This window comes from Bufo bufo, chromosome 2, assembly GCF_905171765.1.
Source record: "Bufo bufo chromosome 2, aBufBuf1.1, whole genome shotgun sequence".
In the NCBI taxonomy this organism is placed as follows: domain Eukaryota; kingdom Metazoa; phylum Chordata; class Amphibia; order Anura; family Bufonidae; genus Bufo; species Bufo bufo.
Window position 1 is genome coordinate 35207311 of NC_053390.1, and position 60948 is coordinate 35268258.

General features: G+C 46.5%; 1 protein-coding gene across 1 annotated transcript; it reads left to right on the forward strand.

The window, feature by feature from the left end:
* Nucleotides 1–22425: 22425 nt before the first annotated feature.
* Nucleotides 22426–60649, forward strand: DDX4 (DEAD-box helicase 4). The gene is made up of 20 exons (XM_040419599.1): nt 22426–22443; nt 23679–23814; nt 27302–27343; nt 29261–29278; nt 29369–29413; nt 30505–30540; nt 37502–37546; nt 38431–38466; nt 39774–39821; nt 40591–40620; nt 41047–41189; nt 41942–42094; nt 44145–44299; nt 44549–44678; nt 55416–55582; nt 55906–56051; nt 56140–56239; nt 56958–57234; nt 57813–57920; nt 60346–60649. Exons 1-20 carry the CDS (start codon nt 22426–22428, stop codon nt 60439–60441), a joined length of 1929 nt encoding a protein of 642 aa, XP_040275533.1. The 3' UTR covers nt 60442–60649.
* The last annotated feature ends 299 nt before the right edge of the window (nt 60650–60948 follow it).

Consider the following 60948-nt stretch of genomic DNA (forward strand, 5'->3'; position numbering starts at 1 on the left):
CCCTCTAGTCCTGACATTGGCTGCAGATGCAGTGTATTTGGTCTCTCTGACAAGGCCTCAGCAGTCTAAAAACGCCATCCCTTTCCTCTTGTGCTCTTTGGTTTTATGGAAGCCCCTTTGCTTTGGTTATTTTAAATCTAAAGATACCAGATTATCAAGTGAAAAACAACAAAAACCTTGCATAGATCTGTACTACAAGCCAATGTAAAACTTTGTAATGACTTCTCTTCCTCCACCACAACTTTTTTTTAAATCTTTTTATTGTAATTTTCAATTATAATACAGATAAATAAAAGGTATAACAAATAAGTCATAAAACAAAAGAACAAAAAATATATAAATATATAATTTAACATTAAGAGACAGGTGTAACAAACGCATATATTTTATAAATGTTTAGTTTCCCTAAGGATTATTTGTGGAATTTGTGATGTTGGATTTTTTCCATCTTGATTTTGGAAATGAATATATATCGGGTCTAGTGGTAGATTTATTTTTCAGTATAATGCAATAAAAAAAAAAATATTGCCCCCAAAGGTGTAGAACCACAGGCAGATTGTGATGTAGATGTTGTTGGGTATATAAAGCAAATGCGCTATATATATATATATATATGCAAATGATATTGATCCGCGAGATGGACATAAACATCTGAGTTCAATCGAGAACCTGATTATTTTGTGCAATCAGCAAAACGGGGTACAAGCGTCTATGCAAAAATATAAATGGTTTATTATACAATAGTTTAAAATACAATCAAATTAATCAACGTAAATTTCAATGATATGCAGTACCCAGAATTCGCTACTATATGGTGCCAACAAAACACTACTCAACCAACACAAGAATTATATGCAATACGGCTTTAAAATTGAGAGATATAAAATCAATGGATTATGCGCAAAAACGCAATCAAGGAAATGAGATACGAGCCCTTGCTCTGCCCAAAATGACCAATCTCAGATATGGGGTAGTATTGCAACAAAACTTATAAATTATTGGCTTGATATCAAACTAGGGAATATAAATATTCCCAAAAGAGTTTCTCCAATATTATCCCCTTTTATTTAGTTATATACATCGTAACTGAAATAAAGCGAAAAATATTGATGTTGCAACTAACGTTACACGTCCGAAAATTAGCAGGTATCTGGCTAAGTATCAAGCCAATTAATTTAGATCAATACTATATAAAACAAAAATATACATTACCCAAGGGTTAAGAGATGTGCAGAGTCTTGGGGCAGTCAGCTGTCAAGAGTTTTTCCGATAATCCAAATCTTTCTCCAGAGATCTCCCTTTCTTTCTTTGTTTTTTTTCTTTCTCCTCCTTTTTTTTTTCTCTTTTTGGTATCTGGTTTCTTAACCCAAAACTTGATGAACACACCCTCCTAGTTTAAAACTTTTCAATCATTGTTGGATGGGTGTGTGCATTGATAAGGAGCGTGATGTCATAATACTACCCAGAATGCACTTTTGCTACTGGTGTAGTATTAACTGCTCATATCTAGGTGGCACTGTTGTATAAGCAATAATCATCATACCATTAATGGTTAACTCATACATGTCAGATATTTTCAATACTACACACCTTTGACATCTGGAGGCCTTGTCTTAGAGCCGAGGGACAAACTTTGATACATTAAATGTATACTTTGAGGAACATCTAGAGAATTCTCACACTGGAATTCATGTTCAGATAAGAAATACACAACACCTGCAGATTTAGAGGCTTCATTGTATCTAACAGTCTAAATGTATAATATATTGTTTCAATAACACTATAGCTTTTTGAACGGCACAGTAATCTTCCCATGGACTTACTTCGGCCTACATGAAAATCCATACAAAATAGTGAATATAAATAAACATTGCTCTTAAAGGCAATGAATATCCATTATAATTAGAATAAGTAGATATAACTGTTTACACTTATGAAAAAGCACAACAATGTAAAGGAGTGCCGCCTAGTATGTTACCTAATGGTTTCAGGCCACCCTGAGCATTTTAAAAAGGTTTTCTGACTTTTTAATACTGATGATCTAACCCTAGGATAGGTCATCAGTATCTGATAGGTGGGGGTTTGATACCCAGGACCCAGCCGATCAGCTTTTTGAGAAAGCACCGGTGCTCCGGCTTACCATGCACAGCATTGTACAGCGACTGCTTGGTATCAGCCTTAGCCCTATTCAGTTCTATAGAGCTGAGCTACAGCTAGGCCACATGACCAATAAACGTATCGTCATTGGCCTAGGTAAAGGCAAGGGAAGGCTGCGGCGCTTACAGGAGAACTAGTACCTTCTCAAACAGCTGATCGGCAGGGGTCCCGGGTGTCAGACCCCCACAGATCAGATACTGATGACCGACACATCCAGATGATAGGTCATCACTATAAAAATCTTGGAAAACCCCTTCAACTGATCAAAATGTTTGTCCCTATAGGGTTTGGTGATGATGAGAACAATGACCAATCTCGTTCTACAAGAGGAGGTAAGAAAATGTGTTCTTTACAGCATATTAAAGGGTTTCGCAGTGCTCCAGACTAAAAAAAATAAATACCTAGTATCTATTGGCTCCTGAACTGAAAAATTTAGGAGCCAAATTAAATTTTTAGTCGCCAAAACGGCGTAGGGTTGTTTCAATACCAAAATTTTGATTCGCTTTCGTCACCATAAAAAAGTATTGCGATACTCAATACCACGCAAAAAAAAAGCCGCGTGCATTTTGCATTTTATGAAACGTTCGGCCCATATAACAGAACAGTCCTATCCTATTTTTTTTGGGTGACAAGGTGACTAAAAAATGGCGAATCGCATGTTTTTTATTTATTTCTGTTACGGCGCTCACCGCATAGGAGAGATTTTTTTTTATAGTTTATCTGTAAGGAATAAATCAAGGCAACTGGACTTACTGTAGATTTCTTGAAAACGTTTCACTCGTTCTTCCAACGAGCTGTCTCAATTCTGAGTGACTGTACAAGAATTCTCTGGGAATAAATATGTAACTGAATCAACATCTGGTAATTATACCCAGCATGGGGTCAAAGGTGTTGATTCCTTTATCCTAATTGGAGTCAGTAAGTGATAATGACCTCCCAGAAAAAGGTGTCAAGACAGCATTGTATGTGGCAGACAATAGATGTCTAACCCCCCCGCCTCTATTCAAGCTTGGCTTCTCCATTTTTACGTATGATGGCCTCCTTCATACCTCTTTTGTGTTTTGGATAAAGAGGCCGATTGGTACAAACGAGGTGTGAAAAAGGCCATCTGTGTAATAATGGAGAAGCCAAGCTTGAATAGAGGCGGGGGGTTAGACATCTAACACTGCATGGAATGATGTCGGCGGGATATTGGCCACTACACTGAATGACGTAAGAGGCTTACAGGGCGGGCCAAGCAACAGGCTGGGGAGGGGTTATGTGAGAAGGAAGAGCGTCCTGGGCACTTAGAGCCGGAAAGCCGCCCCTGGACAGTTGCGAGCGCTCATTTACATATGAATCAGTTTTTGCCCCTGGTGAACATCCAAACAAAAAGACAAAGGTACCATTTGACTGATCTATAGTTATGCTGCAGTGCTATGTAAGTGGTCAATAAGGGCAAATTGTGGTGACAGACTCCCTTTAAGTAGTAGGCGGGGCTGGGCTCTGGATCGATGGGCGGTGCTGGGCTCCAGGAGATCGTGGGACAGAGGTGATTTACATATCAATAAGATTGCTTTTTATAAGAATATAAGGCACACAGAGCATAAACAGAGGGATCATTGTAAACACTGCATGAAGACCTATAAATATCTACATATCGGTAATCCTGGTGACAGAATCCCTTTAACGTCCAGGGCTAAAAATACAATTTAAAACGGTGTTAACTGAAATACTGTATTTATGGCATATTGAACACAGTATATAACATTAATGGCTAGCTACAGTTCGAGGAATCAAATCAAATGGCAGACTAAATGTAAAATACATGTGAGCAGCCACAAAACATAGACATACATATGTCACCAGATGGTTGGGGGCCGCACAGAATGGTATCATGGGCCGCATGTGGCCCCTGGGCTTCAGGTTGTGCACCCCTGCTTTAATGTTTTTGAATGCATTAAAGGTAAAGGAAATTGTGCTGTTTGCAATGTTTTAACGCATCAGCGACTCCTTAGGCCTCTTTCACACTTGCGTTGTTGGGATCCGGCATGCACTTCCGTTGCCGGAGGTGCCTGCCGGATCCGGAAAAACGCAAGTGTACTGAAAGCATTTGAAGACGGAACCGTCTTCCAAATGCTTTCAGTGTTACTATGGCACCCAGGACGCTATTAAAGTCCTGGTTGCCATAGTAGGAGCGGGGAGCGGGGGAGAGGTATACTTACAGTCCGTGCGGCTCCCGGGGCGCTCCAGAATGACGTCAGAGCGCCCCATGCGCATGGATGACGTGATCCATGTGATCACGTGATCCATGCGCTTGGGGCGCCCTGACGTCACTCTGGAGCGCCCGGGGAGCCGCACGGACGGTAAGTACACTGCTCCCCCGCTCCCCACTACACTTACCATGGCTGTCAGGACTTTAGCGTCCCGGCAGCCATGGTAACCACTCTGAAAAAGCTAAATGTCGGCTCCGGCAATGCGCCGAAACGACGTTTAGCTTAAGGCCGGATCCGGATCAATGCCTTCCAATGGGCATTAATTCCGGATCCGGCCTTGCGGCAAGTGTTCCGGATTTTTTGCCGGAGCAAAAAGCGCAGCATGCTGCGGTATTTTCTCCGGCCAACAAACGTTCCGTACCGGAACTGAAGACATCCTGATGCATCCTGAACGGATTACTCTCCATTCAGAATGCATTAGGATAATCCTGATCAGGATTCTTCCGGCATAGAGCCCCGACGACGGAACTCTATGCCGGAAGACAATAACGCAGGTGTGAAAGAGCCCTTAGACACAAATGTGTTCAAGTTGACCGGCTCTTCAGTCACTCCTGGACATTTTTATACTTAAAAATCGATAACTAATACAAAGAAACATTAAAGGGGTTTTATCATAAAATCAGCTTATCCCCTATCATAGGACAGTGTGTAAGCAATGTAATGAGTGGGGGTCAAGTGAATAGTGATCCTGTGCACTGGTATGAACGGAGTGTCAGGGTGAGCATGCACTGCTCCATCTCCGATCTCTGTGGGACTGTCCGATATAGCAGAGTACAGCGGCTGCTCCAGCATTCAGTCAATCTGGTTTTACTAATTCTTTAATAACTCGTCTTCATTGTCTCTTGAACAGTTTCGGAATTAGTACAGTGTATATACATATATTTTTCTCGTGAATGGCATTGGGGGACACAGCACTATGGGTATATGCCCGGCTGACACGAGAAAGGAAAAGTGTTGGCTCCACCCTGATTTGGCTATACCCTCTGCACAGAGACTAAACTAACCAGTTTTAGTCTAGTGTCCGTAGGAGGCAGACATGACCTGCTCTGTTTTTATTGCAGGTCTTGATTTAGTTTTTCTTCCTCTGCAGGTTTCTGCCTGCTGCAGGATGGGGCTTTATCGTGGACTCCAGTTTAGTAGCCCCCCTGCGTGCGCGTACCATTGTACCTCGTCGGTCCCCCATTACTGTATCTGCAGTGCCATTCTGGCAATCCGAGCTTGCTGAAGGGGTGACTCTGTGGCACCTGGAGACATCGGACAGTATACTCCCCTGCGTCCTGTCCCATGGGCTCTATTGGGTTAGTTCCCTATTTTGGCCAGGAGGTGGGCTTCTCTTTATCCCTTCTCCTCCCTGGCCACCCATCCTTCTTCCCGGCCTTCCCATCTACTTTAGTCCTCGGGTCCCAGGTCGCTCTTTGCCTTTTTTTTTCCCCTCCCTGAGCGTCTTCATCTCAGGAGCTCCCCCCCACCTGTTTTTTCCTTCCCGGAGGGCCCCCCCCCCCCCCCCCCCCCCCTTTCCCACGGTTCCTACCCACCGACAGTGCACCTTTTCTGGCTGCTTCATTAATTACGGCCCCGGCTTTTACCATGCCTAGGCCGCATCCTTTCCTGCCTCTTCCTTGCTTCCTGGGCTGTTCTTGGCTCCTCCACACTTCTCTCGACTCTTGGGAGGGGTCTTCTCCTTTCCTATCCCAGTCAAGCGCGGGCTTTTGCCCTGGGGGTGGCGTTTACTTTTCTTCTGCTTTCAGGCCTCCATTTTGCCAGCAGGAGATCTCCCTGCTCTCTTCTGCGACTACTGCAGCACTTCTTCGGGGACACAGCACCTGGAGTCCAGTAGCACAGCCTCTGACTGACTACTTCTATTTTTTTCCAGTCTCCCATTCAGCCCTAATGTTCTCTTCCAGAGAAGACTCACGTTTTCAGCCCCCCTTGGAGCCGCCATGTACTTTGCGTGCACCCGTTGCAATAAGAAGTTGCCATGCGGACAGCCTGACCCTGTCTGTGCGCAGTGCCTTGCCCCCAGGCCCCCTCAGGACGCCCTGACCACCCCCTCTGTCGGTCTCTCCTGAATGTGCCTCTTCCCTTTCCCAAACCATAGGGAACCTTACCCATCTCTCCCTATCCATGGTGGAGTCGCTGGACCACTTGCCCACCCAATTTGGGGCCTCCTCAGCTCCCACAGGGACCCCTCTGCAGAAGGGGCATGCCCCAGTTTAGACACTAGGTCCCGGAAACAACCTCGGGTTGTCTCAACTATGTCCCGCTCCTCCTCAGCATCCTCGGGTCACTCCCAGGACAAGTCTGAGACTGGCGACAAATCCTTCCCTGCCGCAACTTCCGCTGCCTCGGGGGATACCTCTGACTTAGATTCCGAATCCCAGCAAAGTATAGCCCTGTCTGCGGCCATGCAGGATCTCATCAGGGCAGTTAGGGACACTCTCCACGCTCAGGAAGCCGTAAATTTTCGCTGTTCGAAGGCCTCCTGCTTTGGTTTTCCCTAACCATGCGGATCTCGATGCACACTCCTGGCCAAGGAGTCGCATCACCCGGATAGGAGTCTTCAGCCTGCCTAGAGTTCGGACGTCCTCTTTCCTGAGGAGTCCATTACTATGTGGTCTGACCCTCCTCGGGTAGATCCACAGGTGGCCCGTCTTGCTAAGGCTACCACCCTTCCTTTGGCCGACACAGCTTCCTTGTCTGATCAGTCAGACAAGAAGATAGACTCCCTTGTTCGTGGCAGTGGGTTCTGCTATATGTCCCGATGTTGCTGTGTCATGGGTGGCAAAGGCCTGTGTGGTCTAGGCCAAACAGCTTGTTCAGTCCTTGCCCCCGAGATTCTACTCGGGGGGAGCTCAATCTCCTTCCCCCTCATCTTCTCCAGGCATCCCGGTATCTGTGTGATGTTTCCCTCCAAATGCCGCCTCCAAAAAGGCACTCGTATCTCTCCCCTTCCTGGGTGGTAGGTTTTTTGGGAAGCGCTTGGAAGAGCTCATTTCTGAGGCCACGGGTGGGAACAGTTCTCTCCTGCCCTAGAACCGTCCCCGCCGCCTCCCAATGCTAACTCATGATCACAGCGTTTTCGCTCCTTTCGGGACTCTTTTCGTCAGGACAAAATACTGGTTGTCCTTCCTCCTGGTACGCCCACCCTAAGCCTTTCAAACCCCAGTCTGCAAAGCTGCATGATGGTTTTCTTCCGCTCGAGTCATCTCCTCGAGTGGGTGGTCGTTTGCTTTCCTTTCAGGATCACTGGAGCGCAAGCGTGGATGACTCCTGGGTTCTGGAGGTAGTTTCCTCCAGATACAAAATAGAATTTTCCGTTCTTCCCACAGGCCGGTTCTTCCAATCATCGATACCCAGATCCCGCCGCGCCCCCTGGGCGGCAACTTTTTTCAAGCCATTCATTCCCTTCACGCGCAGGGAGTAATTGTTCCTGTCCCGAATTCGGAATTTTTTTCAGGGGTTTTACTCCAATCTCTTCACCTTTTGGATCTGAAGGCGCTCAATCATTTAGTCTGAGTTAGTCATTTTCGCTTGGAGTCCCTCAGGTTGGTGATTGCTTCCTTAGAGGTGGGCGAGTTTCTGTTGTCCATCGACATCCGGGATGCTTATCTGCATGTCCCCATAGCTCTGTCCCATCAAAGGTACCTTCGCTTCGCGGTAGGTTCCTTGCATTTTCAATTTGTGGCTTTGCCCTTCGGCCTGGCGTCTGCCCCGAGGGTCTTTACAAAGGTGTTGGCTCCCCTCGTCACACTTCTCCGTGCCATGGGCATTGCATTAATACCCTACCGTGACGATCTTCTGGTGAAAGCTTCATCCCGGGAAGACAACCTGTCCAGCCTCCACATCACCCTGTCTGTGTTGTCTTAGTTCGGGTGGCTGGTGAATCACTCCAAGTCATCCCTTGTTCCCAGCCAGAGGATGAAATTCCTGGGCATGGTCTTCGACACTCGCCTCGGTAGTGGCTCTCAAGTCTGGAGTGGCTTGCCTTCGTGAGCAGTCTCCTCTTTCCATCAGGGCGTGAATGCGTGTTCTGGGCGGTGGAACAATTCTCAGTCAGGCCTCGATCGGCCGATTCGCCTTTCCCCTAAGGTTCGCCGGGATTTGAGTTGGCAGATCCCCCCCCCAGACTTCCTCAGTTGCCAACGTCTCGACCCAGGCGAGTGGTCTCTCCATCCAGAGGTTTTTCAACAGCTGTCAGCATTGGGGAATCCCAGACGTGGATCTTTTCACCTCCCGTCTGAATTACAAACTCCTGCTTTTCATCGCCAGGTCTCGGGATCTTCACACTCTTGCGGTAGACGCCTTGGTGCTCCTGTATCTCTACCTTTCCCTTCTTCCTCGAGTACTCAAACGCCTCAAATTGGCTAGGGTCCCGGCAATTTTGATGGCTTCGGACTGGCCACGTAGAGCATGGTACGTAGATCTTGTCTTCCTATTTGCCGACTCTCCATGGCGGCTACCACTGCGTCCCGACCTCCTTACGCAAGGTCCGCTGTTCCACCCGAGTTTACCACCGCTTCATTTAACTGCGGGGATGTTGAAGCCACTGAGCCTCCGAGTCAGTCATCCGAACTATGCTTCATGCATGTAAACCCAGTCTGCCAGGATTTACCATCGTACCTGGAGGGCTTATGTTGCCTGATGTGAATCTGCCGAGCTTCACCCTCTCCTTTTTTCTGTCCCTAGGATTATTGCCTTTCTTCTGGCAAGCCTTGAGAAAGGTCTCCGGCTGGCCTCCCTCAAAGGCCAGATCTTGGCCTTGTCTGTTTTTTTCCAAAAGCCCTTGGCTTCTTGTTTCCAAGTGAAAACCTTCCTTCAGGGGGTGGCTCATCGCGTCCTACCATTCCGTTCTCTAGTGGAACCATGGGATTTGAATCTGGTTAGTCCTCTCCCTTCGGGCCCTTGTCTTGCATCTCTTTTTAAGGTTGCCTTTCTACAGTCGTGGCCAAAAGTTTTGAGAATTACATAAATATTGGAAATTGGAAAAGTTGCTGCTTAAGTTTTTATAATAGCAATTTGCATATACTCCAGAATGTTATGAAGAGTGATCAGATGAACTGCATAGTCCTTCTTTGCCATGAAAATGAACTTAATCCCAAAAAAAACTTTCCACTGCATTTCATTGCTGTCATTAAAGGACCTGCTGAGATCATTTCAGTAATCGTCTTGTTAACTCAGGTGAGAATGTTGACGAGCACAAGGCTGGAGATCATTGTCAGGCTGATTGGGTTAAAATGGCAGACTTGACATGTTAAAAGGAGGGTGATGCTTGAAATCATTGTTCTTCCATTGTTAACCATGGTGACCTGCAAAGAAACTCGTGCAGCCATCATTGCGTTGCATAAAAATGGCTTCTCAGGCAAGGATATTGTGGCTACTAAGATTGCACCTCAATCAACAATTTATAGGATCATCAAGAACTTCAAGGAAAGGTTAAATTCTTGTTAAGAAGGCTTCAAAGCGTCCAAGAAAGTCCAGCAAGCGCCAGGATAGTCTCCTAAAGAGGATTCAGCTGCGGGATCGGAGTGCCACCAGTGCAGAGCTTGCTCAGGAATGGCAGCAGGCAGGTGTGAGCGCATCTGCACGCACAGTGAGGCGAAGACTTTTGGAAGATGGCCTGGTGTCAAGAAGGGCATCAAAGAAGCCACTTCTCTCAAAAAAAAAACATCAGGGAGAGATTGATCTTCTGCAGAAAGTATGGTGAATGGACTGCTGAGGACTGGGGCAAAGTAATATTCTCCGATGAAGCCTCTTTCCGATTGTTTGGGGCATCTGGAAAAAGGCTTGTCCGGAGAAGAAAAGGTGAGCGCTACCATCAGTCCTGTGTCATGCCAACAGTAAAGCATCCTGAGACCATTCATATGTGGGGTTGCTTCTCATCCAAGGGAGTGGGCTCACTCACAATTTTGCCTAAAAACACAGCCATGAATAAAGAATGGTACCAACAGCAACTTCTTCCAACAATCCAACAGTTTGGTGAAGAACAATGCATTTTCCAGCACGATGGAGCACCGTGCCATAAGGCAAAAGTGATAACCAAGTGGCTCGGGGACCAAAACGTTGACATTTTGGGTCCATGGCCTGGAAACTCCCCAGATCTTAATCCCATTGAGAACTTATGGTCAATCCTCAAGAGGCGGGTGGACAAACAAAAACCCACTAATTCTGACAAACTCCAAGAAGTGATTATGAAAGAATGGGTTGCTATCAGTCAGGAATTGGCCCAGAAGTTGATTGAGAGCATGCCCAGTCGAATTGCAGAGGTCTTGAAAAAGGGCCAACACTGCAAATACTGACTCTTTGCATAAATGTCATGTAATTGTCGATAAAAGCCTTTGAAACGTATGAAGTGCGTGTAATTATATTTCACTACATCACAAACAACTGAAACAAAGATCTAAAAGCAGTTTAGCAGCAAACTTTGTGAAAATTAATATTTGTGTCATTATCAAAACTTTTGGCCACGACTGTAGTTGCGATTACCTCCATTTGCAGAGTCTCTGAGCTGGCGGCGCTCTCTTGCCGGTCTCCCTTTTTGTTTTTTCACCAGAACAAATTGTCCTGCGTCCATTGTGGTTCGGGCCCTCCGGCTGTATCTCCAGTTAACTGAGTCCTTCCGTTGTGCGGATTCTCTGTCGTCCCTGAGGGCTCACGTAAGGGTTTACAAGCCTCCAAAGCTACCATCTCCGGTTGGATTTGGTCGGCTGTAAAGGAAGCCTATGTGGCGAAGGGTCGTGATCCCCCTTTCCGGTTGACCGCTCACTCCACTAGGGCGGTCGGGGCATCCTGGGCGGTCAGCCATCTGACCTCTGCCTCCCAGGTCTGCAAGGCCGCCACCTTAGCCTCAGTTCACACCTTCTTCAAGTTCTCCGATGCCAGTTTGGATCGCAAGGTTCTGCAAGCGGCTGTGCGCTAGGTTTTTCGCATGACTGTTTCTTCCTACCCTTGGGGACTGCTTTGGGGACGTCCCATGGTGCTGTGTCCCTCAATGCCATTCACGAGAGAAAGTGGATTTTTGTACTTGCCATAAAATCCTTTTCTCGTTGGATGCATTGTGGGACACAGCTCCCAAACTTGTTTTTTCTCTTCGTTAGGTTTACCGGGTTTCACGGAACTCTTCGATATTGGTCCTCTTTCTGGTTTAGGACATGTTGGCTTTACTTTTCGCTCTAGATTTTGGGGCTCCTACTGCTTTGGTACCAACTGGTTAGTTTAGTGCCTGTGCAGAGGGTATAGCCCATCTGGGTGGAGCCAACACTTTTCCTTTCAAGTGGCAGCCGGGCATATACCCATGGAACTGTGTCCCCCAATGCATCAAACAAGAAAAGGATTTTACCTTAAGTACAAAAATAAATTTTTTCACTTTCTGCAGGGTTTAACAATGAAAATTTTAGCTCAAGAGGAAGAAGAGGCGGTGGCAGGGGAGGGTCTTTTCAGTCAGGTAAGTTCTTAGTCTTTCATTTAAAGCTATAGAAGGGAGTTTCCAGTCTTCCAGCAACATCTCCATTCTAGAGAATTTGCAGTATTTTAGTGACCTTTCTTCCTACCCAAATGCCATAGATGTTCCTATAAAGATAAAGGTAAAGTCCCGTTATTGTGGTAACTAGTGCTTTGGGTCTAGTTATGTGGTTTTTCGTTCTGAGGATCTGCCGGAGCCTCAGGTTCCTGTAAAATCCAAATAAAATATTGGTGCACACAGCGGTATGTATCAGCAGTGTCTGGCACATTCTGCAATTCTGGTCTTTCGTTCTTATGCAGGAACAGAATACCTAAATATAAGCTTCAATCTGAATCCAGCTTTAGACTATAAGAGATGGGGGGAAGGATTCTTTGTTCATGGATGGATCAGGACCTGTACCCGTACCAGGGAATAGTCATGTTCTGAGCATAACGCACAGAGCTCAGATAGTCCTTTGTTGCTGGCACGGTCTACCTAGTTGTAACTGGAATGGTTTTACTTAGAAAATGTTTGCACCGTTAGACAATTTGACATTTTATCTTTTTAAACTTTGTAGCTGACAGTGATGACATGAACAGGTAATTTTTGTCTCTAACCCCCAACCACCCAAAAAACTAATCCAGTCCATAACTACTTATTATGCTAATCCCCCCATACGCTATTGTAACCAAAATTAATTTTTATTATTTTTGTCTTTGTACTGATCAGTATACAATCCTGTGATGAAGTAGCTTCAATTCCACCTGCTCCTGACACCATTTTGCCACCATTTTTCATTTTCCATCTTCTATGAGCCATTGTTTTTTTTGTGGGGCAAGCTTTAGTTTTTATTGATATTTGGGGGTTTGTACAACTTTGATCGTTGTAAGAGATGACGAAAACAGCAATTCTGCCAGGTTTCACAATGTGTGATAATGTCACAATGTAATATTTCAGACTTATTCTGTCACGGTGATGCTAATGTTAAAAAAAAAAATAATAATTTGTTTTTGATTTGTTTTTCTTGAGGTCAGCCCTCTTATAATTCTGGATTTAGCAGCTGATGGGTCAATCCTGTCTCATCTGACTCAAATCAAAGAGAATATTACTGTAAGAATTGCTGCAGGGGCAGGAATAGAAACATAGAATGTGTGGGCAGATAAGAACCATTTGGCCCATCTAGTCTGCCCAATATACTGAGTACTATGGATAGCCTCTGGCCCTATCTTATATGAAGGATGGCCTTATGCCTATCCCATGCATGCTTAAACCCCTTCACTGTATTTGCAGCTACCACTTCTGCTGGAAGGCTATTCCATGCACCCACTACTCTCTCAGTAAAGTAGTACTTCCTGATATTACTTTTAACCCTTTGCCCCTCTAATTTAAAACTGTCCTCTTGTAGCGGTTTTTCTTTTAAATATTCTCTCCTCTTTTACCTTGTTGATTACCTTTATGTATTTAAAAGTTATTATCATATCCCCTCTGTCTCTTCTTTCTTCCAAGCTATACATGTTAAGGTCCTTTAATCTTTCCTGGTAAGTTTTATCCTGCAATCCATGTACTAGTTTAGTAGCTCAGTATCAATATCCTTCTGGAGATATGGTCTCCAGTACTGCGCACAATACTCCAAATGAGGTCTCACTAGTGCTCTGTAGAGCGGCATGAGCACCTCCCTCTTTCTACTAGTAATGCCTCTCCCTATACACCCAAGCATTCTGCTAGCATTTCCTGCTGCTCTATGACATTGTCTGCCTACCTTTAAGTCTTCTGAAATAATGACCCCTAAATCCCTTTCCTCAGATACTGAGGTTAGGACTGTATCACTGATTGTATATTCTGCTCTTGGGTTTTTACGCCCCAGGTGCATTATTCTACACTTATCAACATTAAATTTTAGTTGCCAGATTTTTTTTTTTTTTTTAAATCAAATCGTTTTTATTAAGTCAAAGACAAATTTACAGAAAATAATACATTGTCCTTCACACTACATCCACATGTGGAATCAGTGTACAGCAGTATCATCAATACCAACACATTTATAGATCATACAACAGCATATGACAAATACCACCCAGAAACAAAAATAGACCAAGAATAATAAATGGCTAAACCCTCCCAGAATCCCCCCCCCCCCCCCCTCCCAACCCATCCCTACACCCACCCCTACACCCACCCCACCCTGTAAACTAGACTTGAACCAAACAGGGCCTAAATAACCACATGAGTATGAGATAACCATTAACTCCACAGTTTGTCAAACTTCTGAGGACACCCTCTCTTTACATACACACCTTTTTCCAATACCAGCATATCATGCACCTTCCTCTCAAACTCTCCCAGTGTAGGCGGACTCCCCTGGATCCATCTCATAGCCACCAGCTTTCTAGCCACATACAGCAACCTTCCCACTGCCACCTTGACAGATTCAGTCCCTCCAATCTCAGACACATAACCCAATATGCACACCTTAGGATCATTTTGAATTTTCAACTTCATTTTACTATTAATCATATTCCTAACGTCATTCCAATAGTTCCCAATTACTGGACAAGACCACAGCATATGTAGCAAATCCGCACCCTCTTCCATACATTTCGGACACTTGTCATCAGATCTTACTCCAACTTTTTTAAGGAACACCGGTGTTTTGTATACTCTATGTATGATAAATAGTTGGGACAGTTTACCCTGTTCACTCAAGGACACCCTGGGGACACTTTCCAGTATATCCTCCCATTTATCCTTAGCCATATCTCCCAAGTCAGCCTCCCATTTCTTCATTCTTGAGAGCGGAAACCCCTCTAGGAATTTATCAAGTAGAAGAGCGTATACCTGTGATATCAGCCCTCTCTCTCCCCCCCCCCCTGTCGGAAGGACAAGCTTATGAACCACTTCCATTTGGGCTATCACACATCCTTTCCGTAACGTGACCTCAAGAGCATGCCTCACCTGAAGATATTTGTAGAACCATTCCCTAGGGATATTAAATTCCTGCTGCAGGTTCTGAAATGATTTACAAATCTTGCCCTCAATTGGCCAATTCTCATCACTCCATGAGTTTCCCAACTTCTAAGTCCAGCCATGGTAAAAAATTCAGGCAATAGGTGATTATTTCTAATAGGGGAGAGTTCGCTAATTCCACCTACACCTCTCAATAGCTTCACCCTTGCCCAAATCTTTTTCATGAGATCGATAAGAGGGAGTTTTCCCCTTCCAGCATGCATACCTGACCCTTCTAGGATACCCATGAGGTCCCGACTGCCCAACCAATGCTGTAATATCTGCCCAGTCATGTCCGGCACTTGGAAGCTGATCCATCCCTTGAAATGTTGACACTGGGAAGCCAAAAAGTAAATCCATGCATTAGGAACAGCCAGGCCACCTTCAGACTTGGCGTATTGCAGTGTTTCCAATTTAATCCTAGCCTGGCCATATTTCCAAATGAGATCCCTGAATATAGAATGAATTTTCTTAAATCTATCTAGGGGGATCCATACGGGAGCATTGTTCAATACGTAGAGCAGCTGAGGCATCATAACCATTTTTAAAAGGTTCACTCTACCTACCACAGAGAGAAAGAGCCTACACCATGACCTCACCTTTAGCCTGAAATTAACCAGCAACGGGGACAAATTAAGGTCCTCAAAATCTGACATTCTAGGTGTTATATACAGTCCCAAGTATTTAAATTTATCCACCCAGGGAACCAGACTATCTGCTTGTCTACCTGACAGGGCCTGCCCATCAATTGGCATCAAAGAGGATTTTTGCCAGTTTATCCGAAGCCCCGAAAAGCCACCAAATCTGTCAATCAATGCCATGGCCGCATCCAGGGACGCACCAGTATCACCCATAAAAAGTAGAGTGTCATCTGCGTACATAGCCACCTTGTTGTGCAGCCCACCGTATTTAAACCCCTCTATATTTGTTGATAAACGAATGTGTGCCGCAAGCGGCTCAATTGCAAGAGCAAACAATAAGGGCGATAATGGGCATCCCTGTCTGGTGCCCCTGGCCAAGGCGAAACAGTCTGACAACCCTCCATTAGCTCTGATTCTCGCCTTGGGACTAGAATATAGGACCTTTACCCACTGAATGAACCGCGCTCCAAAACCCATGGTTCTCAAGACTCCCCACAAGTAACTCCACTCCACACTATCAAACGCCTTGGCGGCGTCTAGAGCAAGCAAGGCCCTATCTCCACAGTTATCTGCCGGGATACTCAAACTAGTATATAACCTACGAAGATTAATAGCTGTCGATTTCCCAGGCATAAACCCCGTCTGGTCCGGGTGCACAATAGTCAGGATCACCTTGGACAGCCTGTTCGCCAACACCTTCGCCAGGAGCTTAACATCAGCCGTGAGAAGCGAAATTGGTCTGTAGGAATCCGGAATTTTAGGATCCTTCCCAGGTTTAGGTATAACCACAATTATAGCTTCCTGCATCGAATGTGGTAGCGAACCTGTCTCCAATGAGTGCTCAAGCACCTTAAGTAGTTCAGGAAGTAGTATCCCCTGCAATTTTTTATATACCTCTACTGGGAGTCCGTCAGCTCCAGGCGCCTTACCGTTCGCCATCTCCCCAAGTGCGGCTTCCAGTTCCTCAAGGGTAATCGGCTCCTCTAGCCTTTCTCTATCCTCCTCTGACAGCACCGTAACTGTGCCTCCTCTAGGAAATCCTTCAGGGCCTCTTCAGAACTAGAACCAGTGGAAGCATATAGAGATACATAAAAACTTTTTAGAATATCTAATATACCTTTTGTGTCCTGACTACTGTCCCCCAAGTTATTTTTCAGTTCCTGAATACATGAGGAGCCTCTCTGGGCCTGAGAAACCACCGACAACAGATGACCCACCTTCTCACCCTCTTCAAAGGATCTTTGACGATAAAAACTCCTCTTTCTCTCTGCGGCCTGCAGTAAATGACACCTCAGCTGCTCCTGAGCTACCGCCAGTGCCTCACTATTAATCAGGGTGGGGAATCTACCAAACACTCTCTCAGCCTCCGCCACTAGGACATGCGCCTTAACATCCGCCTCCCTAGATCTAGATTTGTGCTTGCTAATTTCTTTCATCAAGACTCCCCTCAGGAATGCTTTCATGGCGTCCCAGACCCCCGGTATCGATGCCGTCCCTGTATTGATAGCAAAAAATTCCTTAATCTCCAGAGAGATCCCAGACAAATCGCCCAACACATTCAGCCAGTGTGAATTACACTTCCACAGCCTAGGTCCCTGTCTGAGCACCCCCAGGCACAAGTCAATCTGCACCATAGAGTGGTCAGACAACGACCGAGGATGATAGACCACCTCTTTAACCAGTGGTAACATAGCATCATTGACAAGGGCCATATCAATACGTGATAACGAGTGATGCGTGGCTGATCTACACGAGTATTCCCGCTTATCCGGGTTACGCAATCTCCATACATCATGTACACCTATTTCACACATAATATTCCTGAGAGCCCTGCTCCCCGGTAAACCACCTGCTCCTTCCACCCGACATCTGTCTAGGGAGTCATTCAGTGCGCAATTGAAGTCCCCAACCAGTAGCCACGGCAACCCAGGGAAGTCCGCCACAAAGTCCATAATCTCTCTTATCAATGGGGAAGCAAATGGTGGAGGCACGTACACGGACACAAGCACCATCTGTATTCCATCCACCTTACACACCACACACACATACCTACCATCAGTGTCCACACATTCCTGCATTTGTTCATGCCTAATACTACTATGCACAATCATGCTTACACCTCTAGAATGAGAGGAATGAGTTGAATGTAACGCATGGATCACCCAGTTTTTACTCATCCAGTGTAAATTATCTCCAGTCAGATGCGTTTCCTGAAGGCAACATATAGCCGGCTGAAACCGCCCTAAGTATTGAAAAACACACTGTCTCTTTCGTGCATCTGCCATCCCTCTCACATTCCAACTGATAACTCTAATCACCTGTGACATGATAAAACTTCAGACCATACTTGAATCTCACAACCCACTCACACTTCCTCTGTTCATAGATCAAGACCTTATCCCTTCCCCCCAACTGCCCACCCACCCAACCCCCCCCCCCCCCCCTCTCATAATCAGATTGCTGTAACTAGGGATCACTATCCCATTGGTATTATCCCCACACATTAAAACGGGGTCATCCGAGAGCACTTTGCCCCCCAACGTATAACAATCATAACAGGTTATAACACATTTCTTCAGGTAGAGAATCCTCCCCACATCTGAGAAAAACATTTTTCTCCCTCATCTACCAACTCCCTCCACAGGATCTACCTTTTGGTAGCATTACATAATACACTTCCTAACTGGTGCAACATTTAAAGCAACCTTAGAGTGCAAATGCATATATAAAGTGAACATAAGAAACATATATCTGCCTCCTTCAAGTGTCCAGGGCCCCACTTCTCAATTGTCGCTCGTGGACGTCCAGCCACTGCACGGCCTCCTCCGGATCTTCAAAAATTTTGGTGGATCCCAGTGCCACCACACGCAGTTTAGCAGGAAACAGCATAGCATACTGGACTTGTAGAGCTCTCAGCCTTATCTTTACTTCCATAAATCTGCTTCTCCTCCGCTGCACCTCATTGGAATAATCCGGAAATATGGATACTTTAGCCCCATTCACGACCATCTCCTCATTGTCCCTCGATTGCCGCAGGATAGTGTCCCGGTCTTTAAAATGCAGGATCTTCGCCAGTATAGGACGGGGAGGTCTGCCTGGCGGAAGCGGCCGCATGGGGACTCTGTGCGCCCGCTCCACCGCGTACAGGGAAGATAGACCTTTCTCTTGAAATAACTGGTGTAGCCATTTTTCCACAAACTCTGTGGCATTATCCCCCTCCGCCTTTTCTGGCATACCCACAATCCGCAGGTTATTCCTTCTGGACCTGTTCTCCAAATCATCTGTTTTGGCATATAGAGCAGCAATGTCCTTAGCAGTAGTTTTTGCCGCCATTTGCAAAGGCTGAATATCGTCTTCTATGGTGGACACCCTCTTCTCCAATTCAGAGGTGCGTTCCGATATTTTGTGTAGGTCGTGCCTAATTATAGACACATCCGACCTCAGGCTGCCAACTTGCACTGTAAGCACTTTCAGCGTGCTATTACAGCTGGCCACAGCGGCCATGATATCTTTTAAAGTAGGCTCTTCACTGGTCCCAGCTTTAGGGCCTACTGCGCTTTTAGCCGGCCGTGCAGGAGTTAATGGCGGCCAATTCACCGCATCCAGGGCCTCCCCATCTATGGATCCATCCTCCTGTCCAGAGGAGACATGTATGTCCGTCTCCTTGTCCTCAGCCCAGTCTCCCACATCGCTGTCTGTGCGAGCAAACTTGCTCAGCTTTGCGGCCGCACTCTGGCTCAGCTTCGGCTGTAAGGCCGGCCCCTCATCTTCCTCGGCGCCATGTCGGCTCACCTCTGGCCTGTCGGACCGCGGCCCCTTACCGGACTTCCTCGGCATATCGGAGCTCAAAAAAGAATCGCCGCACTCTCCGGTCACTGCTCACCCACCCGGCAAGGAAAAAACTGCAAGTCAGGAGTTGCTACCACACAAAAAGTCAGGATATCGGCAGGAGCTGTGAGCGGTGCGACCTACTCCATGCGCTCTCAGGCCACGCTAGTTGCCAGATTTTTGACCATTCCTCTAGTTTTCCTAAATCCTTTTCCTTTTGGTGTATCCCTCCAGGAACATCAACTCTGTTGCAAATCTTTGTGTCATCAGCAAAAAGACAAACCTTACCATCGAGGCCTTCTGCAATTTCGCTGATAAAGATATTAAACAATATGGGTCCCAGAACAGATCCCTGAGGTACCCCACTGGTAACAAGACCATGATCTGAATATAGTCCATTGACTACACCCCTTTGTTGTCTGTCCCTCAGCCACTGCCTAATCCATTCAACAATATGGGAGTCCAAGCACAAAGACTGCAATTTATTGATAAGCCTTCTCTGTGGGACAGTATCAAAAGCCTTACTAAAGTCTACATAAGCAATGTCTACGGCAGCCCCGCCATCTATTTTAGTGACCCAATCAAAAAAAATCAATAAGATTTGTTTGACATGATCTCCCCGAAGTAAACCCATGCTGTTTATCATCTTTCAATCCATGGGATTTTAGATGTTCCACAATTCTCTCCTTAAGTATGGTTTCCATTAATTTCCCCACTATTGATGTCAGGCTTACTGGCTTATAGTTGCCCGATTCCTCCCTACTATCTTTCTTGTGAATGGGCACAACATTTGCTAATTTCCAATCTTCTGGGACGACTCCTGTCATCAGTGATTGATTAAATATATCTGTTAATGGTTTTGCTAGTTCGCAGCTGAGCTCTTTTAATAGCTTTGGGTGTATCCCATCAGGCCCCTGTGACTTATTTGTATTAATTTTAGACAGCTGACTTAGAACCTCTTCCTCTGTAAAGACACATGCATCAAAAGATTCATTAGTCTTCCCTAACTGAGGTCCTTTTCCTTTGTAAAAACTGAACAGAAGTATTCATTGAGGCAGTCAGCTAGTTATTTATCATCTTCCATATACCTTCCTTTTGTTTTTAATTTGTTAATTCCTTGTTTTAGTTTATTTTTTTCATTTATGTATCTGAAGAATGACTGAGCGAATTTCTCTTCTGCCTGTGCTTTAGAAGCTCTTATAACTTGTTTGGCCTATCTATGCCTAATCTTATAAATTTGCCTGTCATCCTGTTTTTTTTTTATAATTCCTAAATGCTATCTTTTTGTTTTTAATGATTTTGGCCTCTTCTGCTGAGTACCACAGTGGTCTTTTCCTTTTTTTGCTGCTTTTACTGACAAGCCTAATGCAATTTTATGTTGCCTTCAATAGTGCCTCTTTTAAGTAGTCCCATTTCTCCTGGACTCCAATGAAACTGTTCCAATCTGATAGGGACTCGTATACCACTAATCTAATTTTAGAAAAGTCAGTTTTTCTAAAATCTAAAACTTTTGTTTTTGTGTGGTGTGACTCAGTCACTGTACTTATAGTAAACCACACTGACTGGTGATCACTAGATCCCAAGCTTTCCCCTACAGTAATATCAGATACCAAATTCCCATTTGGGAATACTAAATCTAAAATGGCCTCCTTCCGGGTTGGCTCCTCAACTACTTGCTGTAGAGATAATCCCAGTAGGGAATTTAGAATATCTGTACTCCTGGCAGAACTAGCCATTTTGGTTTTCCAGTTTACATCTGGAAGATTGAAGTCTCCCATAATGATAACTTCCCCCTTCAATGTCATTTTAGCTATTTCCTCAACTAGTAGATCATCTAATTCTTTGACTTGGCTAGGTGGTCTATATATCACACCTACACGAGTTACCTTATGATTATCAAGCTGCAAGGTAACCCAAACTGACTCTAAATTGGTCTCGCTAACTTGTATCAAATTAGATTTTATGCTATGGAATATAAATAGATTGGGCTGGAATCAGTTTTACAGTATGTGATATAGTCATAAATCTAAATGTCTGAATACCGTGCCTGTCAAGAGCAGGACCCCTCCATGAGGGGGCCTGGTCTTGTGTGCAGCTTTCTCCTTTCACAACTATGGGACTTCTAAAAAAAAAAAAAAAAAAAAAAAAAATACCTAGAGGTGGACTGGCACCTATTAGACACTTGGGGTACGGCCACACGGGTTTGGGACAAGGAATTTAGGCGGATCTACCTGCATGAATGAGCCAAAGCTGGAAGTGGATCCACGAGGAAAGAAGTATAAATCCTTTTAGATTTCTCATTTCTCTTAAATCCTCTTCTGACTTTGGGAAATAAAATCCTCATCCACAAAACTGTGGTTGTACCTTCATGGCATCTCATTGATATGCTGTAAGTGTTTAGATGGAACATCCTGTTTAAGTGACAGTAAACTAGAAATCGCCGCCCTCCCTTTCAATAGAGCCGCCTACCTCATGTCATCGCCACCTCACCTCAGCACCGCCTCCGAAATCGTCCGCCCCCTCAGCCAGATCCCGTGCGGCTGTGAGAGGATGGCTGCAATAGGGTGGTCAAGGCAGGTTTGAGCGAAGTGCGCTGGATGGCGCATGCGCACTTCACTCAACGAGGCCGCTGCCAGGAGTCCGCACGGGTGCATCAGGTTACACCTAGTGCGCACGCGCGGCATCTGGCTGAGGAGATTGGACGATTTCGCTGGCGGCGCTGAGGTTATAGAGGCGGTGATGACGTGAGGTAGGCGGCTCTATTGAAAGGGAGGGCGGGGATTTCTTGTCAGAAGGTGGCGCTGGGCACCGAAAGGCGATGGCTGCAGCCAGGCGACCTGCATGAGACGTCCCCTTGGACACATTTGGTACGTGAGTGACAGGTTATATAAACCTGTTTTATATGATAATAGAGCCACAGGCGCATTTAATAAGGTCCGTTTTGGATTTAGGGTATTAGTAGGGATCTGGCCATATGTTTAGGTTATAGGCCTCAAATCTGATTACAGAATCCCTTTAATTAGGAATAAGGGTCGTTGTTTTATACTGTTCGATGTAACATTTCTTTGTATGTTTTTAGGGGGCAATGATGATTCTGGCGGCAATGGATTTGGAAGATCAGGTAATGTGGTTGTAAATGTAGCTTAAAGGCTATGTTCACACACCTCGCTGCATTTTTTTGGAGTTTTTTTTACAAGCTTAACAGGGAATACAATAGACTGACTGCCAGGAGCACCACTGATTATAGGAAAGTAGTGTTTAAGGCATCCTCCCCCTCTAGTCCTCACATTGGCTGCAGATGCAGTGTATTTGGTCTCTCTGACGAGGCCTCAGCAGTCTAAAAACGCCATCCCTTTCCTCTTGTGCTCTTTGGTTTTATGGAAGCCCCTTTGCTTTGGTTATTTTAAATCTAAAGATACTGGTTTATCAAGTGGGGGGGATAAAATACCTTTGCATAGATCTGTACTACAAGCCGATTGCGTAAGGACTTCTCTCTTCCTCAAACTTTTTTTATATAATCCTTTTTTTTTTGTAATTTTTTTAGTTATAATACAGATAAAAGGTATAACAAATACAAGTCATAAAACAAAAGAGCAAAAAACTATATAAATTTATAATTTAACATTAATATTAGGACACAGGTGTAACATGCACATATATTTTATAAATTTTTAGTTTCCCTAGGGTGTTTTTTTAATTTTTCTACCATACTGTGTTGGAATGGAGTCATCAGATTTCTATTTCGGGAGTGTGTTTCAATGAGTTTTCCATTTTTTAAAGAAATTGTGTTCTCGTGAATGGCATTGGGGGACACAGCACCATGGGTATATGCCCAGCTGCCACTAGGAGGCGACACTAGATAACAAAAGTTGGCTCCGCCCAGGTGGGCTATACCCTCTCCACAGCCACTAGGCCAGTGATGGTGAACCTTTTACAGACTGAGTGCCCAAACTGTAACCCAAAACCCACATATTTATCGCAAAGTGCCAACACTGCAATTTAACCTGAATACTACAGTCCAGTATAGTATATCTTCCATGTACTTTATCATTTAGTTATAATAGCCCGCCTATATTCAATACGCTGCCTGTACTGTTCATAGTGCGCCCTGCACTGATGAATGGCAGGAAAAGTCTAAGGCATACTGGTACACCATAGACTATTTCCAGGGCATGGGTGCCCACAGAGAGGGCTCTGAGTGCCGCCTCTGGCACCCATGCCATAGGTTCGCCATCAATGCACTAGGCTATTCAGTTTTAGTCTAGTATCTGTAGGAGGCAGACCTGACCTGCTTTTTTCCTGCAGGTCTTGCTGCTATTTTATTTTTTCATCTTCATTTTTTTCTCTCCTCTGCAGGTTTTCACCTGCTGCAGGCGGCCGCATACGTCGGTACCTCGCCAGTCACCCAGTCCCCATTACTGCATCTGCACAGGCCCCGTGTTGTCTGCTGATGGGGTAACCCTGTGGCGCCTGAAGATGGCAGAGGGCAATTGTAGCTGCCTAGCCAAGCCATAGTGTGCACCACGCAGCCACTTTGCTTCCTTCATAGGTAGAGCACCGGCACCATCTCCAGATGCTGTAGCCATTACTCCTGTCTGGCTCTATGGAGTACCATGTGGCCTTATTTCTCCCTTACCTGGTGAGATATAGAGGCCAACTTTATTTGACATGACCATTGCACCTATCTAATTATGATTTGCACCAAGCAGCCACTTTGCTTCCTTCATAGGTAGAGCACCGGCACCATCTCCAGATGCTGTAGCAATTACTCCTGTCTGGCTCTATCGCTCCCTTTCCTGGTGAGATATAGAAGCCACTTCAATTGCCGTAGCGATGGCGCCTTCCTGGTTCTAGTGTGCACCAAGCAGCCATCTTGATCCATCATAGGTAGAGTACCTGCACCATCTCCAGGTGATGTATCTTACTCCTGTCTGGCTCTATGGTGTTCAATGTGGCCCTATTTACCCCCTTTCCAGGCGAGATATGGAGGCCCTTCACTTGCCGTGACCATTGCACCTACCTGATTATAGTGTGCACCATGTGGTCCTGTTTTCCCCCTTTCTGGGTGCACCTTAGGTCCCTTTCTGATGCGGTTGCCGTTACACCTCTCTGATTCTAGGGTGCACCATGCAGCCACATTGCTCCCCTCAAGTGGAGTACCTCTTCCACCTCCAGGTGCTGTACCCATTTCACCTGTCTGGTTTTACGTCTGCACTACACAGCCGTATTTCTGCCTTACAGGTACAGTGTTTGTACCATCGCCAGATACTGCAGCATTCCCGGATGCTGTCTGTTTCCATTTTCATAGAGTAACATGCAGCCTCTTTATTTGCAGTATCCCAGGTGCTAGGCCCTATGCTGCAATTTCTGGCCCATACAGTTTCTGTATTACTGGGTGCTTCCTTCCCCCAGGCTCTTGTCTGTCCTACGGAGTGATGTTTCCATCCCTAGTCGATGTATTCATTACTCTTATCTGGTTATAACATGCATCTAGCACCCAGTTACTGTCGTGCTCGAGGGTCTACTCGTACTTTCTCAAGGCACGGTCTACAACTTACCATCCTGGTTACAGCATGTACCTGGTAACCATGTCTCAGGGGTGGTCCAGTTTTCCCCCTTCTTGATCCGACCAGTTTTGCGACTGTTGGATCCAGTGTATGGCTGGCTTTTTCAGATCTGACCGGGGTGGTCCACAACCAACCACACTCCCTTCACCATGGGCAAGTGGTTGTTAGGTTTGCTCCTTGTCAACCCTGTAAAGTACTACTGTATGCTGCACAGCAGTGTTACCCCATGTTATGGAGTACTCGTGTTGTTGTCGTCTCTCTGCTTTCTTTCCCTGGAGTAACCTATTCCTGGTAGTTTACAGTAATCACCACTGGATCTTCTATCCTGCAGAGGTACAAAGTATTGTCGGCACCACCCGCGACTGCAGTTTTTGGCTCATCGCTGGAGGTTCTCCACCATACAGAATCTCTGGGTGGTCAAGGACAACTGTCATTGTTGGATTCCTCTCTGATATGGCTGTGACAGGGCTACTGAGTGCCACTCACCGGCTGGTGGGTGGAATTTTTCAGTTGCTTGCTCAAGTATCGGACATGGCCCCGTAGTTCACTCATGGTCCGGGTGTTCCTTGTACCCCCTTATGTTCTCTGATTAGTTGTGCTACAGGACACAAGGGCAGTTCCTTTGGGCCTTGCTATCGTCTGCACCTGTCGGTTTCCTTTCTCTTCCCTGGTGGTTTCAGTGTGCTGGTTGGAAGTTGGTTTCTACATGTCTGTGTAGTCCTGCCAGGTTTTCTCTCACCTTGGGTGGAGCTGGGTGTTTTCCTTGATCCTTCTGGCAGCCCTTGTTCCTGCGCACTTGCCCTTGGGGTCCTTACGGTCTCTTATTTTTTCCTTGGGACAATTTCATGCTGGCTCTCTCCTGGTCCTGTCGGGTCACATGGTTCTCCTGAACCTATGCACCTGACTTTTTGCACGACTTTTCAATCCCACCTTCGGGAACGTACCATGGTGCTGTGTCCCCCAATGCCATTCACGAGAAAACTGGATTTTTGTACTCGCTGTAAAATTATTTTTGTCGTAGGATGCATTCTTGGTCCCTTCCTGTCACCGTGTTGCTGTTCTCGTTTCATTCCCCGGTCTAGGACATGTTGGTTCTTCGCCTTTGTTTCTCTCTCCTACTGCTATTGGTACAAACTGAATAGCCTAGTGGCTGTGGAGAGGGTATAGCCCACCTGGGCGGAGCCAACTTTTCTGTTATCTAGTGTCGCCTCCTAGTGGTAGCTGGGCATATACCCATGGTGCTGTCCCCCCAATGCATCCTGCAAGAAAAGGATTTTTTTTTTTCTGTTATTTAATGTATCGATTCTCTCCGTACACATCAACTACTTCTGCAGTTGTGCTGGTTGATTGTCTGGTGTATCCAAGAGTTCATGATACATCCTTTAGCTACTAATAGTACGGCATGGATTATTTGTGATGTTTGATTTTTGTGGTCTTGTTGTTTGAAATGAAAAATATATATCAGGTTTAGTGTTAGATTTACAAGGTAAAGAGAGGCTGGGCGGCACAACCTGAATCCCCTGGTCGATCCCAGCAGCCTTTGCGAGCAATACAGGTGCGGAGGTACAAACGTAATCAAATGGAGCTGCCAAACAGGTGGTGCAACGCCAAAAAAGCAAATAGCCACAAGTGTGTTAGATTTATTTTCCAGTGTGCTTCTATATATTGTTGGATGTTATGCCAGAAGTTTTGAATGTTGTTACACGTCCATAATCCACCACAACTTAAAGTTCATTCCCTTTGTGCACATTTGCTTGTCCTGCAGCCTCGACCCTCTCCTTGATTGACGGCGCCGGGTGAGGTGACAGTGCTGGCAGCTCGGTCAGTTAAGGGGAGGGGCTTGTAGTGGAAGCAGGAGTAGCAAGGGTGCACATAGTGGTCAGGGCCCTCCCCCAGGGCGTTTGACTGCTCATTTGCATATGGATTAATGGTGCCTTTTCTCCCGCATGAAGCAATGGATCCCTAAGTGAAAGGTATAAGTTCATTCTAGCTTTACAAGTGCCTAGTGTATCAGTGAATTTCCTGCGGACACTCCCTTTAAGATCCTAAAGATACAACCATCCAGAAATGAATGTAGCTGCTCCTGGAGGTTCTCAGAGCTGGTCATAGGAGATACAGCAGAGAACAGTTGTCCTGTTGTCTACTGTCATCACTTGCTGCTTATCCTTTAATACACTTGCTGTGCTGTCTGACCTCTCCTGTGGTCTATAACATCGGTCATAAAGTAAATTCTCAATTTCTTTTAATGTAGGTGGCAGAGGTGGTTTTGGCAGAAGAGGTAGGTTCTCTCCATATTTATTTTGCCCCCCGTATGAATCCCAGCGAATGTTCCCATTATATTTCCTACAGATTTATCTGTGCTGATAACTTTCTATAAAGATCACTTACATTATAACGAATCTGTTTTTTTAGATGATGATGATTCAGATAACAAGCGGGATTTCGGAAGAACAGGTTGGTTGTTAGTGTGATGTGTCCACTCTTAGTCTCTGTTCACACCCTGGGTGTAAATTAAAAAGATTTTCCGAAATTTTAATGCTGATGACTAGAGTTGAACGAATTTCATATTTTGAAATTCATTCACGCTTCGTTTACTGGTAGATAAGATAAGATGCCTTTATTGTCACTGTACAATACAATGTACAGTAAAAGGTGAAATTACGTTATGGATTCCGTTACCACGGACCATAACGCAATTCTATAACGGAATGCCTTTAGAGGCATTCAGTTATTCATTCCGTCATAATTAGGGGTGCACCGAAATTCCGGCGGCCGAAAATGGGCCTAATCCATTTCGGCCGATATTGGTACATATCGGCAGAAAATATGGGGTTTGGGATTTGTCACCCACCAAGTAGCGCGGGCGGTTTACTTTAAGTCACTGCATCTTTATTTTACCTTACAATCGTGACGCTCCAGTAACAACTCTGCAGGCAGAGCGGAGGGCGGCGTAACGTCACTTACTCACGTGACGCGCCTGCTCCGCCTCCTTCATTCATAAAGTGGGCGGAGCAGGTGCGTCACGTGAGTAAGTGACGTTACGCCGCCCTCCGCTCTGCCTGCAGAGTTGTTACTGGAGCGTCACGATTGTAAGGTAAAATAAAGATGCAGTGAGTGATTAGTCTGCTGTGAGCAGCAGGGCCGGGGCTGTTATGGGTAGGGGGATCGGTCTATGGCACTGCTATGGGGAGGGGGGGATCTGTGCACTGTTATGGGGAAAGGGATCTGTGCACTGTTATGGGGAAAGGGATCTGTGCACTGTTATGCCCATAACAGTGCACATATCCCCCCCTCCATAACAGCGCCACCCACAGATGAATTTCATTCATGAAAAAGAATTATTAAGAAAATCATTAAAAAAAAAGTATTTAAGTATTTGGGCAAAAAGGCAGTTTCGGTTTTCGGTCAAGGGCATCCTGAATTTTCGGTTTCGGACCAGAATTTTCATTTCGGTGCACCCCTAGTCATAATAGTCTATGGGCTGCAAAACGGATCCGTCCCGTTTCCGTTATGCAGGAGAGGACTCCCCTGCATAAGTACTTGATGAGTGGCGCGCCGACACCCGGGACCAGCGCTCCTGTGAGCACCGCGGCCGCCTTCCTCCCTCACTGTACATTGTGCTTGGTATCTCACTCAGCCCTATTTACTTCTATGGGGCTTTGTTTCGCCCAGGTCATGTGACCAATGAATGTTAGTGGCCTAGGAAAAGCTACTGCTGCCTTCTCTACCAGCTGATCGGCGGAGGTCCAGGGTGTCGGACCCCCACCGATCACATACTGATGACCTATCCTGAGGATAAACGATTAGTATTAAAATCTCGGAAACCCCTTATTTACGAATTTATGCAATTTTTTTAGCTGTACATTGGCTTTTGGTCATTATGCTAAAAAAGTGCACTTTGATGTAAAGTACATTCTGTGGTTGTCCAGTGTCTAGGACAACAAGCTGTGTCGCCTATACAATACCACAGAGGCTGAAGGGAGACTGCCCTGGTACCTATAAACCAGGGGTGCACAACCTTTTCTGGTTGGGGGCCACATTGTCAACCTGAACCAATTCCAAGGGCCGAAAATAAACTTTAAAGGGGTATTGCCAAGTGAAATACTATCTTTAAGGCATATTGAACATACAGTATATATTATAAATGTCTAGTTACACTTCCAGGACTCCCATCTAATGGGACAATACATTAGAGATTCATGTGAGCAGCCACAAGACATAGACATACATGTCTGCTACCAGGTGGTTGGGGGCCGCATAGAATGGTATTGAGGGCCGCATGTGGCCCCCGGGCCGCAGGTTGTGCATATAAACTCTGGCATGAGTACACTTACCATTTTATTATACTATTGTATTTTTTATTTTTTTTAGGTGGTTTTGGAAGAAGAGGTAAAGGCCCAAACACCCCTTTTGTTTTTTCATGATCTGTGCTAACTGTTTTTATGAAGCTCATTTACATTATAACACCTCTGTCTGTAGGTGACAGTGATGATTCCGATAACAGGAGGGACTTTGGACGATCAGGTTAGTGTGAGCGATGTCCACATACTCATCCAGTCTTCAAACATATGTCACGAAGGACATTTATTGCTGCTGTGTAGCCGTACAGGGGCATAAGTCAGCCACAATATGAACAAAATGTACTTGGTGTTGGGCACAGTGGCGCCATGCATAAATCGCTTTTGGCAATGACAAGAAACCAAAGATAGTTAACCTTTTCTTTCCCATTCTTATTCATACACATCTTATTATAGAGATATTTTATTCAAAGAGAACTTAAGCCATACATTAAATTTCTTAATGAACTGGGGTATTTTGTTTATGGAAGAAGCTATTTGTTTCTCTGAGCCGTTCTCAATAATCATGCTTATGACTTTGGTGAATGGAGAGGAATTAGATTTTTTTTCAAGTAGTTGGCCGTTTTTAATCTGACAGCAATTATTACATGCGTGATCACTGTTCTGATCTCGTATGGAAGGGAATCAGTCTACTGACAAAAGGGCTTGTGCTGAGAGATTTCTGTTCAAACATAAGACTATTTTATTGATTTTGTTTTATCAAAACCATTTAACAATGTTAAAAAAAGACAAGAAACAAAGACGCTCTTGGCCTCAGTCACAAATAAGGGCCTATGGCTGCAATATATACCTGTGCCACAGGGAACGGAGGTTTTTTTTCTTTTAAAGGATCATGAAGCTTTGAATGTGTGATGTCATAAGAACTAAGCTTCTGTATTTGTTGCAGGGGTTTCGATCAGTAGTAGTCTCCTTTTACCATTTAACCACCTAGATGCCATGGTCACTATTGATTGCAACATCTGAGAAGTTTAAATGATCTAGGATTGGCATCCTGTCCAATCCCAATCATTATGTGCTGGTGTCGGCTGTATTATCTAGCCAGTACCTGCTACATATGAAGCAGCATCAGCTTGTGAGCTCATTCATACATCTCTTGGGTAAACCACTAACTACAGTTAGGTCAAGAGTCATGAAGAGGTTAATGGGTATCCTGGTGTAGTGAATTAGGGATTCATGAGGACTGAGTTTAGAGACCTCTACAATCTAATTCCTTTTTTTTTTTGTCTTTAATATGTCTTATATTTTCCATCTTTTTAGGTGACAGTGGTGGTTTTGGAAACTTTGGGAGAAGGGGTGAGTTGTTAGTAAGCGGTTAGTCTGTTTTCCTGATGTATTTCACTCGTGTTAAAGGGGTTCAGTGTGTAACAGGGCGGATATTCCTGGAGGGTTTAGTAACGTGGAAAAAAAAAATTCTCGTACTTTTTTCCATTGGGGGACACAGACCATGGGTATAGCTTAGAGGTATTAGTAGGAGGGACACTATGCAAATACAAAAGAGCTCCTCGGGCTATACCCCCCGACTCCACCAGGAGAAGCTCAGTCTTTGCTTAGTGTCTGGTGAAGGAGGATGACACTCCTTTTTGACTACTCCTTTTTGTTTTTTTGTTTTTTTTAGATGGGGACGCAGGTCGGTATGGCGCCTTCCTGGTCCCCCATGGAGTGCCCGTCGCCTGGCTGCCTCCATTATCCCCCAAGGAGGCAAGTGGATCCGGGCTTGACCTGTTATCTCCGGCATTCCACCAGCTCTTGGGTCACCTGTTGCTGCCCTCCAATCCAGAGTACTGAACTCAGGTGAGTCAGATGTCTGAAGAGGTGAGCCCTGCTGGTACAGGACAGAGGGAGAAGACTGCAGAGCAGATAAGTATGACTTCCCCTGATTTGGCCTTGTTCGCCAAGGCAGCCATGTCTTTCATGGAACGCGTGGCAGTTCCCAATCCTGTGGCGCCTACCACTCCATGTTCCCGCAGAGGACGCCTGGCTACCAAGAGGCAGCGTGAGGTCACGGACCGGGACCCTCCGCCTAAGCTCTCCACCATGGTGGCTGTCCGTGACACCTTTAATCTCCAAGGGGATTCTCCTCCTGTCTCTAGGAGGGAATTCGCCCTTTTCCCGTCCAAGAAACTGGAGGCTGCCGCGTTTCCTATCCATGAGGAATTTTCCGCGGTCGTTTTCAGGGCCTGGGACCGCACTAACCAAAAGTTTTCTGCCACAAAACGCATGGATACGCTTCATCCTTTTCCGGCTGACAGTGTGGAAAAGTGGTCCTCTCCCCCTAAGGTGGATGCCCCGGTGGCCAGGTTAGCCAAAAACACAGCCCTCCCGGTCCTAGACGGCTCCTCTTTGCAGGACGCTGTGGACAGGCGCCTAGATTCTCTGTCCAAATCAATTTTCTCACTGGCGGGCACGTCAGGTCGCCTTTGCCTCCGCTTGGGTGGTCAGAGCTCTTTCGGTGTGGTTGCAGCGCCATCACCAAGACCTGGCAGAGCAGGATGCGTCTGCTGACACTCTGGATTTGGTTCTCCAGATGTCTCAGGCTTCTAAGTTCCTCTGTGAGGCTTCCATGGATATTGGTTCCCTCTTTGCCTGCATTTCAGCCCTCTCTGTCATTCAGTGCAGAGAAGTCTGGTTGAAGATTTGGGACGCCGACACTTCCTCCAAGCGTTCTCTGGCTAACCTTCCCTTTGAAGGTTCCAGACTTTTTGGGGCTCAACTTGATGAGTTTATCTCGGCCGCTACAAGGGGCAAGAGTACTCATCTCCCACAGCCTAGGGCCAAGCGTCCCTTTCGGACCAGATCTTCCAGTTCCCGGACCCAGTCTTTTCGACGCTTCTCGTCTAGCAGGACGTCGTCTGCTTCCTCCGCCGGAGGGTCACAGGACTCCCGCAAGAAGCCCTTCTTTAAGTCGGCCCGCCCTGCTGCTCCCAAGCAGTCTTCTGCATGAAGGGACGCCCCCACCCCTCGTGGTGGGGGGCCGCCTGCTCTCTTATCAGCAGGTTTGGAGGGCTCATGTTCAGGAAGCTTGGGCTCTGGAGACTGTAACATCGGGTTACAAGATAGAGTTTGCGTCCAGGCCGCCGGAACGTTTTTTACCTTTACACGATCGGGCTAATCCGTCCCGAGCCTCGGACCTATTGATGGCAGTTTCCTCTCTTCTGGACCGGGGTGTGATTACCGCAGTTCCCCCAGAGGAACACAGCACAGGTTTCTATTCAAACCTGTTCGTGGTCCCAAAGAAGGAAGGGTCGGTGCGTCCGATCCTGGATCTAAAACTGCTCAACAAGTTTCTGCGGGTACGGAGGTTCCGAATGGAATCCCTCCGCTCCGTTATTGTTTCTCTTCTTCCAGGGGAGTTCCTCGTGTCCGTGGACATCCAGGACGCCTATCTGCATGTCCCGATCGCGGAATCTCACCAACGATTCCTGCGCTTTGCCATTGGGGGTCGTCACTATCAGTTTGTCGCCCTTCCGTTCGGATTAGCGACCGCCCCTCGGGTCTTTACCAAGATCCTGGCACCGCTCATGGCGCTTCTTCGTACCAGGGGCATACCTTTGCTGCCCTATCTGGACGATATCCTGATAAAGGCCCCCTCTGTACCGCAGGCCGAGGACAGCGTCCGGATCCTGCCTGTTGCAGGAGGGGTTTTCAGTTCAGTTTCTTTTTGTGGTTGGATCTCTTAGGCTTTGGTCCGATGGCTTCCATTATTTTTTCTTGTCTCCTTCTACTGCTTTTGCAACGCCTGAGCTTTTCCTGGTGGAGTCGGGGGATATAGCCCGAGGAGGAGGAGCTCTTTTGTATTTGCATAGTGTCCCTCCTACTAATACCTCTAAGCTATACCCATGGTCTGTGTCCCCCAATGGAAAAGTCGAGAAAAAGATTTTACAGGTGAGTTTCACAAAAAATCTCCTTTTCTCTGGCCAAATGATCAAAATGTGAAGTAATGCGCTTGAGGAGAAGGAACCCTCAGTCTGAGTATCGTATATGCAGCTCTGTGTTAGCGAGGACTTCCGAAGAGAAGGATCCAGGGGTCATGGTAATAGACAGCTTCAAAATGAGTGCACAGTGTGGGCAGACGAATGGGAAGGCAGGTGGGACGCTTGGCCGTATAGCTAGAGGTAAAACCAGTAGGAAGAGATTGTGATCCTGATGTATAGAGAGCTAGTGAGACCACATCTGAAGACCCCACCTAGAAAGATATGGCTAACATGGAGTGGGTGAAAAAGTGGGCTGCAAAATGGGAGGTTCTTGAGCATAAAACATACCTTTTAAATATGTTAAAGGCATAAACACAGCTCACAAGGTTTCTATAGGAAAAAAAACTCGAACGCAAGAACAGGGTGTGCAATCTAAAATTAGGGGGGGGAAGAGAGCTGAACCAATGTCGGGTCTAAGGATGAGCAAATCCTTGTTGTAATACAGTGCTCCGTACAGTATTAGAATGTATTTGCTTCGATGAGCTGAAGTTGTTACTTTGCGAAGCCTCGCAAAACTTCGTGTAATAACTTTGAATTAATTACTGTACAAAAACCTTGATACCGAACTCTGGTTCCTAGTGGTACCTTGGAACAGAACCAGAGTTCGGTATCAAGGTTTCTTTAAGGCTTCGTTCACATCACCTTTCAGCCTTTCCGTTCTCCTGTTCAGTTTAGGAGCAGGAGGATGGATTCGGCACATAACTGAGCTGAACGTAACCTAAGGTTACTACTCAGAGGAAGATTTTTGAAGCGGAGACAAAAGTCCTGCATGCACTACTTTTGCCTTTTATATCTACACTGAACATAAATATAAACGCAACACTTTCGGTTTTGCTCCCATTTTCCATGAGCTGAACTCAAAGATCTGAAACATTTTCTACATACTCAAAAGACCCATTACTCTCATATATTCATAAATCTGTCAGTGAGCACTTCTCCTTTGCCGAGATAATCAATCTCACCTCGCAGGTGTGGCATATCAAGGTGCTGATTAGAGCACTACCAAAAGTTTTGCGTTTAGATTTTGGTTCAGTGTGTATATATAGTCAGGTCCATAAATATTGCAACATGGACACAATTCTAAAATTTATGGCTCTATACACCACCACAATGGATTTAAAATGAAACAAACAAGATGTTCTTTAACTGCAGACTGTCAGCTTTAATTTGAGGGTATTTACATCCAAATCAGGTGAACGGTGCAGGAATTACAACAGTTTGCATATGTGCCTCCCACTTGTTAAAGGACCAACAGTAATGGGACAATTGTCTTCTCAGCTGTTCCATGGCCAGGTGTGTGTTATTCCCTCATTATCCCAATTACAATGAGCAGATAAAAGGTCCAGAGTTCATTTCCAGTCTGCTATTTGAATTTGGAATCTGTTGCTGTCAACTCTCAAGATGAGATCCAAAGAGCTGTCACTATCAGTGAAGCAAGCCATCATTAGGCTGAAAAAACAAAACAAACCCATCAGAGAGATAGCAAAAACATTAGGCCTGGCCAAAACAACTGTTTGAAACATTCTTAAAATGAAGGAACGCACCGGTGAGCTCAGCAACACCAAAAGACCCGGAAGACCACGGAAAACAACTGTGGTGGAAACGAATAATTCTTTCTCTGGTGAAGAAAACACCCTTCACAACAGTTGGCCAGATCAAGAACACTCTCCAGGAGGTAGGTGTATGTGTGTCAAAGTCAACAATCAAGAGAAGACTTCACCAGAGTGAATACAGAGGGTTCACCACAAGATCTAAACCATTGGTGAGCCTCAAAAACAGGAAGGCCAGAATAGAGTTTGCCAAACATCTAAAAAAGCCTTCACAATTCTGGAACAACATCCTATGGACAGATGAGACCAGATCAACTTGTACCAGAGTGATGGGAAGAGAAGAGTATGGAGAAGGAAAGGAACTGCTCATGATCCTAAGCATACCACCTCATCAGTGAAGCATGGCGGTGGTAGTGTCATGGCGTGGGCATGTATGGCTGCCAATGGAACTTGTTCTCTTGTATTTATTGATGATGCGACTGCTGACAAAAGCATCAGGATGAATGCTGAAGTGTTTCGGGCAATTTTATCTGCTCATATTCAGCCAAATGCTTCAGACCCCATTGGACGACGCTTCACAGTGCAGATGGACAATGACCCAAAGCATAAGCAAAAGCAACCAAAGAGTTTATTAAGGGAAAGAAGTGGAATGTTATGCAATGGCCAAGTCAATCACCGGACCTGAATCCGATTGAGCATGCATTTCACTTGCTGAAGACAAAACTGAAGGGAAAATGCCCCAAGAACAAGCAGGAACTGAAGACAGTTGCAGTAGAGACCTGGCAGAGCATCACCAGGGATGAAACCAGCGTCTGGTGATGTCTATGCGTTCCAGACTTCAGGCTGTAATTGACTGCAAAGGATTTGCAACCAAGTATTAAAAAGTGAAAGTTTGATTTATAATTATTATTCTATCCCATTTACTTTTGGTCCCTTAACAAGTGGGAGGCACATATGCAAACTGTTGTAATTCCTGCACCGTTCACCTGATTTGGATGTAAATACCCTCAAATTAAAGCTGACAGTCTGCAGGTAAAGCACAACTTGTTCGTTTCATTAGAGGCAAAAATGTTAGATTTGTGTCGATGTCCCAATATTTATGGACCTGACTGTATGTGTGTGTGTGTGTGTATATATATATATATATATATATATATATATATATAATCTATGTATGTGAATATATTTGAATATTAACGACAAATTATCTACGTCATTTACTATTCAGATAGTATTTAGTTTAATAAAGGGGGTGGGATTGACATGCCGATATGAGCTATTAAGTAGCTAAATATATAAATATTTATAAATATAAAATAAATATACGCACATTTATACATATACACATAAAAATACTTAACTAATCTTTAATAATAAGGGGCTAGTTATTATACAGATATATAATTTAGATAAAATATCGGCATTATATTAGAGAATATCTATAATTAAGGGAAAGTTCAGTCTGGTATATATATCTGGTCTTATAAAGTGTGATTTCCGGGAGGACCAATATTTTGTGGTTTTCTTCAGGGTTAATGAGTGAGGCAAATTTAATTTCCATGTTGCATGTGTGAGACCAATGTCCATACTTCTGAGACTGGGGATTTCTGGAGTTTTCCATTTCTTTGCTATAAGGCTTCTTGCAGCTAATATGTGCGATCCAACAGATTTTATTTGTGAGATATTTAGCAGAAAACATAAGGCAAGATCTGGAAATGGTTGAATATCTCTATGAAGCATCTTGTTTAATTTTTCAAATACAGTTTTCTGAAACAGTTGTTGAATTTTTGGGCATGACCACCATAGATGTAGAGAAGTTTCTTGGGCTCCATAGTTTTCCATCATAAGTCTGAGTATTTGGGGTTAATATGGTTTATCTTTACTGGTGTTAGACCTTTTCTAATCACCGAAGTATTAGGCCCCGCTCACATCTCTGGCAGAGAGCAGCCTGCCAGATCCAGCATTGCTGGATTCTGTAGTTCACCACTGGATCTCTATTGAATGTAATGATATCTGATGGTGATATGGCTGCTTTACGGCATAAATATCACTTTTCGGATGGACAAAAAATGTTGCATGCAGTAGTTTTTGGTCCAGCCGACAGCTAGCATTTCTGCTGAATCAGCTTGCCACAGATGTGAGCGTGGCCTTAATCTTTAAAGGCATTCTGTCAGCCCGATTTTTTTTTTTTTTTTTTTTTTTTTTTTTACAGAGATATTGGTGTCATATCAGTGTGCATTATGTCATTAAAAAATATACTAGTTTTACCCCCACCTGTAGTTTTATTTGTGATAAAAATAGGTTTTATGTAAATGGTAATTGCCTTCCTAACGTGCCCAAGGGGCTGTCCCTCCTGCCGTTTGTGCCCAGTGCGCCCCTGATCTCTGAGCCCAGCGCCGCCCCGCTGTTAATTTATTCACTCCTCTCCGAAAAAAAAGCCCGGAGAAGAGTGAATAAATTAACAGCGGGGCGACACTGGGCACAAACGGCCGGAGGGGCAGCCCCTTGGGCACGTTAGATGGGTTTTATGTATATGGTAATTGCCTATTTTTATCACAAATAAAACTAGAGGTGCGGGTAAAACTAGTATATTTTTAATGATATAATGGAGAGTGATATGATACCAATATCTCTGTATGGAAAACCAGGTGACAGAATCCCTTTAATGCTTAGTGAGTGCATTTTCTTGTAGTTATAATCTTTTGTATTAACCAGTCCCTCATAACATTTAAGGTAACAGTGAGGAGTCTGATGGCACCGGGGACTTTGGAAGATCAGGTAATATTGTCTGTTTTCTTGCAGCCTTTGTGTAACCCTATGCATTTTTTTTATGTAAGCTAAGTGAGTCAGACTTTAGGTGTACACCATAGTGCGTGAAGGGGGCTGGCAGAGAGAGGCTTGGCAAGATATTGAGAGGAAGGGCGTAGTATGGTCAATACAGACAACTCCTTTGCCATCAATCCTAGTTGCTTACAGGACATTTACCGTATTGCAGTGAGCGACCCTTCTGACGTCTGTACTGCATAAAATTCTAGATCTCTAGTCGGAGATATGAGCAGGCCATATGCTTTAGATGGTTGTTGGCCAACCTCCCCACCCCCTCATACACAGTATGTCCTTGTGTTCTCGCTAGGGTTAGTGGAGTTAGAAGCTGCCAGGTACCAGTCAGCAGCATCTCACTAGAAAACAAAAAAATGAGATGTTGAAATTCAACAGTTCTTCTTAGGGCATTTCCAGAACTTGGACTACTTCCTGTGTTAAGTGATTTCGGCAGAGAACATCTTGCCAGAATCCAGACTGAATGCCTGCCGGCCCAATTAACTATAATGGGGTCCAGCAGAGATGCAACCGCATTCCCGCAAAAATGCAGAAAATTGACCAGACACAAACTGCTGCATTTTTGACCGACCATCGGTATTGAAGTCTGAGTAGATGAAGTGTAAAAAATAACTTCAGAATGAGAGTCCCATATAACTTCATACCTCGCTACCAGGCTTCTAATGTCTGTAGTAGGGTTAGTTTCCAATTAACTTTTTTGTTTCTGCGTTGAATGGGACAATTGTTTTGCATATTTAACTTTTTACTTTGTCGTAACCCATGGATTTTAATGTTTCTCACTACAGTTCATCCAGCATAGACATCCCTTTTTATGCTTCTTTCAGGTGGTTCCGAGAACCGAAGAGGGTTTGGCCGAAGAGGTGAGGTTCTGTTACTCCCTTTGTCTGAATTCGGTATTGTCCTGTATATTATTGGTATATTTCTTTGATGTCTGTCCAGCATGGATGGGATTACCAGGTAACTGTAATAAAAGGGGAGCCACGCTAAGGAAATGCTGAGCCACTTTATGTCCCGGTGGCTCCTGTTTCTTCTGAGCAGCTGCATGGACGTTCACTGAGAAGAACAGCACCACCGGGGAAATGAAGCGTTACACAGCGCCCTCTATGGAGTTTCTGTGTAGTGCAGGACAGTTTCTTCAGTGTGAGATGCATTTTATATCCTGTTTTACACCATGGTCAAAAGATGAAGGTTTTAGACAGAGGTTCCTTCTATAGTCAAACACCCCCCCATAGTCAGAATCCCATAATGCGCTAATGAAAATAGTTTTTTCTACCCTGGATAACCCGTTGTAGGATTTTAATTACTCAGTCCATCTGCCTGTGACGTTTAGGGTAGATTCACACATCCGTATGTGTTTTGCGGATCCGCAAAACACAGACACCGGCATTGTGTGTTCCGCATTTTGCGGACCGCACATCGCCAGCACTATCATAGAAAATGGCTTTTCTTGTCCGCAATTGCGGACAAGAATGGGACATATTCCATTTTTTGGGCGAAACGGAAGTGCGGATGCGGACAGCACATTACAGCCCCATTAAAAATGAATGGGTCCACACCTGTTCCGCATAATTGCGGAACGGATGCAGACCCATTTTGCGGACGTGTGAATGGACCCTTAGTTAAAGAGCAGCGACTCCAGGACTTATTGATGCAGCGTGACTTCTGACCTTCGCCGTTTGCCTAGATCCCATTATCTACAACGGGAGCTAGTGAACCAGCAGAGTGCCGGTTCCATACGCCTGGCCATCTGGACCCAACGCTTATGACAAGAATGGACATCCTGTTTAACCCCTCAGTGACCAGCCTGTTTAGGGCCTTAGTAACCAAGCATTATTTTTTCATCATCGCCTTCCAAGAGCTATAACTTTTATTTTTCCATCCATGTATTCATAGGAGGGCTTGTTTTTAGCAGACAAGTTATAGTTTTTAATGGCGGCACCATTTGGGGTACATTGATTACCTGTTTAAAGGGGTTTTGTCACGGCAAATGATGTTTATCATGTACAGAAAGTTAATACAAGGCACTCGCTAGTGTATTGTGATCGTTCATATTGCTTCCTTTGCTGGCTGGATTCATTTTCCATCACATTACATAGTGCTGTTTCCTGGGGTTACTGCCACCGCTCTCCATACTGAGTGAAATTCTACATCTTACCCTTTCTCTCAGGTGGTTTCAGAGGGAAAAATGAAGAAGTTGGCTTTGAGTCTGGAAAAGGTAATACTTAATGTTGGGGCTGCGTGATTGTCATCCATGCTTTATCGGTGCAATTTTGCAGAACGTAGTTGCTTTTCAGTTTCCTGTGTTTTGGTGCAATGTCACAGGAACACACAATGTTCATTTTAATAGGAATGTGTCTTTAGTCAAATCATGTCAGTTTGGGGCCCACCAAGAAGGTCCTAACTACTTGATCCCTGACATTTGACCCCTGGAACCTGCCCCGATCACAAGAACAGGGTGTCCCCTGTATCAATGAAGGGTAAGACACGTGCGTGACCACTGCTCTAGTCTGTGGAATAGCCTGAGTGATCCTCACTAAGCAGTCCCATCGGCATTGAATAGAGCAGTGGTTTCACATCTGCGCACAGGGAATTCAGGGGCACAGCCATCCTCCCCCAGCAGCCGGACCCACAGCATTCATATATTTGTTACTTATCCTATGGAAATATTTGTGGGCCGGTCAACAACTTCAAATGCTTTTCTTGCTTGAAAAATTGTGCTGTAAACTTCTTGTGCAGGGCCCATATATCCGGCCATCTTTGCATTTTGCCTCTGGTGTCCCTGGAGAGAGAATAATGCAAGAAGCAATCCTAGTTGTAACGCTGGATGTCTCATTGCATCGGCCAGTACAATGTCTCTGCCTATAGATGCTGGACCAGTCAGTCTGTCTCAGGCATGAAACAACTGATGGATGTGATCCCAGCTTACTAACAGAGGATCCTTTTTTCCCCCCCTAGTTCTGATTTAATTGTTTTTGTTTCTATAGGTCAAGACGACCTTGGTAATGCAGATACCGGTATGTATTTAGTGGTGGCTTTGCGATATGTTGGTGTTTGTGACAAGACTTTGAAGAAATTGTACTTCCTTGTGAGCGCCCTCTCTGCCCATGCAAAAAGCCATCATAATGGCTTCACATCACACTTGGGAAATCCAAATCTAATGTAGAGTACAAAGAAAGGCGCAATATTGGTCAGTGTTTTCTCCTTTGGAAATGTTTCCCTTCCCCCTAGTACTTGGGTCTTTTTATTTTTGCCTAAAGAGCGGGAGAGCAGTAAAAATGTGCACGGTGGGCTATAGGAGGGTGAATGAAAAGGCGGAAAACTGAAAATGCAGGTTGTTTCTTGGACCATCTGTCTGCACATGGTCTCATTGTGTGGTTATGGTGTGTTTAGGCGCTGCATGACCATCACCTCTCATACTAATTGGTAATGTCTGTGTTTAGGACCTAAAGTGACGTATGTTCCCCCTCCACCACCCGAAGGTGAAGACGATATCTTCAAGCATTACCAAACTGGGATTAACTTTGATAAATATGATGAAATCCTGGTTGATGTTTCTGGAGTCAATGCGCCGCCTGCAATACTGGTTAGTACATTTACTTGATTGTTTTTGTGCTACATTTTAAGAGACTTTGGAAGTTCAGGCAACGTAAAATACAAGCAGGCTTCCCTGGTTACAGGCAATTGCCTTTTAATATGAAACACTGCAATATTTCTAAAAACAATTTATTAACGGGGGGATTTGTTATGACTAGTGGCACCTTGGAACCGAACCTGAGTTTATCAAGGTTTTTAGGCTCCATTCAGACGTCCGTAAAATGGGTGCGGAACGCGTGCGGACCCATTCATTCTCTATGGGGCCGGAAGAGATGCAGACATCAGTGTGCTGTCCACATCTGCATTTCCGGAGCGCGGCCCCAATCTTCCGGTCCACAGCTCCGGAAAAAAATATAGCCTGTCCTATTCTTGTCCGCAATTGTGTACAAAAATAGGCATTTCTTTGGGGTTTCCGGCCAGGTGTATTGCGGATCCACTTCGGACGTCTGAATGGAGCCTTACAGTAATAATTCACAAAGTTATTACACACAGTCTCGGAGACTTCGCAAAGTAATAACTTAGGCTCATCTGAGCCAATACATTCTTATACTGTACGGAGCTCCCGTGTATGAAGCATCCAAAGTCTATTCGCTCATCCCTGGTTATGGCTAATGTTTCGTACTACATCATTAAATACATAGTAAAGTGGACCAAACGTTGGTGCTGGTGCTGCTTAGCCATATGTGATCTTTTTTTATAAAAAAAATTGACAGTGTTTTCCCTTTTTGCTTTTTTTTTTAGTCGTTTGAAGATGCTGATCTCAGTGAAACTCTAACCAGAAATGTTTATAAGGCGGGTTATGTGAAGCTGACGCCGATACAGAAGCACAGTATTCCTATTGTAATGGCAGGTCGTGACTTAATGGCTTGTGCCCAGACCGGATCTGGAAAAACGGTAAGTCCACAATTGGTTGTATACATGTTGCAGGGCAGGGGGCAGAGAGTTCAGTGTTAAAGGGAACCTGTCACCGGGATTTTGTGTATAGAGCGGAGGACATGGGTTGCTAAGTGGCCGCTAGCACATCCGCAATACCCAGTCCCCATAGCTGTGTGTGCTTTTATTGTGTAAAAAAAAGATTTGATACATATGCAAATTAACCTGAGATGAGTCCTGTACATAGATGAGTCGGGGACAGGACTCATCTCAGGTTAATTTGCATATGTATCAAATCGTTTTTTTTTTTAATGCAAAAATATAAATGATTTATTATACAATAACTTAAATACAATCTAGGCTCAGTGAATATAAAAGTCAATAACATGCAATAACAGTAATATGCAGTACCCAAAATTTGACACTAGATGGCACCAACACAAATACCAGCGTATACACAGTACCTCTCCGACATAAGATGAAATATAACGTCCCTACCACACTTTTTAGATGTAAAAAATCTAAAACGTTAAGATACGAATCCTTGCTCTGCACAAACTGACAAATCTTGGATAGTGGGGTAGCAATAAATTATCAAGCATGGTATTGACTATGGAATGAAATTATTCCAATCAGTGTTACCTCTGAAATCAATAGTTAGGTCTTTTATTAAGTAATATGCATTGTTACTGAATAGTGACAATATTGATGTAGCACTTTTAACAACTATACATCCGCCAACAGCTGTGAGTTTGGGAATATCAGGCTGATTAATTTATATCAATACTACTCAAAATAGTTATACGTTACCGAGAATGCAGATGTGCAGAGACTAAGGGAATTCAGCTCTAAGGTACGAACTGGTCATTAGGATCTTTCTCCTGGGTTTTCTTTGTTTCTCAGTGTGTTCTCTTTTTTCTTTTCTTATTCCGTTGGAACATCTTGGAGTTTTCCAATCATTGTCGGCTAGGCGTGTACATATGATGAGGACTGTGATGTCGTTGTATTACCCACAATGCACTTCTGCTGTTGGTGTAATGTTACTCATTTTCACCTAGGTGACACTATTACCTAAGCTATTAGTATCATTCTATTAAGGGTTAAATAAGTATGACTTTATCTCACATTCTATACACATGACCTCTGGGACCTAAATCAAAGCTAGATGGATTAATTCTGACACTTCTACCAATTAAGCACAGACTTTTAGGCACCCTTTGAATGTTTACCACATTGTTAATTTATGGGACAATAACAATATGATGAGCCTCCTCTGCTACACCAACGGGTGATTGATGGTTACTAAGTCATCTTACTACTTTGTTTCTTCAAAACAATAAAAAAAAATTCTTCTAAAATACCACATCTTTACAAATACTCATTAGCAAACTCCGTATTTAAACTGTTCTCATCATATAATAGGAATATATGCGTTCCTATTGAGAAATATATGACAGATACATAAACGTCCTTAAGAATACGGAACCGTATAAAGATATCAGATTTTCTGCTTCATTAAAAAAAAATACCAAACTAGAGGTAATTAGCACCAGCAGCTTCTAGAGAAGATCCTTATCTACTGTCATAAATCCATAAGGAGACAACAAGGCCTCTTTTCAGACTGGTACATCCATGAGAAGAAATCTTATTAACAGCGTCCTTCCCATGACCCTCTCTCAGCCATCTTTAAAATACATACATATAGCAATATCTTGTAGGTCTAATCAAATCCACTATAATTATGATATTTAGTTAAATGATTTATACACTGATGAAAAAGCACAACAGCACCAGGCAGCTTATTGGCCTAATCATTAGACAGAGCAGTTGCCTCGTCCGCTTCTTTTGTTCTGATTTCTTCTCCAGCCTTCCAATTTTTTTGAAGGTTGGGACGATCTGTCTGCAATTGTTGCACGTTATCCCTTACATTCATGGCATATCGGGATGACCGCTAGCCTCTGTCTTGGCTTTCTAGTGGTTTTAGTCATCAATGCTGCAGATTTTTCTCTATTCTATAGAAGTATTTAAGAAAATGTATTGAATTGCGTGCTGTCGTCTTCCCTTATTACAGGCTGCTTTTCTGTTGCCTATCTTGGCTCATATGATGAAAAGTGGAGTTGCAGCGAGTCAGTTTAAAGATCTTCAGGAACCAGAAGCCATAATTGTTGCTCCTACCAGAGAGCTGATCAATCAGATTTACCTAGATGCTCGGAAATTTGCATACGGGTACGTCTAATGAATGTGATCTCAAATGTGACGACCTCGCTCCACAAGGATGGAGGAGCTTGAGATGACAGTAACTGATTAGCATTTGTGGAGCTTTTGTCTTGTTTCTATTCATATGAAATGGTTTCTGCTGGTTACTGAGTCCTCAGCTTACCGATATGGGATAAGCACAGTGCAGCATATACCGGATAGTGTTGTTCAGTTGACAGCTCGTTGTAAATTTTAATGTAATTTTCCTCCCTAACACAGAACTGTCGTTCGTCCAGTTGTAATCTATGGAGGAACACAAACGTCTCATTCACTGCGCCAGATATTTCAAGGCTGCAACATACTTTGTGCGACACCTGGGAGGTTACTGGACGTTATTAACAAGGAGAAGGTATTTCTTTTAGTCTTAAATTTGGATCAATCAACTGCTCTAGTAAAAATTTGATTTCAGCTTACACATGAATAGTTTCTCCCTTTTAAAGGGATCTTTCAGATTTTAGATATTGATGACTTTTTCTCTGGATATCGTATCATTGGGTTCTTATTAGCAGTTCTGTGTTGCTCCATTGCCAGAAGTATGCAATGGAATCCTGCAGTGCTCTCCCATTGAAGTGAACTGGAGCAGCACTGCAGTGATGAGCACAGTCTGCTACGATGTTGACGGAGCTACACAGAACAGCTGATTGCTGGGGGTAGTTGGACACCTATCGATAAGCTAAAAGTAAAGTCCTTCACTTAAAGGCTGGGACAACCGCTTAGAGACCAGGTGATTTTTCATTTTTCACTCCCAGCCTTTACATAGCCTTATGAGAACTTGTTTTGCAGGACAAGTTGTACTTTCTAATGGCGCCATTTACAGTTGTATACAATGTAATGGGAAGCTGGGGAAAAAAATACCATATGAGGTGGAATTAAAAAATAAATAAAATTCTGCCAGTTTTGTTTTTACGTGTTCACTATACCGTAAAACTGACCTGATACTTTCATTCTCCGGGCCAGTACGTACATAGTTTTCTCGCCCATATTCCTTGGGGGACACAGGAAACCATGGGTATAGCTCTGCTCCCTAGGAGGCGTGACACTAAGTGAAAGCTGTAAGCCCCTCCTCCATCAGCTATACCCTTCAGCCTGGAGAAGAGACTGCCAGTTTTTGCTTAGTGTCCAAGGAGGCAAGACACCCCCTGCTTATGCAGGGTTGTTTTCCTATGATTTTTTATTTTTGCGTTATTTGTTGTTTTTAATTCGGTTTTTTCTACTTACAGGGACAACAGAGGCGCATTAGACCCCTCTGTTTCTCCCGGGGTTGAGTTGCGCCAGTGCCGGTAATTCCGCACTGCCGCCTCCCCCACAGAAGACAAGGTGGACCAGGGCAGCCTCGCTCCCCTGCGTCCCGCCAGCTCAGGGTCGCCCGCACGCCAAGTCCCTCCCCCGGCTTCCTGCCACTGCGGTGCCAGGAGCTGAAGGGGCGACCCCGCTGGATGGATTGAGGGTGAAGACAGCGTATGGTGAGACAGGCTGCTCCAGCCTCCCCTTCCTCCCTCCCACCGCTGCTACAGGCCTCCTGGGCTCCCATGGCCACTGTTACTACATGGCCACTGCTACATCGTGCGCCACCCCTCCCCCCCCCCCCCCCGGGCAGCGATGGGTCAGGCGCGGAGGGGGCCGCTTCCTTGGCGTGAACGGCGCCATTTCAGGCCGGCACTTCATGATCCTTGGGGGTTAAAATCATTTTGCCGCGCGCGCGCGGCTCTGCTTCAGAGCGGCAGAGAGGGGGCGGAGCTTCCTACATGCGCTCCGCTACTTCCGGGTTCATCGCACAGTGCTGCGTGGAATCCTCTCTGCAGTGCGATCCGAAGCCGGTGCTGCTGCCTCTCCTCCACAGCCTCCTCAGTCTGTTCCCCTTACCGCTGCCGCTTGCATCATCCGGGTCTGGTAGGACTTTTAACCCCCTCCGTGCCACAGTACTGTCGCTTGGGTGTTATCCCCGTTTCTTTCCTTGGGGTTTCCCACTTTAAGTGCAACATCTTTGTTCCACCATGTCAGACCCTTCTGCAGCCGCCAAGCCTTGGTACCATGCCTGTACTGCTTGTAGGGAACCCTTTCCCCGGGGGCAGTCTGATCCGCACTGTACTGCATGCCGGGCTCCACCGCAGCCTCAGTCGCCCGCTGTGTCGCTCCCTGCTGCCTCTGACCCGCCTGACTGGGCTAGATCCCTGTCCCAGGCCGTGGAAAGCCTCACTCATGTCGTGGGCCGCCTAATAGACAGGCCGCCTACCCCGCAGGACGCCACTCTTACTGTCGCGCCCTCCGGGTCCACCGCTTCTGCCGCTGCAGCGGGTTCACTCTCTTTTAGTGACCCCCCCCGAGCTAGGCACTCTCAGAAGCGTATTAGAGTAGAGCGAGCCTCCTCCTCGGATGCCTCCCTCTCCCCGCCACGCGTGCGCACCCAGACGAGCCTCTCCTCTCCAAAGGATTCGCTCTCTGAAGGTGAATTGGCGGTTTCAGATTTGGAAATGGACTCGGCCCTGCCGTCCAAGCTAGCCTCAGCGATGGGTCAACTCATCTCTGATATTCGTGACACCTTTAAGGTGCAGGATGATCCCCCTAGCTCGGACGCAGCTAGCGTCTCATTTATCAGACCCAGGCAGGTCTCAAAAGTCTTTCCAATCCACTCTGATTTCTCCTCTGTGGTGTCTAAGGCTTGGGCTCGCCCGGACGCCCGTTTTGTCAACCCCAAGAAGCTGGACATTTGCTATCCTTTTCCAGCAGATGTCGTGGCCACATGGTCTTCCCCACCCAAGGTGGACCCCCCTGTGGCCCGGCTGTCAAAGAACACGGCCATCCCTGTTCCCGACGGGTCCTCTCTTCAGTCAGCGGAGGACCGTCGCATGGAGACCCTTTCTAAGGGCATTTTTGCTGCCTCCGGTTCTGCTCTCAGACCGGTTTTTGCCTCTGCTTGGGCAGGGAAAGCAATTTCTGCTTGGGGTGCGCAGCTGGAACAGGAGTTGGACTCGGACGTCCCTATCCAGGACCTGCGTTCCTTGGCCCAGCTTATTGTTCGGGCCGGGAATTTTGTTTGTGAGGCCTCCCTTGATGCGGGAGCCCTTGTTGCACGCTCCTCCGCCCTGGCAGTTTCCGTCAGGAGGGAGCTCTGGCTGAAGGTTTGGAAAGCGGACGCTGCCTCCAAACGTTCCTTGGCGGGGCTACCGTTTGCGGGTTCCCGCCTTTTCGGGGTCCGCCTAGACGAACTTATTTCGGAGGCCACGGGTGGTAAAAGCACCCATCTTCCTCAACCCCAAGCCAGGGGCGCCCCCCGCGGACGCCCTGGTGCGTCTCGTTTTCGGTCCTCCCGCAGGGCCTCTGGGGCTCCCACCACAGCTGCCGCTTCGGCTCCTCCCCAGGACAAACATAGGAAGCCGTTTTTTCGGGCGCAGCCCTCCTGGCGCAAGCCGCAGGCTGCCCGCACACCCGCAGCAAAGCAATCCTCTGCCTGAAGGCGCGCCCCCACCCATCCTTTTCAGGGACGTCTGGTTGGCTCACGTCTCCGACGCCTGGGCCCTCGAAATTGTGTGCTCCGGATACAAAATCGAATTTGCATCCTTCCCTCCAGATCGGTTCTTTCGCTCCCGCCCGCCACGGGACCCGAAACGCGCGGTTGCATTCTCCGCGGCCGTTCAAGCCTTACTGGACAGGGGGGTGATTACCCCCGTTCCTCTAGAGGAAAGGTTCCAAGGGTTCTACTCGAACCTCTTTGTAGTTCCCAAGAAGGGAGGTTCCATGCGGCCCATTTTGGACCTCAAAAAGCTCAACCGTTTTCTCCTCCTTCGACGGTTTCGGATGGAGTCCCTCCGTTCCGCGGTGGCTTCCCTGGAGCAGGGAGATTTCATGTCTTCCATCGATATACAGGATGCCTACCTCCATGTTCCGGTAGCCCGGTGTCACCATCGCTTCCTCCGATTCGCCGTGGGGGACCTCCACTTCCAGTTTGTCGCCCTTCCCTTTGGGCTGGCAACAGCCCCCCGGGTGTTCACCAAGGTCCTGGCCCCGGTTTTGGCCTTACTCCGTTCCAGGGGTGTTTTTCTGCTACCGTACTTGGACGATATCCTCATCAAGGCTCCGTCCCTTTCTCAAGCGGTTGCCAGCGTGGATCTCACTCTAGAGACTCTGACGAGGTTCGGTTGGGTCATCAACTTCCCCAAGTCCTCCCTTCCCCCCTCCAGACAACTGGTCTTCCTGGGAATGCTTTTAGACACGGGAGCGGCGGAAGTACGTCTTCCCTCGGAAAAACGTCTGATCCTCCGTGGGGCGGTTCGGGGTCTCCTTCTCCACCGTCGACCGTCCTTCCGCTTCTGCATGCGGGTCTTGGGGCAGATGGTTGCCTGCTTCGAGGCGATCCCGTTTGCGCAGTTTCACTCCCGCCCTCTCCAACGGGCGATCCTCTCCTCCTGGGACAAATCGCCGCAGTCTCTGGATCATCCCTTCCATCTATCGCCTCCGGTGAGGTCATCTCTCCGCTGGTGGTTACAGTCCCCTCTTCTGGGCAGGTCTTTTCTGCCACTCAACTGGTTGGTGGTTACAACCGATGCCAGTCTCTTGGGCTGGGGAGGCGTGTTTCCTCCCCGATCCGTCCAGGGCATTTGGTCTCCGTTGGAGTCCAAACTCTCGATCAATGTCCTGGAGCTGAGAGCGGCCCTTTTGTCTCTACGACACTGGACTCATCTGTTGAAGGGTCATCCAGTTCGTGTACAATCGGACAACGCCACGGCTGTGGCGTACATAAACCACCAGGGGGGCACTCGCAGCGCTGCTGCAATGAGGGAGGTCTCCAGCATTCTCCGTTGGGCGGAAGCCCACGTCCCGGCCCTATCGGCAATTTTTATTCCGGGGGTGGACAATTGGGCGGCGGACTTCCTCAGTCGCACCACTGTCGACCCCGGCGAGTGGTCTCTTCACCCGGAGGTATTCGAGGCCATTTGCCTTCGTTGGGGCATACCGGACGTGGACCTCATGGCCTCCAAGTTCAATCACAAGGTTCCCGCCTATCTGTCCAGGGCCAGGGATCCGGGAGCTTGCGGAGCCGACGCCCTCGTTCTTCCTTGGCGAGGCTTCGCGCGTCCATACATATTCCCTCCCATCCCACTCCTGCCCAAGGTCCTTCGGAAGATCGCGGCGGAAGGCGTCTCGGTAATTCTGGTCGCTCCGGACTGGCCCCGCCGGTCTTGGTATGCCGACCTCATGCTGCTCCTGGCAGACGCGCCCTGGCCGCTGCCCGCCAGGGAAGATCTTCTCTCTCAGGGACCGATCTTCCACCCGCGTTTAAGGTCCCTACGTTTGACGGCGTGGTTGTTGAGACCACCGTCCTGACACGTAGGGGGTTTTCTGCGGACGTCGTCCGCACCATGATCCGCGCCCGTAAGCCGTCCTCTTCTAGGATCTATTATAGGACCTGGAGGACCTATTTGGGGTTCTGTGCCGATCTGGGGATTCCTCCGCTCCGCTTTTCTCTCCCCACCGTTTTGTCCTTCCTGCAGAGCGGACTTGCCCAAGGTCTGGGTCTTAGTTCTTTGAAGGGTCAGGTGTCTGCGCTGTCCATTTTGTTTCAGCGCCCACTGGCCCCCCTTGGTCCTGTCAAGACCTTCCTTCAGGGCGTGGCTCACGCGGCTCCCCCGTACCGGCCTCCGGTACCGCCCTGGGACCTGAACCTGGTTCTCTCAGCGCTCCAGGCTTCTCCTTTCGAGCCTCTGCGGACGGTTTCCTTGCGACTTCTGTCCTGCAAGGTTATTTTCCTTGTAGCCGTCACCTCTCTTCGGAGGGTGTCCGAATTGGCTGCACTCTCCTGTCTGGAACCTTTCCTAGTGTTCCACCAGGACAAGGTAGTTCTTCGTCCGGTCCCTTCCTTCCTTCCTAAGGTGGTCTCCGCCTTTCATCTGAACGAGGACATCGTTCTCCCCTCTTTGTGTCCTTCCCCTTCCCACCCTAGGGAGAGGGAACTTCATCGCCTGGACGTTGTCAGGGCGCTCAAGGTTTACCTGGAGGTAACCAGCTCTTTCAGGCGTACTGACTCGCTCTTTGTGGTTCCGGAGGGGTCGCGCAGAGGGTTGGCGGCATCCAAGGTTGCTATCGCCCGTTTTGTCAAGATGGCTGTTACTGAGGCTTATCTCGCCAAGGGCAAGGTTCCGCCCCTCGGTGTTACCGCTCATTCCACTAGAGCGGTCGGGGCTTCCTGGGCTCAGAGAAATCGGGCTTCTACGGAGCAGATTTGCAAGGCGGCCACTTGGTCCTCCTTGCACACCTTCACCAAGTTCTACAGGGTGCATACTCATGCGTCGGCTGACGCTGCTTTAGGCCGTCTGGTGTTGCAGGCGGCAGTTGATTGATGCCTCCGGTGTTGGTCTAGTTTGTTCTGGTCCCTCCCTTCTGGGACTGCTCTGGAACGTCCCATGGTTTCCTGTGTCCCCCAAGGAATATGGGCGAGAAAAGGAGACTTTTGTATTACTTACCAGTAAAGTCTCTTTCTCGCTCTTCCTTGGGGGACACAGCACCCGCCCTTCATTTGGGTTTACAGTTGTGGTTCCGGCTTGGTTGCCCCCGTTGGGGCTTGACGGTTCTTTTTTCCGGTTGGTGGTTATCTTTCACTACTTGGACACGCAACTGGCAGTCTCTTCTCCAGGCTGAAGGGTATAGCTGATGGAGGAGGGGCTTACAGCTTTCACTTAGTGTCACGCCTCCTAGGGAGCAGAGCTATACCCATGGTTTCCTGTGTCCCCCAAGGAAGAGCGAGAAAGAGACTTTACTGGTAAGTAATACAAAAGTCTCCTTTTTCTTGTGTTCCAATACTGGAAAAAAATATTTTGAAGAAATTTTCTTTGCTTTACCATATTCTGATAAAGATAACGTTATCTTTATGAGCTATGGAGCTGTGTAAGGGCTAATTTTTTGTGGGGTAGTCTGTACTTGATACCATTTTGGGGTGTGCGACTTTGATCACTTTTTAGAATTTTTTTTTTGTGTGAGAAGTAACAAAACAAACTGAGTTTTGCCTTTTTTCCCTGTTTTGCCATATGGAATAAATATTTCTCGCACATTCCATTGGGGGACACAGACCATGGGTATAGCCTAGGTCATTAATAGGAGGAGACACTATGCAAATAGAAAAAGAAAGCTCCTCCTCCCTAGGCTATACCCCCATGTTCCACAGGGAGGACCCCAGTTCTTGCTTAGTGTCTGAGGATGACATTCTTTCTACTCCCGTTAATCTTTTTGCTGTGGACACAGGGTCGCAATTCTGCATCCCTGGTCTCTTGGTGGAGCAAGCGCCAGGGTCGAATTGACGTCCCCGGCTACCTCCCACCCTCCCCAGAAGTTAAGTGGAACCGGGCTCGATCTGCAGCTCTGGCGGCCTACCATAATCGGGGGCACCTTCCTGCCCTCCTCCAGATCACTGCCACTCCTTGTGCCAGCTGACTGAGGGGTGACCTCCGCTGGTGTGGATTTGAGGGCGAAGACTACAGGACGCAGATAAGTACATTGCCTCCCCTGACGTCCTCCATCCCGGTGTGACGCTAAGGCCGCTTGGTGGGGGGGTTTGAGAGGGCAGAGGATACCTGTCTATGGCATCGCTACATTAGCGGCTACTTCCCGGCTTCCCTTGGCGGTGTCTAGGGGGCGGTCCCTCCTACCCTTCCAGCAGCCGCATCTTCTTATTTTCATATTTCCCGCACGCGCGTGGGTTTCGCGCCTCCTGACGCGATTTGTGGGCGACGCTCTGTCTTCTGATACTTCCGGCTCAGCGCTCTCGGCTGCTCCGGCTCCACTCTGTTCCAGTTGCGTGCTGCAGGAACGGTAGGAGACACTGGCCCCTTCCATTGCAGGATTACCGCCATCATGCCAAAACCTGGGGCCTCACAAAAATCCAAGTCAGCCCCTATGGGGCTATGTAAGGTTTGCTGCTTACCACTTTCGGTTTCTGGATCCTGTGACTCTTGCCTTGCCTCTGGACAGGATCATCCTCTCCTCCCCCCTCTCACTCAGCCCAGTCCTCCCTCCGCCCTGTCTGAGCCCGTGGAACCTGCTTGGGCCTCTGCCATTTCTAGGGCGGTCGCTGACTTAGCCCAAGTCTCTCGGGCCGCCATGGCCTTCATGGAGCGCATGGCGTCTACAGATCCTGCGGCTAACACCATAGTGGTTCCCACAGAGGACACTCAACCACAAGAGGCAGCGTACACAGCAGCATCCTTCCTCGGATGATTCTGCTTCCCCTCCTCGTCTGGAGGCCCGTTCAGACGCTTCCCCTCCTCGCAGAGAACATAGATCGGAAGGGGAAAGATCCAGTTCTGACGAGGACACAGAGCTGGAGCCCTCGCCCAAACTGTCCACTATGGTGTCGGCGGTCCGGGATACGTTTGATATCCAGGGGGAATCTCCTTCTGCTGGTAGCCAGGAATTCCCTCTTTTCCACTCGAGGAAACCTCAAACGGTGGTATTCCCCATATATGGCGAGTTCGACAAGGTCCTCTCTAAGGCCTGGGACCGCCCGAATCACCGGTTTTCTACCACGAAACGTATGGATACTTTTTTTATCCATTCTTCTCCTCCTAAGGTTGACCTGCCGGTGGCCAGATTGGCTAAGAATACGGCCATTCCTGTCTTGGACGGTTCGTCCCTACGGGATGCAGTGGACAGGCGTTTGGATTCTCTGTCCAAAGCCATCTTCACTCTGGCAGGCACTGGCCTGCGTCCCGCTTTCGCCTCGGCCTGGGTATCCAGAGCGCTTTCCGTATGGTTGTAGCTCCACCATCAGGACCTGGCGGAGCAGGATGCCTCTGCGGACACCTTAAATTTTGTCCTCCAGATGTCTCAAGCGACGAAGCTTCCTTTGATGTTGGCATTCTTTTTGCGCGTATCTCGGCCCTTTCGGTCACACAGCGTAGAGAAGTCTGGTTGAAGGTTTGGGACGCTGACGCTTCCTCTAAACGTTCCCTCACTAACCTCCCCTTTTCAGGTTCCAGGCTTTTTGGTGCCAAGCTGGACGAGATCATCTCGGAAGCGACGGGGGGGCAAGAGTACCAACCTGCCCCAATCTAGATCCAAGCGCACCTTTGGAGGTCGGTCCTCCGGTTCAAGGAACCAGTCCTTTCGTCGCTTCTCCTCTTCCAGATCTGCGGCGGCCCCCTTCCAGGGTGGCTCTCAAGACTCCCGTAAGAAACCTGCCTTTAAGCCCCAGCCTTCCTTGCGCCCGCGGCCACAATCAGCCCGCCCTGCTGCTCCCAAGCAGACTCCGCCTGAAGGGGCGCCCCCACCTCTTACGGTGGGGGGCCGATTGCTCTCCTTTCAACAGGTCTGGAGAGATCATATCCAGGACGCCTGGGCCCTGGAAATTGTGACATCTGGTTACAAAATAGAATTCGCTTCCAGGCCTCCGGAGCGTTTCTTCTCTTCTCGGGCCTCGGATCTTTTGCAAGCGGTCTCTTCCGTTCCGCAGAATCTCACCACAGGTTTCTGCGCTTCGCTGTTGGGCAGCATTACCAGTTTGTCGCCCTGCCTTCTGGGCTGGCTACCGCCACTCGGGTATTTACGAAGATCTTGGCGCTTCTCCGTACCAGGGGCATATCTCTGTTGCCCTACCTGGACGACATACTGATAAAGGCTTCCTCCCTTTCCCAGGCCAGGGACAGCGTCCGGATCACGGTTCAGACTCTGGAGCAGTTCGGCTGGCTGATCAATGTCCAGAAGTCATCTCTTCTCCCTTAGAGGTTGACCTTCCTAGGGATAGTTCTGGACACCACGGCAGCTCGGGTATTCCTTCCGAGTTCTAAGTCCTCTCGAATTCAGAAATCTGTATCTCTCCTACTGCGCTCCCGACGACTCTCCATCCGGGAGTGCACGAGGGTTCTGGGGCTGATGGTGGCCTCCTTCAAGGCCGTCCCCTTTGCCCAGTTTCACACTCTGACTCTACAGCGGGCGAGTCTGTCCTTTTTGGGACAGGACGTCGCATGGTTTGGCATCTGGAGTCCGTCTGCCTCCTCGGGTTCGGGCGGACCTCTTGTGGTGGCTGTCCCCCCAAAACTTGATCTCAGGGGGAGGTCCTTTCTTCCGATCTCCTGGACAGTCGTCACCACCGACGCCAGCCTCCTGGGTTGGGGTGGTGTTCTACAGACCCGGACAGTGCAGGGGCTTTGGTCGGCGGAGGAGGCCCGCCTTCTGATCAATGTGCTGGAGCTCAGAGTAATTTTCCTCTCCCTTTCTCACTGGACTCCTGGCAGGTCTCCCGGTAAGGGTCGAGTCGGACAATGCCACCGCCGTGGCTTACGTCAACCACCAGGGCGGGACCCGCAGCCGGTCGGTGATGCAGGAGGCGGAGAGGATCCTCCAGTGGGCGGAGACTCCTGTTCCAGTACTGTTGGCAGTGTACATCCCGGGGATCGACAATTCGAAGGCGGATTTTCTCAGCCGCAACACGGTGGATCCAGGAGAGTGGTCCTTAAATCCGGAAGTTTTCGAGGACATCTTTTGCAGGTGGGGCCGCCTGGATGTCGACCTGATGGCGTCCAGGCTCAACAACAAGGTTCCCACATTTCTGGCCCGTGCTCGCAACCCGGAGGCGTACGGGGTGGACGCGCTGGTGTCTCCGTGGCGAGGCTTCCCTCTCCTTTGTCTTTCCACCTCTGCCACCGAAGGTCCTTCGCAAGATCACGTTGGAAGGGATTCTCCTTCTCCTACTGCTTTTGCACGCACTGGGGTCCTCCCGGTGGAACATGGGGGTATAGCCCAGGGAGGAGGAGCTTTCTTTTTCTATTTGCATAGTGTCTCCTCCTAGTAATGACCTAGGCTATACCCATGGTCTGTGTCCCCCAATGGAAAAGACGAGAAAAAGATTTTACAGGTGAGTTTCACAAAAAAATCTCCTTTTTAATAGTACAGGCGTTTTTCCACAAGGCAGTTCCCTTGATGTGATATTTTTTAATTTGTTGTATGTATTTTATTTTGGGGAAAAGCGATTTGTATTTATTTTTTTTACTTTTTTAAAAGTTCCCATAGGGAACTATAGCAAGCAATCAAGATCTGTGGAAACTCTGTAAATCTTGGATGATGCTTTTTTCCCCACATCTAATTCTGATTTAACATTTAGATTGGGTTGAGCCAAGTGAAATACCTTGTTCTCGATGAAGCTGATCGTATGCTGGACATGGGTTTTATGGAAGATGTAAAAAAATTGTTGTCAAGTCAAGGAATGCCAAGAAGAGAAGAAAGGCAAACCTTAATGTTCAGTGCCACGTTCCCTACAGCCATACAAAAGTAAGAGCTGCTTTTTAGGCTGTGTTCATATCAGCATTGGAGGCTCTTGGCGGGGATGTTCTATAATAAAATGCTGGGCTCCCTGAGAGGAAACAGACAGACTCCATTGTAGTCGGGTGTGTCATTCGTGTTTGTCAGATGACTGATTCGACTATTTCTGTTCTGCTCCTTTTGATGACACAGAACAGAAACGTTTGCATACGTGAACAAAGCCTTACCATGTAATGCGCTGCTGAAGTTTAGTGTTTATCCTGTTCTAGTTCTATTATTTGATTTGCAAAATCCTGATTTATGAAATCTTCCCCCCTCCTTGTTTGCTGCAGTCTTGCTAGAGAGATTTTGAAGCCAGATTATCTGTTTGTGGTTGTCGGACAAGTTGGTGGCGCGTGCAGTGATGTCGAACAGCAGATAATTGAAGTGGAAGAGTATGGAAAGAGGGGTAAACTGCTGGAACTTCTACAACACATAGGTAATAATCCTAACCGGTATTACATGTATGTTCCACTGCTCTGCTGAGTCTCCCCACCCTTTATTAACATTTGTGCTGATCTCTGTAGGCCATGAGCGCACAATGGTTTTTGTGAAAACCAAAAAGAAGGCGGATTTCCTTGCAACATTTCTTTGTCAAGAAAAAATCCCCTGCACAAGCATTCATGGGTAAGTGTGTGGACGTGTTTTTCAGTGATTTGTTAAAACAGGGGTTTTTACTGGTTTCCAGATTTTGATTAAAATCGTTCATTCTTTTAAAGTTTTGTATTAAGAGTTTGACAAAGAATCACAACTCCTCCCCTCTCCTTTGGATAGTTGTGTTCTCTGTAACCAGCATGAAGGAACGGTGGAAGTCCTTCTTTCATATATCCATTCCCTCTTTAGTCTTTTCTTGTCTTTGGCTCGACCTGCATTACAACTGGCATGTGATTACAGTGTAAAGGAGTTTTCTAGGTTTGTCCCATGTATTTTATGGTCTACATTTTAGGTCCATCCTAGGCTACTTTCATATATGCAGCACGAATATCCGGCCCCCTGATCTGGCAGAGAATGCCGTGCAGAGGTTTGTGTCCGGCCAGATCTCCGCCAGACCCCATTCTACTTAATAGGGCCAGCAGGCGTTCCGTTTGCATCTGTCAGTGCCGGATAATTCCGGAACAGCCTGCTGGAATACATGTTGCAGATGTGAAAGTAGCCTAAGCAAAGCCTGCAGCGGATGATGGTGTGATGTGTAACTTTTGTGTAAAAAGAAAAAACATTTTCATACAGAAAAGGTTGCGTGCCTCCAGATAAAACAATGGTGGTTTTTAGTGTCCACATTGATGTGTTCACCCTTTGATAGCACAAAGTATGAAATATGACTTTTCTATTTTATTACTTTTTTTAGGGACAGAGAGCAAAGAGAGCGGGAGAAAGCTCTGGGCGACTTCCGCACTGGACAGTGTCCTGTGATTGTTGCCACGTCTGTTGCTGCCAGAGGATTAGATATCGAGAACGTCCTTCATGTGATAAATTTTGACATCCCCGGCGATGTTGACGAATATGTTCACAGGATCGGCCGAACCGGACGCTGCGGCAACATTGGAAAAGCCATTTCTTTTTTTAATAGGATTGGTGATGACGAGCAAAAAATTGTCCGTGGACTAGTGAAAGTTTTAACCGATGTAAGTGTGGTGTTAATCAGTCGTGCTGTATGTGATTCAATCAGTGGTTTGGAGTAAGGTGGCTTAACAGCAGTGTGTTAAAGGGGTTATCCAAGACTATAAAAAGTTCCCCCATATGCCGGTCTCCTCACATTGAATATAGCCGCTCCTGGTCCCCGCACCGCCGCTGCTGCTTCTCCCCATGCACTGAAATGTATGACTCTAAGGAGTTGGCTCCAGACATAGTGGGGGCACCAGGTCTCTAACCTCCGCTAAAGATCATAAACCGTTCACACCTCTCATCTGTAAGGAGTCTTCTCAAGCTCTTTGATATTCTATTGTTTTTCAGATGCCCATTCCTTACACCAGGTCTCAGCTCTTTTGTACATGTCTGAAACCTTCACTAAAGGTCTCAGATCTGTAAGACTGATTGTTTCTGTTAATGAGGGCAATAAACCAGTTTTGCAGCAGCTGACGCTTTACAGCTTATGTATGAGATTTACAGTAAATGTACATTATTGCATAGAACAGCATTTTCATTTTTGATCTTGGAACATGTATACAGTTTTTCCCAATCCTGTGTTTTTCTTCCCTCATAGGCTCACCAGGAGGTACCTGCTTGGCTTGAAGAGATGGCGTTCAGTGCCCATGGCATGCCAACCTTTAGTTCACATCCAAACAAATTTGCTTCATTGGATAGCAGGAAGGCAAGTTTTGTATTCTGGATAATGGACAAGACTGTGTATAGATGTGGAGTAGTTGCTCATGGCAATAAATCTGTCATCTATTTTTTCAGAGGCCCTTCAAGAAGTTGTTTATCTTCTTGGGGTCTTCTGGCAGACAGCGTCTCATGATGGGATCTGTGGAAGGAAGCATACTTACCTTCTCCTGGATCCCGGTTCCTTTGATCCCCTGCCATAGCACTCAAGTCCCCTGCTGTCAGCATCTAGTTTGCAGCGGGTGCACCCAATGACTGGCCACAGCGGTGACTTGCTCCCCTTGCATCACATCAACTGCTCACATGCCACAAGGGGGCAGGTCACCGCGGTGGCCGGTCACTAGCTGCAACGGTGTCAAACCAGAGGTTGATGGCGAAGGAACCAGGACCAAGATGCAGCTAAGTATGCCTCACTCCACAGGTTCTGCATTGAGGGTTGGTCTGACAAAATGCATTCAGTAGATGAACACCCCTTTAGGGCCCCTTTTACTTGAGCTAGTTCAGCAGGCAATTATTGGGAACAAACTGTTGCTAATTATTGTCAGACGAGGAGAGAGCTGCATTTACCTGCGGCAGTCTCCCGAATGGTGTGATTACTGCGATCTTTTGTCCCCATGCAGTTTCAAAGTTTCTAGGCAGCGGACAGCTTTTTGCACATGACTATCTCCTTCCCAGGAACGGTAGTTTGTGTCCACATTGATGTGTTCACCCTGTGATCAAACGTTTCTTCATTGGGGTGATCGTCAGCATCTTTGTGCGAGGCTATGAATGATCCACCCGATACTTGTCCGGTCATCAGACCGTGTAGAGTCCTTTAGGAACAGGAAAGCTGTAACCTGATGCGTTGCTGTGGGCAGCTGTGCCAATTTTCCTTTGCCTCAGTTTTCACACATAGGAAACAGTGTTGTCCATGGAAGTCAGGGTTTACCCTCTTTCACACGAGCGTCTCGGATTTGCTCTGTATGCGTCCCAGGTGCATTGCGGGAAACCCGCGTGAGTAGGCCCACAATTGCAGTCAGTTTTGTCTGCGATTGCATTTCGATGTTCCGTTTTTTCCATGCAGGGGCAATGCGTTTTGCACGCGCGTGAGAAAAAAACTGAATGTGGTACCCTAACCTGGACTTCTTCACTAAAGTTTGGGTTAGGTGTTCTATAAATTTTATTATTTTTCCTTATATCATGGTTATAAAGGAAAATAGCATTCTGAATACAGAATGCTTACTAAAATGTTAGTGATGCTGAAAATCACAGCCCCATTGAAGTGAATTGGTCCGGATTCAGTGCGGGTGCAATGCGTTCACCTCAGGCATTGTACCTGCGCGGAATTCTCGCCCGTGTGAAAGGGGCCTTAGAGGTAACGGTGCATATTACGTGTTAATTTGCCACATTTTTGTGCAGTGTAAGGCCGCATTCATCCATGCTGCAAAAGATGGGGCATGGTGTCGTATCTTGCTGCATTTTACAGACCACAGAGCCATTGAAGTCAGTGCGGAGTGCACATGGCCGGTGCCCATGTTTTGTGGATCCAGGGTTTTGCAGTCTGCAAAATGAGCACGGCAGTACCACAGTCATGTGAATGCGGCCTAATAAAGTGTGAAATTACATTTTTAAACATCTCATCTGCAGATTTTCCAGATGTCAAAATCCGTTCTTTGTGTTGATTTTCATGGTTGATAACTTTGCAATGTAAAGGTGAAATCTGGGGCAAATCCTAATAGAATCTGCATGTTAGATATGTATATTGATACAGATTCATTGTCCGAATCCTACATGTGTGCAGGTAGCCTTAAACAGGACCTCTCACCTCCCCTGACATGTCAGTTTTAGTAACTACTTGCATTCCCTATGCAATAACAATTCTGGAGCTTTTGTGCTTAAGACTCTGTTGTGCTAATCCTGTATTATTCCTCCCAGAAGTTTACAAATATATTGCCAGCGGTCTGCAGTAAAGGTACTGCTGGCGGTTACCAGTAGCGGGTGTATCTGACTGTCTAATCAGTGCTACTGGTGTCAGACACTGCAGGGACACACTCCCAAATGGTAACACCAATGTATACCTTTACTGCAAGCTGCTATCAGTTTATTTGTAAACTTCTAGTAGAAATAACAGAGGAATAGCACAACATGGGAATAAGAATAGATGCTCCAGAATGGATATTGTATGGGGAATTCGTGAAGTTACTAAAACTGACCTGTCAGGAGAGGTGAGGATAAGGTTTTTTCCTCATGTTGCATTTTTTTGCGGCAATTTCCTGAAATCTGTAACATGTGAATAAACCCTAAAATGATCGTCTGGTTGGCCAAGAACTTTCCTCAGAGCGGTTTCATGAATGTCCTGGTCTGTCTGAGTTGTATTATGCTCTCCTGTGCTGAGCACATAGTGAAATGTCTACTCTTCATCTGCTCTGCTGCAGAGAGGCGACTTCCAGGAGGAAAACGGTTACAGCAATCCTGGCATTTCACAACCTGCAGCGCGGGCGGCAGCGGAGGAGGAGGAAGACTGGGGCTAGTCAGACGTGGTTAAGCAGATGAGACGTCCTTACAGATTCAGTTTTTCATGAAACAATATGTTGTATGTTTGTAAAAATAAGAATTTTGTTTATCGCACTCCAGTATTTAAGGTAGTAATTTGCCGTTAGGAAATTTACGTATTTTGGTTCATTGTAAATGGCTGCTCTGAAAACTTTAGAGCAGAAAATTAAAGTTTTCTTTACTTTGTGTGCGTGTTTTTTTTAAATTCAATCAAAAAGGATAGAACGAGGCGGCACTGCCTAAACTTCAGACTTTCAAATATACAGGCAATCATGTGGTCTGTGCTAACCATCCATGTGGTGCTCTGCCTGTAATATATTCTCAGTAATTCTCAAATATAGAGTATATAAGTAAGGCGGCACTCGCCATTTGTCGTATAAAAATCCTTTATTTGCCTTCCTCTGGTTCAACTTGCAGGATGACAGGCCGAACTGGATGGACAAATGTCTTTTTTTGGCCTTATATACTATGTTACTACACGTGTG

What these genes read in the sequence shown, in the direction of transcription:
- DDX4 (XM_040419599.1), top strand. An exon ending in GCTCGGAAATTTGCATACGG is followed by an intron (nt 44,300 to 44,548) that starts GTACGTCTAATG and finishes TCCCTAACACAG; the next exon opens with AACTGTCGTTCGTCCAGTTG. An exon ending in TTCCCTACAGCCATACAAAA is followed by an intron (nt 55,583 to 55,905) that starts GTAAGAGCTGCT and finishes TGTTTGCTGCAG; the next exon opens with TCTTGCTAGAGAGATTTTGA.